Source organism: Helianthus annuus, chromosome 2 (assembly GCF_002127325.2).
Source record: "Helianthus annuus cultivar XRQ/B chromosome 2, HanXRQr2.0-SUNRISE, whole genome shotgun sequence".
Lineage (NCBI taxonomy): Eukaryota > Viridiplantae > Streptophyta > Magnoliopsida > Asterales > Asteraceae > Helianthus > Helianthus annuus.
The window spans coordinates 107,972,043-108,044,131 of NC_035434.2; the positions used below are offsets into that span (position 1 = coordinate 107,972,043).

At 40.8% G+C, this 72,089-nt stretch overlaps 1 protein-coding gene, 1 long non-coding RNA gene and 1 other non-coding gene across 4 annotated transcripts; 2 read left to right on the forward strand and 1 right to left on the reverse strand.

Moving 5' to 3' along the window:
* Nucleotides 1–16,221: 16,221 nt before the first annotated feature.
* LOC118488876 lies at nt 16,222–19,506 on the forward strand. Of its 2 annotated transcripts, none has more exons than XR_004885351.1 (2): nt 16,222–16,304; nt 19,286–19,506. It is a non-coding gene; the product is annotated as an uncharacterized LOC118488876 (long non-coding RNA). The 2 variants fall into 2 exon arrangements; XR_004885350.1 differs by lacking the exon at nt 16,222–16,304 and adding an exon at nt 18,348–18,535.
* Nucleotides 19,507–36,999: 17,493 nt separating this feature from the next.
* LOC110893291 lies at nt 37,000–37,824 on the reverse strand. Its single transcript, XM_022140405.1, has one exon. The coding sequence runs from the start codon at nt 37,822–37,824 to the stop codon at nt 37,000–37,002; it is 825 nt and encodes a 274-aa protein (XP_021996097.1).
* A 633-nt stretch (nt 37,825–38,457) lies between these two features.
* On the forward strand, nt 38,458–38,564 carry LOC118489943. Its single transcript, XR_004887954.1, has one exon. It is a non-coding gene; the product is annotated as a small nucleolar RNA R71 (small nucleolar RNA).
* Nucleotides 38,565–72,089: the final 33,525 nt, after the last annotated feature.

Genomic DNA, 72,089 nt, shown 5'->3' on the forward strand with positions numbered 1-72,089 from the left:
TTTAAATCGTGAGGGGTTGCGTATACGGTCGAGAAATGCGGGCTTTGCGACATTATAAGTCGTGCATTGAAAACTTAGCGCAAGGCGGTTTGCGTCGTAGAAGTACCAGGGTAGAGCGTAGAAGTCGTCCTGATTCCCACTGGTTTTCGGAATAGGTTCGGACGTCATCGAAAGAAACAAGTGTCGAATTTTGACAGGATGGAATAAATTCGAGTGTCGTAACTAGGTATTGATCGTATCGAGTTCGAAGAACAGTGCTTGCAATACCCGTTACCCCCGGGGTATCCTTGTCTCGTTGCTCTAGCACGTAACATTCGTAGGAAGTAATTCGTCCAAACGGAGATTTGTGCAGTGTAGAGTAGCATAAGGATCATGGAATCCGTGAAACATAACACGAGTAGCGAGATAATGCAAGAAGGATAGTCAAAATTGATGCGTTTAACTTGAGACAAAACATAAAGGCTTTGGGATCGGCAATAGGGATTTATCTGATGTCGATGAGGTAGCTGGTCGCACACAAGCTATGGGTGTTTAGAATAAAGAACGTTGCTTGCTGATAAGGGGTGTTACGTCGATGTTGTTTGCGCAAAATGAAGCAGCTAGAGAGGGGTGTTCGTCGTGCGGGTCTGTAGGTTTCAGGGTCTACTGAGACGCCTGGCAGGATGTGATTTCTTGGGTCTGTAGAAAATCAAGTTCAAGTGGGTTGTTCTAAGTCGTGCGAATGAGTTTGAAGTAGCGCTTGCGTCGTCGGGGGGGGGGTTGATGTGAAACTGCAGAAACGGGCTTTCTAAATAGCACGATTGAGGTAAATGTTGCAAATTTTCACGGTTTATCAACTATAGGTCGATCTTGCTGAATTCATTAATCCGGAGAGAATTCTGGTCAAGGTTCTTGTATGAAGAAACGTGGATATCGTGATAAAGAAACGGTAGAAGCAAGGATACCATCTTGAGCAATAAACGTGGATTCGTACGAAAGCTAGTGAAAGGATTCACGGACTCAGACTAGTCGTCGAAGAATAACGGTTCTAGCGAATGAAGGATAAGGTAAGCATCTAGGCCACCGTACTCGTCGGTGGGTTGACTGGCTTGTATCTTCGTCTTGTCACGCCTTCAAATACGTCGGTTTGTAAGAAAGATATCACTTTGCTGGGTTTTGGGGCGTGCTAAGGTATAGGGTTGAACTTGAATAATAAGGATTAACCATGTAAAGAGGAATTAGGGTAAATAACTTCGTGGTCGATGGAAAGGTGATACGATTGCTGGCACTGCAATGAGAAGCATACACCGCGCATGCTTTTCGTGTTCGAGACGTGCAAACAGAAACCCAAAAAGTGTAGACTTACTACTTAAGTCGGGAAAAGAAATACGCAGGTAAAAAGGACGCGAATGGTGTCGTCGCTTCTTCTAATATCCCTTGATATAGGGGTGGCTTCCTTTCGTCGATTCGTTCTCGTAACTTCTCTATGTAGTCCGTAGCAGGCCTTTCCTGAGCAGGTTTATCGAGTAAACGTCCTTCGCATCGATTCGCAGTCTAGGGATAATATCAGGAAATACGTGGATGAGGGCTCGGAATAACTAGCTCCTTGCCCTTAGTGCTTCGTGGTTTCGAATCAAGTTTAGGAGGACTAGCTCCTGCTTAACACGTAACATGCTAGCCTAGCCTTCGTATGATTCACTTTGTTAAATACTAAATATACACATTTATACTAACACATATATGCTAATTATACACATACACACATGCATGTTCACACACATAAGTTATGCACAAGTAAATGCCGTTAGCCTATCAGTACCAGGTGAGCATCTGAGGTTGACGAACCTTGCAATCTGGAGTGTGGTGTCGTTGTGGTTTCCATTAAAGAACGGTTATAGTCAGGTTTTCATATAAAAATATTTTATTTCCCAAACCCAAAATATTTTATATGATACCAATCTGTCACAACCTCAAAAATCCACACGCGGAATATTACCGCGAGGTGTGTGACTGACCAGGATCTTAGCCACTAATTATTTGGAACGGATTAGTTATTGTTATAAACATAAGTATAATTAGTGACCACATTTAAATTTTTCAAAATATAGTTTAAGTTCACAGCGGAAAGGGGAAGAAAACGCATCGAAATGGAAAACGACAAGTTTGCTATCATGATACTTACGAACCACAAACTCCATCCGATTGCAACGTCCGTCCAGAGCTGTATCGAGCAACCTGCAAAGCATGCAGTAGAGTGTCAACATAAGGTTGGCGAGTTCACGTGTTTACAGTGTTCCAGTTTTTATTCCAAAAACTTGTTTGACAGTTAATTTACTCATTTATACATTCCATGGGGAGCTACCCCATAAGTAAGCTACTAAACTGTTTACAATACCGAATACTATGCGACCGTCGTTTCCGTAGAGTGCCCCGTTTGTCAATGTTCTATCATCATTGACGGTTTGCCAGAATCTATTAGTTCACGCCCGATCCCATACGCGGGCACGGTGTAAGGCTGGTGAGACCTAAATAGCGCTATCAACTAATAACCCGTTCGCCTGGCCCCGGCGACTAATCAGTATTAAGTAGTAGGGACTTGAGTGATAGAGTTTCGTTTAGTTTTGCTTGGTGCATCCAGTATAAATAGTAATTAACTAAGGGTCCCGCATAAGGGGAGAAAAGTAGGTTTGTATCCCTCACAGGGGATAGCGTTGTTACCCGTATCCCACACAAGGAGATAGAAATACCGTATCCCGCACAAGGAGATAGTAAGCAATCCCAAACCAGGAAAAGTGTTTTGTTCTGTTTCCCAACCACCGGGAATGCATGCTTTAAGTAAAAAGTAGTGAACTCACCTTTGCTTTGCTCGGTAGACAATTTACTTGGGTTACGTTAGTCAACCTTACCCTATTATGGTTATTAAATATTTATTAGGTTCGTATGCAAGAAATGTCACGTATAATTTACACGTATCTAACACATAGCACGTAAGTCATACTTGTCAATACGGTGTTGGGCCTATCCCAGCATATGAACAGTTAGACAGTAGCAACACATAGTCTAGTTAAGCAGTGGCAAATAACACATAGTCCAAAACAGGTTATCACATAGTGGGCCCAATAACTGAGTCAAGCAGCCCAGTCGAGACTAGGTGGTCTCGACTCGAGGTCATGAGGTCTCGAGTCGCAACCAAAAGGTCTCGGGTTGCAAATGGGAAGTCTCGAGTGATACATGCACGAGTCGAAACCTCGAGTCAGGTCTCGAGTCGAGACCAGGAGATCTCGAGTCGCAACCTTGTTGGTTTCGAGTCCCCTAATGTGCATGCTTGGTCTCGAGTAGTCATTCAATGGTCTCGAGTCGCAACCTCGCGGTCTCGACTCACAACCACTTATGCATGCACAGGTGGAATGCTTCTAGAACATTCTCCAACTTTTGTACTATCCAATCAGATTTCACGAACATGTACTGTCCAATCGAAAAAATTCTCTAACATGTTTTCAATTCCCTATGCTTACCAAATTAGATCAAACATAACTCATTTCAAATATTTCAAGCATCATTCAAAGCATTTCATCAAAATCATATACTCATACATGCTCTTATTCCTATACTCTCATAAAATCCTAAGCCAAACTTTAGTCTCATTCATACCAACTCAGTCAGCAAGTATGCATATTGTCAAGACCCATAAGATTGCAATTAATCATCATATGCTTCATCTACACCATATGAACAGTTTATACAAATGAATCATGTTATCATTATAAATATCATTTAAAAGATCATGCACCCTGTTTGCAAACATTAATTATTATTTCTAACCACAATAACAGTCAACAAGGTTCCTATTAATAGTCAAACCTCTAAACTACTAAAACAAAATACACTTTCATTCTCTATTTTAAAAAACCACGGAGAATTTAGAACCATTAGCAATAATCGGACCACAATTAATTTTATCCACCCCAATCAGTTACCAAACATGTTCATACTTTCATTTCTTTAGATCAAGCATCACCAATACTAAAATAGCAGACTTCTTCAACCAAATTCAACTAAAACCTATCTATCACTCTCAATATAAAGCATGTAAAACATGCACTGCAAACACCAATTCTACACACTAGACAGCCTATACAAAACGGATCAGCAGTTACAAAAGTTAACATCAGTTTATATATTCAGCTTTCATAAATGCCAAACATGTCCTAGCCATTCCAACATAATCGTTGCATACCAAACCGTTAATATATATGAATCGAAACTCACAAAGCTCACAACTAACATTCACTGACCAAGGGTAAACAAACACAGGGGGGGTATAAACTGACCAAAGGTTTCGAGACAAAACGAAATGCCTGCCGCCATGGCCACTGTGCACGAGCCGAAGCTTCGAGGTCCAGACTCGAGCCTGAAGAAAACCTCTTCTGTCGCCGTACTCGGTAGTATTGTCGCCGGAAATCACAATCTCCACCGCAGAGCTACTCGTCAGAGCCGTCGCATTCTGACAGTCGGAGCTCTAGGGTCGCCGGAGTTCTCTATTTCTTTGAGTTTTCTGGTATCGCCACACCACCAAGGAGTGGTGGTCGGCTCCCGCTCCTCAGCAGCTCTAACTATCTCTCTCTCTCTCTCTCTTGCAAAAGTGTGCACAGAAGGATCGGAAAGGGGGAAGGTTGAGTGTTGTCGGCTGCTGTGTATGGGTGGGGTGTTGGCAGAAGGATAAGGGGGGTGTTTCGATGAGGGTGAGTAGCCGGAGAAGACAGCCGGAAAAGCTCCGGTCGCCAGAGTAACAGAGGGGAATGAGGGGTGTGTCTCGAGTGGGTGCGCGGCTGCCTTAGTTTTGTAGGGTTTTGGGTTAAGAGAAAATAAGATAGGAGGGTTTTAAGTGGTTTAAATAGTGTAGATTTAGGTTTAAAGAGTGGGTCTTGGGCCTAGCGCAAGTGCGTGAACCCTTTTAAACGACTACGAGTCTCGCCCAACCAGACTTGTCCGGTTATATTAACTAAATGCGTAATTAATTTAAATCTCTAGTCGCGGACTATTATTATTTCATGAATAATAATAATAATAATAATAGTAAAAATAAATCAATGCACGTATTACTAAAATGCCCTTCTCCCGACAACGAGAGTACGGGTTGTCACAACAACAATGGAGGCAACAATGGGGGTAACAATAATGGCAATGGCGCCCGAGGCCGTGCCTTCGTGATTGGACAGGGTGATGCTAGGAATGATCCCAACGTTGTGATGGGTAAGTTTCTACTGGATGACTTTTATGTTACTGTTTTATTTGATTCGGGTGCCGATACTAGTTACGTGTCCTTAGAAGTTAGTCAAATGCTTAAGCGTACTCCAACACTTTTGACCACCAAACACATGGTAGAGCTAGCAAAAGTTAAAAGTTTAGAGGCCACACACATAATTAAGGGTTGTAATCTTGTTCTTGCTGATCAGACCTTTTCTATCGACCTCATTCCTATCGTTCTGTGTAGTTTCGACGTTGTTATTGGGATGGATTGGTTATCTCATCAGCAAGCGGAAATTCTTTGCAACGAGAAGATTGTCCGCATCCCTCGTTCTGGTGAAGAACCCCTCGTGATTCGTGGCGACAAGAGTGGTGCTGTTGTGGGCATCATCTCTTTCCTTAAGGCCCAGAAGTGTTTGCGAAAGGGCCACACTGCCATTCTAGCTCTCGTTACTGACGCGTCAATGGAAGAGAAGAGAGTGGAAGACATTCCTATTGTACGCGATTTTCCTGAGGTATTCCCCGAGGAATTACCTGGTCTTCCGCCTTATCGTCAAGTCGAGTTTCAAATCGAGCTAACTCCTGGAGCAGCGCCCACAGCTCGCGCACCTTATCGCCTAGCTCCATTAGAACTTGAAGAACTATCCTCGCAACTGCAAGAGCTCTTGGACAAAGGCTTTATTCGTCCTAGCTCTTCGCCCTGAGGAGCTCCAGTCTTGTTTGTGAAGAAGAAAGACGGTACTTTCAGAATGTGTATTGACTATCGTGAACTTAACAAGGTGACCTTGAAGAATCATTATCCTCTCCCACGTATAGACGACTTGTTCGACCAGTTGCAAGGGTCGAGCTATTACTCCAAGATTGATTTGAGATCGGGATACCATCAGTTGAGAGTCCGAGATGAGGACGTCTCTAAAACAGCATTCAGGACTCGTTATGGGCATTACGAGTTTCTAGTTATGCCTTTCGGATTGACGAATGCACCCGCGGTCTTCATGGATCTCATGAACCGAGTGTGCAAGCCCTACCTGGATAAGTTCGTTATCGTTTTCATCGACGACATCCTGATCTATTCGAAGAGTCAGGAAGAGCACGAGCATCATATACGACTTATCTTGGAACTTCTTCGAGCAAAGCAGTTGTATGCCAAATTTTCGAAATGTGACTTCTGGCTTCGCGAAGTCCACTTCCTAGGCCACGTGGTAAACAAGGATGGGATCCATGTTGATCCATCCAAGGTAGACTCGATCAAGAATTGGCCTGCACCCCGTACACCAACAGAAATCCGCCAATTCTTGGGTTTGGCAGGCTACTACAGAAGGTTCATCAAGGATTTCTCAAAGATTGCACAACCTCTCACATCACTGACTCAGAATGGTATCACCTATCGTTGGGGTGATGCACAAGAATCTGCTTTCCAGCACTTAAAAGGTAGACTTTATAGCGCGCCTATCCTCTCATTGCCTAAGGGAACAGATGATTTTGTGGTTTATTGCGACGCTTCCATCCAAGGACTCGGTTGCGTGTTGATGCAACGTGACAAGGTCATTGCCTACGCATCACGCCAACTTAAAGTTCACAAAAGGAACTACACTACGCACGACCTGGAATTGGGAGCAGTTGTTTTCGCACTTAAGATATGGAGACATTACCTGTACGGTACCAAGTGCACCATTTACACCGATTACAGGAGTCTCGAGCATATCTTCAAGCAAAAGGAGTTAAACATGCGGCAACTTCGATGAGTTGAGCTCTTGAATGATTACAAATGTGCGATCAAGTACCATCCGGGCAAAGCCAATGTTGTGGCTGACGCCCTCAGTCGAAAGGATACTACACCTAAACGTGTGCGAGCGTTACAACTTACCATCCAATCTAGTCTTCCTACTCAGATACGAGAGGCTCATATTGAAGCAATGAAAGCAGAGAACATCAGGGCTGAGTCCCTACGAGGATCAAGGAAACGGTTAGAACATAAGGAAGGCGGCGCCTACTATGTAAATGGGCGCATCTGGGTCCCACTTTACGAAAACTTACGCGAGCTTGTGATGGATGAAGCGCACAAGTCTCGTTACTCAGTACATCCTGGTTCGGATAAGATGTACCACGACTTGAAGACTACATACTGGTGGCCTAGCATGAAAGCCAATATAGCAACCTACGTCCGTAAATGTTTGACTTGTGCGAGAGTCAAGACTGAATATCAGAAACCATCAGGCCTACTCCAACAACCAGACATCCCGACATGGAAATGGGAGCAAATCTCCATGGATTTCGTTACTGGCCTGCCTAGATCCCAACGCGGAAATGACACTATTTGGGTGATAGTGGATCGATTGACTAAGTCTGCACACTTCTTGGCTATCAAGGAAACCGACAAGTTTTCTACCTTAGCAGACATCTACCTAAAGGAAGTAGTATCAAGACATAGAGTGCCAACCTTCACCATTTCTGATCGTGACTCACATTTTACATCTAAATTGTGGCAAGCTATGCACAAGTCCTTTGGTTCTCGATTAGACATGAGCACAGCATATCATCCACAGACGGATGGGCAATCTGAACACACCATCCAAACCCTTGAAGACATGCTTAGGGCATGTGCAATCGACTTTGGTAACGGCTGGAAAAAACGCCTCCCTTTAGTGGAGTTTTCATATAACAACAGTTACCACACCAGTATCCTGGCCGCTCCGTTCGAGGCATTGTATGGACGTAAATGCCGATCACCTCTCTGTTGGGCAGAAGTTGGTGACAGTCAAATCACTGGCCCAGAACTTGTAGTAGATACAACCGAGAGGATTGCTCAGATACGACAACGAATGGCGGCAGCTCGTGACCGTCAGAAAAGCTACGCTGATAAGCGCAGGAAATCACTCGAGTTCCAGGTTGGGGATCGAGTGCTACTCAAAGTCTCACCTTGGAAAGGTGTAGTTCGTTTTGGCAAACGAGGCAAACTCAATCCGCGTTATGTCGGACCATTCGAAATTATTGAGAAAATTGGCAAAGTCGCTTACAAGTTGAATCTACCTGAAGAACTCAGCGGTGTTCACAACGTATTCCACGTGTCAAATCTGAAAAAGTGTCTGTCATATGAGACCCTCCTAGTTCCCTTAAAGGAGCTCACAATCGACGACCAGTTGCGATTCGTCGAGGAACCAGTTGAAATCACAGACCGAGACGTTAAGATTCTCAAGCGTACCAGAATACCTCTTGTTCGAGTTCGTTGGAACTCCCGTCATGGCCCAGAGTATACCTGGGAACGAGAAAACCAAATGAAACTCAAGTATCCCCAGTTGTTTAAGAAAAGTGCAACCACTACTGAGGCTGAAGCTACTGCAGAATTTCGAGACGAAATTCCAAACCAACGGGGGGATGATGTGAAACCCCAGGAAAAACCAGGAAACCACGCAACTCAACTAGCTTCCTCAGTAACCACGTTCTAAATTTCGGGACGAAATTTTCTTAACATGGGGAGAATGTGATAACCCTCATAATTACATGTATCCATACGATGAATTAATATTATATTGTGCCTATTGATTGTATAGAAAATTGACTAAATGGTCATGAATATTTTCTTGAGTGTTGGGAATTAAAAGCATTATAAAAAGTTACATAAAAGACATTATACGGAACAACTTAGCACTTTAACGAATGGTACTTAACCGAACAACCGGACATTACCCGGGACACCAAAATTTTGTCAGAAACATTACTTTATTATTTTTAACTAATTATGGTCTCAAAAATCCCAACACACTATAAAAATATGTCATGCACATAATACCTTAGATAATTCACTAAACCTCCTAAGTAATCACCTACTTATAATCAAAACTTACAATTAACCCCCCCCCCTCAATATTTTCGGCTCACATAGGGGACCCACCATAATCATCACCAAATCCCCAATTAAATATTCCCTTTTTATGTGATTGGTCTTGCTCTTGCCAAGAAATCACAATGATGTTAAATAGGTTGGGCTAGAGATCACAACTAATCATTTCATCTTCACTAGAAGTTCACTTCACCATCTTCACTCTCTCCCTCTCCCTCTCGGCTGCACATAACCGCCACCACCACCACCACCACTTCAACATTCATTCATTTGTTCCATTTCCAAGTTCAAACCAAGTGCTAGAAAAAGTCTTGTGAAGCTTGAAGCTTGGAGGTCTTGAAGGAACATCACACCTTGCTTTCTCACGCCATCTTCATCATCATTCTTTGTTCACAAGTTCATCCCTAGCCTTTGTGCTAGTTGTAAGTCTTCGATTTAACTCTTGGTCACTTCTACGTTTATTCGAAAGAATGTAGTTGATGTTTAACACAAGAACACAAAAAGAAAATGAACAAGGAACATGAACATAAACTTACATAAAGATGAAATCTGTTTGGATTAAGTTTGGTTAAAGCATGCATGATGTTTGATCGTTGACTTCTTGATAAACCGTTGTTAGGACATTTGTTGATGCGTTTTGGTAACATTTACACTATAAAAAGAATGTTGATTAGCATTTTAGTAACATTTACACTATAAAAAGCATGCTGATTAGCATTTTCAGCCAACTTCAACTGGCTGTAACTGGATCATTATAAATCGAAAAACTGATTTTATGAAGCCTAATTAATGTATTTTCGAAAAAACGGATCAAATGGCACTAGAATCGTAATTTTTTGAGGTCGTTTACTATTTTTAAAGAACTGTTTTCGGACAGCAGCTCAAGCTGCGTTTTTACTACAGAAAATGTGTGTTGTATTTTTAGTCATAACTTGAAACCTGAGTAGAACTTGCTCATGAAATTTATACTAGAGATGATCACTGATGTCGCAGTCATCTTCCAACTGGAATTTCGTCAATCGGACTTACGATGAATTTTAAATGAATTATTCCGTGGACTGCAGTCAGAAAGTGACGAATCTGATTTGCAGTCTGGTAAATGATTTTTTATAAAATATTGGTAATGAATTGGATCCCGAGATTTTTACACAATAATACTTGGATCGTTTAAGACCTTCTGTAAAAAGTTGGGAATTTCTGGAATAGGTTAACTATTTTATTAAAATGCCCGAAAACAGCCCAGTTTTGGATATTAAAACTGAAATGATATAAGTAGTAACTTGCGTGTCTAAATGTCGAGTAGGTTATCTGAGAACGATCTAACATGTTATTTGACAATGAAAGTGTTATGTGCAATGTCGTATGTTTGCTTATGAATGGGAATAGATGAGAAGTTTATATGGGCATGAACCGTTAAAGTGAGTGCATGTTATTTGGTAGATGCATGTAGGAACTTCGTGCTTATTTGAAGTCACTAACAAACTAAGTGGTAATCATACTAGGACGTGATTGACCGACCTTGACTGTTAGCTATTTTTGAGAGTTAAACCGAGCAACCAAAGGTGAGTTCACACTCTTAAGGCATGGGATTCCAGGTGGGTTGGGAATGGGATTAAATAGCTAAGACGGAACTTGTACTTTCACCACTACTAGACTACTTACCTCTATCCTCGGATTGGGAAGGACGCCAGCGCAAACCTACGTATTCACTACGTACCACTGTCCTCGGATTGGGAAGGGCACCGGCGCTAAACCTACGTATTCTTATACGTACCTCTGTCCTCGGATTGGGAATGGCACCCGCGCTAAACCTACATATTTAACATGTACCTCTGTCCTCGGATTGGGAAGGACACTTATATATACATCTAGTCTAGTGGTTTACAACATGGGGTAGCCCCCACCGTTTATGGTTTGGAAAATAAGGAAAGTTGATTTAACCTGCAGTTGCAAACAGACTCATAGTTCTTGAAAAACTACTTTATAACGAACACCTACTGTGAACTCGCTCAACTTTGTTGTTGACTCGTTGTTACATGCCTTGCAGGTCGTTAGATGCTTATGGAGCTTGCACGAGGAGGAGGTCGTTGTGGGATATGGACTGTTATGTCCCATTCTAAATATTTAAACTTTATAAACTTATTAAACTTATGTTTTGATTCCACGTCTTAAGCTTCCACTGTTTAATTTGAACTTGATTAACTAGTTTTGAAACACCAATTATATTGCGTGGTTGGGTTTTATCTATTTTAAATACATTGTTCAATATGATTGGTGGCTGGGTCCTGGTCATGTCACGCCTCCAAGCGGTGATACTCCGCGTGTGGATTTTGGGGGTGTGACAACAAACGTTGTAACTAACACAGCATAACCTGTCAAGCGCCATCATTCATTCGTGATACCTAATCAAAGTAATTACACATGCACATATTGTAACAAGAGCAAAATTCACAACAAACAAAGAAGCAAAACCAAATATTAACATAAACCACGTCAAAAGCAACAAAAAGTTAACAGACGATAATTATAAGATAAGTTGTTCACGAAAATGTCAGTTGGTTATAAGGCTATTCAAGCCCATACACGGCGCGCAGGCCGGAATTCTTCAGTCTTGATGACTAGGGCCAGCTCCATGGCCTTCATCACCAAGAGCTTTCTTCAGGAATTCAACAGCGTTAGCCTTTCGAGACACCTTTTCAACAGCTTTTACAATGCCAAATTCAACAAACTCGTACTCACGGCGTTTGACGGCATACTTACCGGAACAATCTTCCTTGAATAATTCAAAATGGTAATCTTTTTAATTATTCACAGCAGCAGCTCTGCCCTCGCTGTAACCTTCCTTCCGCCCACTATTATATGCCGCTTGACCCAACTCAAAGATGTAGTTGGCAAGCTCATGAGATTTCACAATACGTTCAGAAATCTACAAGAAGCATACAGAAACATAAGAAAAGTAATAAACACACATAAAAAATGAACATGTACAAAAGAAGGTACCATAGGCACCGCGCGAGAGAGGAGCCATTTGCAATCAGCAGAAACCTCCTTAGCAAGAAGTTCAGAAGCTTTGCACTCTGCAACCACCTCCTCACCAAATTTCTCCAACTTAGCTATGCGCTGGAGATACTCCTCTTCTCTTTTCTGAGACGCAACACGCGCCTGCTCAGCTTACTCACTAATCTTGTGTTTTTCACCAGACATCCGAACAATCGCTTCACGTTGTGCTTGCAACTCCTTATTGGTACGTTCACAGGTAGTCTCCCAGTCCTTCTGCTTCTGGGTGTTGACCTGTTTTTCCTGAGCAAGCTTTTGTTCAGCATCTGAAATCTCCACAACAAACCCTTCTTCTCAGCATTAAATTTCTCCATTTCTTCAGTAAATGCCTTCTTCTCATTTTCAAACTCAAGTGTATCCTCCCCCATCAGTTTCCAATCCCGAACAATCTCTAGAGAGGGGGCAAAAAAGTTAACCCCGGCATGAATATGATCATCTAATAGATCAAACCGGTTGCGCTTTTTCTGAAACAACCTCTCAGCAGGGGGGAAAGACAAAGAGAAGAACTCTCGGAAGTTATCAAGCTCATTCATTCGGGAACCCTGAGTCAAATTCCAACGAGGAGCATGCGGCAAATCAGCACACGCTGGGTTATGAGTATCCCAGGACCCAGCTTGGACATTTTCAAACACATGACCACGGGGTACCCCCGAAGTGGCACCACCACCAGAAGCTGGAGGACGTCGGGTATAGATGGTTTGTCGATGCGTAGCCTCACTAGACTCCGCTTCAGTTTCAGCACCCTTACCCCGACCATCACCACCAACGTCACCCGCACCATCACCACCTGCACCGTCACCATCACCTTCTCCGATTTGTTCTACCCCCACATGAACTTGTTTCTCCTTCTCAGCCGGATCTTCATGGGGGGTGGACAAACCAAAAGTCCTAGAAGGCGGAGAGGTTGGAGGGGTAATCTTCGAAATGTCAATTCTGCGGGAAGTCTTGCCCGGCTTCGCACCTGTTGCAGTATAGATACAATATTTAGAAAAAGGCCAATCTGAACAGACAATTGGGAAAATATCGTACCACGAGAACCAGAAGCCTCGAAAATCTTTTCCAACAGGTTCCCATGTTTGGCAGTAAAAACTTCAAGATCAATCTCAGACTCCGAAGGAGCAGGAGGAGTTTCCTTCTGAAGCCTGGCTCTTTTCGATGCGAGCATAGCGGCAGCCTACTCATCAAGTTTCCGTTTCTTATCTTCTAAAGCTTTCTTCTTCATCATCTCCGCCAAGGTAGCGCTGTCGTCAGGATCAGACCCACCACGCTTCTCTTCTGCCCCTAAACCAGATAGCGTATTAGAAACGACAACATAATCTAGGAAAGGAAAGGTAGAGGGACGCTTACGAAGAGTTTCAGTGGCCTTTCCCTCGGCTCTCTTCTCCTTTCCCTCTGACTTCTCCAACCTTTTCTCATTCACTGGTTCATTAACAGCCCCTTGCGCCGGACCTGCACGCACGGAATGAGGGATTAGGCCTTCAAGAGATCTGTCAGAACCCTCACTCGAAAGGACGATAACTTCCTCTCGAGCGGGGTCAGAAGTACCATCAACATCATCTCCATCATCTTCACCTAAAATAGTATTGCTATAAGCGGCATAACTCTCGCTAGTAGGCTGCAAGAAGCGGTTGCGGATCTGATCCAACCACGTCGGTTTACCCTCTGCTTGAATAGCTTCAACCATGGCACCACCGGCCCTCGGGTCAAGAACGTTCAATAAACTATATCCAACTGTGAAAATTCAAAGACATGAATAAGAACACAACCAAATCAGAGGAAAGCACAAAAAGATCACAAAAAAACAAAACTACATACATTTGCCTTGATAACCATAAACTGGGACACCCAAAGGATGCTTCAGGACCCACAACATACTCATATCAGCACCTACCAACGCCATCTCCTCAAGCTGAGAAATAGAGGTAGCCTTGTGTGTCACCTTCTTATACCACTCTTGTTGAGCAAAACCTACAGTCACGTCCACCTTGGGGATCCTTCACTTTCTGCCCGATAATGCATGTCTACCGGAATAACACCACGACGGATGTAGAAGAACTTCTGTTTCCAATCATGAAGGCTTTTTAAGGGATTGGAACTGCAAGGGATAACACCACCGGTCCGGGCATTAAAAGAGTAACCAGTGTAGGTCACCGAGTAAAATACATTAAACGTCTCAAAGGTCGGTTCAACACGATTGGCCCTGCAGATAAACTCGAAATGGGTAACACGAGGAAGACCCAAAGCGTGGATTTGAGAAATATGAAGGCCGTAATTCGTCAAGACCTCGGAGGTGAACTTCGTCATAGGGAGCCTGAAATTACCCTCCCGGTAGAAAGCCGCATATAACGTAATGTAACCTGGAGGTGCGTCTAAGGCAGTAGAGTTTGGGGTCGGAAACTGGGCACCCCACTCAGGAAGGAAACCCATCTCTCTCACCAAGTTCTGAAACTCCTCCTCTTTCCAACCTATCGCCGCCCGGTCAGGGCCTGGAAGATTCCTACCCTTACTCCTTCTCCTCTTCAACGAAGGATTGGCTCCAGAGGACATGTTGAAAAAAAAAGATGAAACGAAGAAATAAGAATGAACTGGGAAGAGGGAGAGAAGTAGAGAAGAATGAGAGAAAAATGGTGTTCAAATTTTGAAAAGTGAAAAGAAAGAGAGAACCGCCATATATTTATACCCATCGCATTTAATGCGATGGGTAGTGGGCCGTCAGGAATCAGAAACGTCAACCAACAAGAGAAAGACACGTCAGCAGAGAGACAAACCGTCACCTTGTTCTTCGGGAGCGTAGACGACACACGCCTGACACCTAAACAAAAAGTAACTGACAACAATGAAAAGGCGCTTGTTCATCTCCGACAAGACAAGGACACCAGACAGTCACATCAGTTGTCTTCATTCCAAGAAAGGAAACTTTCTTTCAGAAGGAACCAACATGCCATGCACCATGCGTCCAGTTGGCTCAACTTTGCCAAGTCACCAACACGCCATGCGTCTAGTTGGCTCAATTTTGCCAAGTCACCAACGCGCCATGCGTGCAGTTGGCTCAACTTTGCCAAGTCACTAACACGCCATGCGCCCTGCGTCCAGTTGGCTCAACTTTGCCAAGTCACCAACGCGCCATGCGTCCAGTTGGCTCAACTTTGCCAAGTCACCAACACGCCATGCGCCATGCGTCCAGTTGGCTCAACCGCGCAAGAGAAACAACATGCAAAAAAAAAAAAAAAAACCACTGTACTTAAAAGTACAGAATCCCTCCTAGACGATCAACTCAACTAGATAGCACACTGGACTAGGGGGACTTGTAGAGGTATGGTCCCAACTCTTTGCCTACATGGCAAGGACCACACAACTTTTTCATCCAACATGGCGATTACATCAGCAAAGGCATCCAGAAGCTTCTGGAATACGTCAAGGTGGCACCAAAAGATGCTCCTCCCGACAGAAAGGACAACACGTGCCACGAGTCACCAAGCGCCATGTGGACCTGCAGCAAATCTAAGGAGCAGACCGACAACAGCGATACGATGTCTCCAGCACGGGCAAATGTAGGCGCGCCACGTGTACCACTACCCTAACCACAACAGAGGAGACCAAGAGGATATTCCCCTTGGTCGGACAGCTGGCGCCCTATAGCAGCTGGCAAGGTTGCTCCTCCCTCCTTCACCCTCCGGCAATAAATAGGACCCTTCATCATTCAGGTTGATTCTATTCTACCCTCTATATTCTCACACACTCAACAAACACTGTTTTATTCCTCAGAATAGTTCTTATTCTCACGCCGGAGCCTGGTTAAGAGGGAAACCTCCATATTCCCCTCTTAACGAGCTAACGGTGTTGCTGTTTTACAGGACCATAGCCATTCGACGAGCAGAGAAGGAGATTGAACCCACAGAGGAGACAATCCCATTGGTTAACCTTAGTATTAGTCTGTGTTTCATCACTTACCCATCTCTTTTTTTTTTCTTTTTGACTTAATTGATGGTTCTGGGTTTTTTTTTAAATGCAAGATACATGTGTCTTTTTTTTGTGACACCAAGTTTTTGTTTATTTATCTTTTTTTTAATCCTTGTTAAATGTTCTTTTCCTGGGTTGTTATTTCTCGCGCTCTTTTGTCTTCTCCGACTGTTTCTCTGGGACAAAGGCTTTGGCTGCGATGATGTGTTCTATAGTGAAGGTAAGTGGTGTCGTTTGGTGTTTCACCTTATTTTTCCATTCTTCGGGTTTGATTTTTGTTTGTTTTTGGGTTTTGTCACGAAACTATTGAGACCTATGGTCAATTTTATTATTTTATAATTGACTGGTGGTGTCTTCAGGTTTTAGACCATAGGGTATGGGGGTCGTCCCCTCCCCCTCCCAGTCCGTCCCCCACGTCGCACACCGTCCCTCCTCGGGTCGTCGCAGCACCGGCGTCTTCTCCAAGCCGTTGGAGACGAGGCAAACAAGTGCCCCCCCCCTCTGACTTCTCTCTCTCCCCTTTATTATATATTATATTTTATTGATTTTTTATAATAGGTTGGGTCACCCTTAGGTAATTTCCAAGGGGATGGTCCACCACCCTTGGTGAGGTGACGCCTACGTGGCGGGTAGTCTCTTTGGGGACTAACCAAAGTACCAAACCACACCGGGTAGTCGTATAAATATGTGTATGTTATACGTGTTTGTTGATGTATAGATTGCGTGTTCTTGATGTACAAATCTCGTGTTTTCGTTTGATTGCTAATCATACTTACATAAATTGATTTGTATAGCATTTAAATTGATATACACATCAACTTTAATTGTGTATAAACCAATTATTTTGACCATTTTTTCAAGCATAAGAAATCAGATCCTTACAACAGTTTTAGATACAACTAACAATATTGGTGGGCTGAAAAAAAAAAAAAAAGTTCGAGCGGAAACCAAATTAACCAATATAACTGAACCAAAAAAGCTGAACCATGAGAAAACCAATAGCTTGGTTTTGTATTTTATGACAACCAAATTTTATGGTTCGATTTAGGTTTTGTATCTTAAAGAAACGAAAGAAAAAACCAAATCGTACCAAGTAACTAGAAAAGCTAAAACCACGTTACGTTAGTTATTGAATTATGGATCACAATTTTAATTTTTTTATGTTAAGTAACTAGGTTAGAACCCCGTGTATTACACGGGTTGAATAAATGTAATTTTATATATTAAATAATAAAAAGTTATATCTTTATGAAACTCGCATATTGTACTGCTTAAATAAATGTAATTTTATATATCAAATAATAATAAATGTTGAGATTAAATTGCAAAAGATGAAAAGCTTTGGGTTGAAAGTAAAAAATTAAAGGTGTTAAATTGTAAAAGATGAAAACTTTAAAATCAGAGGTGAAAAATCAATTTAATCAAAGGGGTTAAAATACCAAAGATTGAAACTTTAGATTTAAATTGCCAAAGATTGAAACTTTAGAGTTAAAAAAGTAATCAATTTCAAATTATGAAAACAAAAGAGATAAATAGATTAAGTTAAATTGATGTTTAATATTATTATTATTATTTTATAAAAGAGATAAATAAAAATTAAAGGGTGAGAAATTACCAGAGAATGACACGTGTCCAAAAAGGATTTTTGTTTATTAGTATAGAAAGATTTAATAAACATGAACAAATGATCTGCCTTAAAAAATTATACTAACTTTAATTATTAACGAAGAAAAAGATTATATGCTTGAATTCATTATTTGCTGGCAATTCTTTTCTGCCCAAAATTTATAAGAGCAAATGGCAAAATCGAAACTGGAACCGAACCAAACCCATCATAAAAACCTAAAACTATAAAAAAAAGTTAACGGTTTTTCTAAAAATCAATTTGAGTTTTTTAGTTTAGTCTGAGATCAAAATCGAACCAAACCGACTAATGCACACCCGTCGAAATCAGTATTCGATATGGTGTCAGGTTGAATAATAAATCTGGTCACGATATCAAATGTATCAATAATTATAAGACTACCACCCTTAAAATCGTGTAACCTGAACACGGCCCATTTAACTTAATATCACGAGTGCAACACCCCGATATTTAATTAATGTTTGATATCAAATATTTACCTAAATGGTAAATAGTAAAAGCATGTAAGTAGAAAAAAATCTAACATAGTTGGTAAGTATAATTTAAACCTTAATTGAATCTCAAGTGTTAATCCTTTAAAAATAAAACCCCAAAATTGGGGGACCAAAAGGGGAAAAACTGAAACTTGATTAATAGTAATAAAAATAAAACACAACACACATTAGGTATGTGTGTGTAGCGACCTGGAGGAGGAACAAGGGAGTAAACCCTTGTTCAATCTTAATCCATCAAATTGGAGGGCAATTCGAACCTTGAATCCGTGCATCAACGCATATTAACGATCACCTAAACTAGGGGATCACAAGGTATGTCAAAAATCTTAGTTAGGTGATATTATGAATGTAGGTAGATTCCATGGATTTTAATCCATGTATGAATTTGAGAATTGAGATAAGATAAGAGATGTATACTTGATTAGGAACAAACCATAAGTGAAAATTTTGAATATATTGCTATGATTTGGGTGTTTGGATGAATTACCATACATAGATAAATGGGTTTTGGATAAGGAGGTAGAACACATATATTATAGCCTAGTGGTATCTTGGGGGTGGGATAAGGCTTATGACCATTAGGTCATGGGTTCGATTCCCACAAAGTGGGTTTTTCCAGATTTATTGAGTTTTCTCCTGAATTGGCATATAGACATTATTGCCTAGTGGAGATGGATATGACCGGATGGTTCTACTGGTGGCACGATGATACTCCAGTGATCCGTCAGTGATCCAAATTTGCCATTCAAAAAAAAAAAAAAAGAACACATATATTATATGGTGTATTGGATGTTTGACACATTGAGTTTTAGGCGCTAATTAAACATTCCAACCATTTTGATGTTATGAGTTGTATAAACATGATTAATTGTTGGTTACTAAATTTAACAAAGTTAGTATAAAAATCTTGCACATAAGGTGTATGATAAAATGCCCAAACGAACGATTAAATGTTGTTATGCATGAAGAATGTTAATGAGAACATATGATTATGTGATTGGCAAGTTGATTAGTTTAGTTAAAAACCAGATAGTTTTAATGATGTTGAGTTGTACTCTTTAGGAAACTCGCGTGAAGCATTGGGTAACCAAGCCGGGATGAAAGCTCGGTTGAAGGATAAGCTTTAAGGCACACGGCTTTATATTTCGTTGTATTTTGTTAAACTTATATGTTATTGAACGAGGAAGTAATACTCATGAAGTTCGGTTCATTCATAAGTGATGGTTTTCATACGAACAAACCGAATGGATAAATAAAAAGGTGATAAGCCGGTTTGTTCATAAGTGATGGACTTCACGCGAATAAACCAAACCGGTCGAATAAAAGAATAATAATTTTAGTCGATCATAAGTGATGGATTTCACACGAACGAACCAAACGGATTAAATGAGCGTAAACCAAGTAACGGGAACGTGGATTATAATATGGCGAACCCGAGGAATGGTTTGAAATATAGAGGATGTGAATTCCTCGAAGTAAATTAAATTAAAATTTAAGTTTGGCTAAAAGTTAGTCAAATGGGTCAAACAAGTGCGAACGCAAACCGGGTAACGGGAGCGTAGAACACAAGTCTAGTAAGCCTAGACAATGAGTAAAGTCGTAAGGAATAAATCCTTACCAAAAGATGTAGATAATATAGGCTAAATGTTTAAGTAGGTGAAACAGGTCAAATAATTATGCGCATGAACCGGCTAACAGTGGCGTAATTCATAAAAGTTATGAATCCGGGTTAAGGATTTTGGGTTAATTATGTAGGCAAATGTTTTACGGGTTAATTAGAAACAAGTTTGAAGCAAAACGGGTGAGAATTGGAGAAGTTATGAGGTTTTTTTTTTTTTTTTTTTTTTTTTTTTTTTGAAAATGGTAGTGCTAGGAGCTTGCAGCTGCATAACTTTCTAGAAATAAGTGGCTCTCGCCACCCGCAACGGGCAACACCCACAATGTCGCGCCCCGCGAGACACTCTGGCCACCCGTGAGGCTTATGCCTCAACCTGTCGCGGCCCGCAAGAGGCTCCTGAACTGGCAAAATTGTTTATTTTATTTGTTTTGGCATACGGACTTAGTTACATATGTTATAAATTCCATATAACTAACGTTTTTGATGATTTTTGAAATCTAGGTGGTTATTACAAATTTCTGGGTGATGATCAAGCTCAACAAAGAACCGAACACAACCGAAAGAACAAATTTTCCGCGATTATTAAACCTCTTTTGTAAACAATGTTATTATTAAATGGGTAAAAACCTTTGAACATTCGTGAAGTTAAACCGACCCTAAATTATGTATGAACTTGAATTTATATTATAAGTTCATAAATGCAAATAGTTAGTATTAAACTTATGGTTTTTTTTAGTTAGTGTCTTACAAGGAGTTATAATCAAGTTGTGAATATTTCAAACATGTTGAAGGGTTGTAACAAAACAGGTTAAGGGGATAGATGGGTTAACATGTTTAATTAAAATGGTTGGCAAGTTAAATGGATTAAGCGAGTCAACACGAATATGACTAAGCACGTTAAACAAGAGATTCCGAACACAAACCATTTATTAACATATAGACGAGCCAACATGTTTAATTAAAAGGGTTGGCATGTCCACATGTTTAATGAAACGGGTTAACACGACATTCCAAACACGGTCCATTTAATAAAGGCTTTATATGTAACAATTCAAAACTCATATTTTATACTTAGCAAAAAAATTGGCTCCCTAACTTAGTTGTGAAACTTATATTTTACACTTGTCAAAAACTATAGAAAAATACTTAAGAAATATGTGTAAAAGTATTTGTTGAATCCTTTAAAAGGGAAAATATCAAATAGGAAGTCTAGTTTGGGTAGGAAGTGTAAGAAGCAATCATAAGATGACACATGACAAATAACAAAAAACATAAGAAGGGGCATGTTAGTCAATCTCTTTTCATCCAATCTATTTATCTTTTTCTGCATCTCCAAAACTCATCATTTTCAAAACCCTCATCTTCAACCTTTCCTTCAATTTCTCTCTCTAGAATTACTACGTTATAGCACGATTTCTTCATCAATGAATGGTTTAAACACTCAATCAATGTGTTCTTCAGTTTCTTTGAAGAAACCCAGTTTATTTTTATGCAATTTTTCATTTTTTTTTCAATTTAACATAATGCGATGGAACATTAGAAATTGATTGAAGCAGGTACTTCTCTTCTCAAATTTCTCAAATATTTTCTAGGCAAAGTGAAGATATCTATGATTCTAACCTTCTCTTGGTGTATTCTTGCATTTGAGCAACATTATTGGTTCTAATTTTATTAAGAAATCAGTGGTAAAAAGTTGCACACCAGGTGTTTGACAAAATGTCTCAAAGAAAATTACAAAACAGTTTTCAGTTTATACTTTCATTTGGAATTATGTTTTACAAAAGAATAAAAAAACATATTTTTGTGTGTTTTTTTGTCCATTGCGTTTTACAAAAGAATGAAAAAACACCGATTTTTCCATTGAGTTGTACAAAAGAATGAAAAAAACACATTTTGTGTGTGTATTTTTTTTCCATTGCATTTTACAAAATAATGAAAAAACACAGTTTTTTGTCCATTTTGTTTTACAAAAGAATGAAAAAAACATATATTTGTCTGTCTTTTATCCATTGCGTTAAAAAAAACACTTTCTTTTATGTTTTTAGCTAATTGGGTTTTAGAATAAACAGTTTTTTTTTTTTGTATTTTTAGTCAATTTTGTTTTAGAATAAACACTTTCTTTTGTATTTTTTGTCCATTGCGTTTTAGAAAATTCACCTTCTTTTGTGTTTTTGTCTATTTCGTTTTAGGAAAAACACATTTTTATGTGTTTTAGAAAAACACATTTTGAAGTGCTTTTAGTTCATTGCGTTTTAGGTAAAATACATTTTATATGTTTTTAGTCTATTGCGTTTTAGAAAAAAGTACTTTCTTTTGTGTTTTTTGTCTATTACGTTTTAGGAAAAACACATTTTTATGTGTTTTTTTTTTTGTCCAATCCGTTTTAGAAAAACACATTTTGAAGTTTTTTAGTCCATTGCGTTTTAGGTAAAAAACATTTTTATGTGTTTTTAGTCCATTGCATTTTAGAAAAAAAAACATTTTTATGTGTTTTTAGTCCATTGCATTTTAGAAAAAAAAAACATTTTCTTTTGTGTTTTTGGTCAATTGCGTTTTAGAAAAACACACGTTGAAGTGTTTTTAGTCCATTGCGTTTTAGGTAAAACATATTTTTATGTGTTTTTTGTCAATTGCGTTTAAAAAAAAACATTTTTTGTGTTTTTAGTCAATTGCGTTTTAGAAGGAACACTTTCTTTTGTGTTTTTAGTCCATTGGGTTTTAGAAAAATATTATTCTTTTGTATTTTTTGTCCATTGCGTTTTACGCATTTGGGTTATCGAAAACTTTTTTTTTCAAAAGTATAACAATAATGTGCATGTTTTAAAGATAAAAAATGCTCGTTTTTTATGGTGTAATTTTTATAAAAAACATAATGTTGTATGAAAAAGTTATTAACGATTTAAAAAAGGGGGGAATTGGAGGAGAGAGAAACTATTGACTTGGATGGAGTAGAATACCCTTAGAATAACCCACACACCTCCTTTTTTAATAGATGGTCAAGATTACTTGATATCCTTTCTACATAAAACATACTTCCTATTATATCCTAACCCTCCTTTAAAAACATGATATGTCAAAAAACCAAAGAGTTATCCTTCACATAGAAATAAAGATCTAAATCAAAGTGTGTGCATTTATGTGTAAAATATTTATATGTTATTTAAAATACCAAATTAAATTGGCAAATTAGCTTAATTATATACAATCGGTAATGTGTCGAAGTGTGTACGGATTTTTATTATATTATTTTTAGTACCTTTTACTCAAAGCTTTAAATTTATAAAATACGATATAAAACTATCACTCTTACAACACGTTAGGGCAAGTGCACCCATCGTTGGCGTAGTATAGTGATGGTAAGATACCAAGGTCGTACAAGGACACAAGAGCTTTTAATGCCAGAATATTATCGATGTCTAATCTAACCAAATTTTTGAGAAAAGATTTTCAAATAAGTAAAATAAAGAAATAAAATAAATAAATAAAACAGATATCTTTTGACAAGATAGAACCACTTGGATCCAACTCGTCATTTAGGTATCCTTTGATGATTTCTGCGCTTTGGGGTTTTAAGAGATTATTTTAGTTTTAGTGGCATGTCCATCTTTTGGAGGCAACGCTACCCTCAGCCATATTGGTCTGAGTCAGCAGGGATACCGTCCCTCAAGGCTGGATTATTGAAAGATAATAAAGTAAGTTATTAATGCAAAAAGTGGCATGTTCGTCTTTTGGAGGCAACGCTATTCTCGACCATATTGGTCAGAGTCAGTAGGATACAGCCCCGCAAGGCTGGTTTAAAGTTTTAATAGTTGTTTATTTATAAGGGTTACAAGCCGTTCTTACTTCCCCCCGAGTTGATGCTATATGCCTCAAGGGAAGTCCTAATAAGCTTGAATCAAGTTCTTGCAGGATCTATACACTGAACGAGGCAAGAACTTTACCCAACCACCCTTCTAACCCCCTTTTAGGCAGTTAACGTGTTTTATATAGACTGTAAAGACACGATTGAGTGAATCAACAAAAACATGAAGAAATGGTTGAATAAAGTTCACTTTCAATATAAAAAAACTAGTTATTATAGTCACTAATACAAACCCAAATAAAAAGTTACCAAAGCTAGAAAATCAAAAGTAATGCATAAATAACTTGTCTTCAACAAGTGAGCTAAGAGATTAGCCAAGCATGACCTTTGTTTGACAAAAACTCTTACTATCAATTCTGGATCCCGAGACTACTACACGCACTTTAAGGATGGATGATGGATGAAAGTGGTGGATGATGGTGGTAGTGGTGGTAGGTGTGAGAGAAGTGGTTTGCCAAGGGATGAGTTGCAAGTGAGCCAATCACCTCCTTTTATAGTTGAAAACAGTAGCTTCACACGGCCCCATTCCTGGTGGGCACGGCCCCGCGTCCTTCTCCTTCTCTGTCTTTATTTAATGCTTTTGTCAGCCCATCTGCACACACGACCCCGTGTGTCAACGGTACGGCCCCGTGGCCCCTGTACTTGTTGTACGATCCCAGTTTTGCAAATCTGATAGTTGACCACAGCCCGTGGCTAGGAGACACGGCCCTGTGTCCCTTGTCGTTTTCTGTTATCTTTTTCTTCTGTGAATCTTGAGTGGGGCACGACCCCATGCCCGGCTGGCACGGCCCCGTGCTTAGGTTCTAGTTTGTTGTTTTTGTCTTTCGGGTGAAGCTTGGAGGGTCGGTATAGTGTATCAACTTCCTTTCTTCGTATTTATGCTAGTTTTCGTTGTTAATTTGTTCCTTTTATCCGTTTAAGCTCTTTCAATCCTGAAAATCAAAAGTAAACAAAGAAACACACTTTTTCCAACATTAGTACTAAAAAGGGTTGTTTTTATACCTTATTTGATATAATTTATATGTTGCATTATGTGCATATCAAATACCCCCACACTTGAATCTTTGCTTGCCCTCAAGCAATACTCTTTAATATTTGCTTACACTCCTAAATGAAATGGGTAGAAGAGAGGTTTTTGGTCTTGTTTTTAGAATGTCGGGAATCCAAGTTCTTTATTTATTCTTGTGTTTATTTTATTTACAATCCTCTTTGACATGATTTATTTGGAACTTTTTAAGAAAATAAATATTTATAAGCATAACATATATTTTAAAATTTCATTAAGCTATATATACATTCACATACCTCACAAGTGGTCACTCAACACTCGGCCGAAAATGTATAAGTCAAACGCTCGGTCCCGATACGGAACTTACTCCTACCATAAGCTTGACAATCAATCAAACCTCCTACTTTTTAACTTAACCCTTGTAAATATCAAGAGGACTTTGAAAGGGTAGGGTAGTTTTATTTAAAAGTAGCTAAAGGCGTAAAAAGTCGGTTTTCTTTTGAAAATAATTTTATTTGTGACTTTATGAATTGACTAAGTGCTTATAAGCAATAGATTTCCTTATTTATTGCAAACAACTAGGGATATATATATATATATATATATATATATATATATATATATATATATATATATAGGGCAAGGCTCTATAAAAAACTCTATCTATTTTAGAAAACTATGCAAACCTATTTTCATCCATTGATTACCTTTCATCTAACTTGATCAATGGCTCTCATAATTTTGGTAAGAATTATATTTAAAAGAAATCTTATAATACACATTAGTAAAGGAGAAGGGCATTTAAGACATTCAAAAATCTGACTTTTCTCTTACACACATCAACTTTATTTCTCTTACACACATGTTATCTCTCTCTCCTCTCTCCTCTTTTCTCTCTCTTCAATCAAGATCATGATGAACACCAAACACAAGTTTCGATCTTCAAGTCCAGATCTACATCGTGTGAAAGAAAAAATGTTTGAAGATTGTTGTTTTAGAGAGAGAACGACGGCACGATGAAGGTTTTTAGAGAGATGATTTTTTTTAGAGAGAGAAACAACAATCTTCATCATGTTCATCTATAATCTTTATTTTTTAAAGAGAGAGAGATTTGAATGTTCAAGTGTGTGTGAGAGAAGAAGGTTTGAAGACCCTTCTTCGTGTTCATCGGACGGGTATAGATCCGGTAAGTGTTCTTGAAATATCATTTCACACTTGATTTTTTGTTGAAATGGTTGTTAATATGTTTTTATGTGCTGAAAGTGTTTTAGTAATGGTTAATGGGGTATCCATGATTAATGTTCATGTATTTTAAATAAATCAAAAACTTTAGGATGAGATTTTGAACGAGTTTTTTTGTTGGTTTGGTTGCTTGTTAGGAGCTTTTGATCTTAACAGTAGCTGTTCTTTTGTTGGTTTGGGTTGCTTGTTTGGGTTTATGATCTGAACAGTAAGTGTTTTTTTTTTGTTTGGTTGCTTGATTCACAGACTCAGGCCCATAACATGTGTTAAGCCCCCTGTTAGAATCTTATATAACGTGTGTTAATTTACAGAAACAAACCCATAAAGATATTCAATTGACAAGCTTGATGGATGTAGGCGAAGTTAATGCGTGTTCTAGTAATGGTTAATGTTCATGTATTTTAAATAAATCCAAAACTTTAGGATGAGATTTTGAATGGGTTTTTTTGTTGGTTTGGGGCTTTTGATCTTAACAATAATTGTTTTTTTTTGTTGGGTTGCTTGATTTACAGAGACAGACCCATAACATGTGTTAAGCACCTGTTAGAATGATATATAATGTGTGTTGATTTACAGAAACAGATCCATAAAAGATATTGAATTGACAAGCTGGATGGATGTAGGCGACGTTAATGCAGGGACATTGAATAAGTCACATCCTTTGGGAAAGATGTCTTCGTTCATTTATAGCATGTGTTGGTGGTTCATGCTGTAACAGAACACCATGATGTAACGTGTAATATGAAACAAGCCATTTATGGTAACACATGTACTGGTAATTTTGGAATATATAATATTGTATTCATGTATAAGCTAGTGGTTTACAAAACATCATGATGTGTATATACTGATCTAACATGTGTTACAATTTGTCTGTTCGGAACATGTAATTGCTTAACATGTGACAAGGGTGAAAACAGTCGACGGGGGCGATGAGTTTAATGGGGAGCTTAGTTAATATCGTAATCTTGTTGTAACCCCACTTGTATACATATGATAACATGTAAGCATCCATTATAACCCGACTTGTATTCATGTATATGAAAGTGGTTTGCAAAACACCATGATATGCATATACTGATCGTAACACGTGAACAAGTTAACATGGAACATACAAGTTAATATCGTAACACCGTATACCTGAATAAAATGTGTTAAGCCTCTGTTATACCTGAATACATGAGTATAAGCTAGTGGTTTCCAAAACACCATGATGTGTATATACATACTGTAACATGTGTTAAAGTGACTGAAAATGTATAACGTGTGTTAAGCATCTATTATAACGTGTGTTAAGACTTCCATAATGGATGAATAAACTACAATAGTAACTTAACAACAACAGAGTAAACATGATATAACGTGTGTTAAGCCTCTATTATAACATGTGTTAAGACTTGCAGAATGGATGCATAAACTTCAATAGTAACTGTAACAGTAGAGGTACAAATACGGGCGCGTCCACCATTATAATCTTGTTGTAACCCGACTTGTATTCATGTATATGAAAGTGGTTTGCAAAACACTATGATGTGCATATACTGATAGTAAACACGTGTACAAGTTAATATGGAACATACAAGTTAATATCGTAACACCGTATACCTGGGATAATATGTGTTAACCCTCTGTTATAATCTTGGTTTAACCTAACATGGTGTTATGTATAAGCTATTGGTTTCCAAAACACCATGATGTATATATACATACTGTAACATGTGTTAAGCGACTGAAATGTATAACGTGTGTTAAGCATCTATTATAACGTGTGTAAAGACTTCCATAGTGGATGAATAAACTCCAATAGTAACTTAATAACAACAGAGTAAACCTGATATAACGTGTGTTAAGCCTCTATTATAACATGTGTTAAGACTTCTAGAATGGATGCATAAACTTCAATAGTAACTATAACAGTAAAGGTACAAGTACGGGCGCCTCCAACAGAAAATGTGTTAAGTCTAGACCGTTTTAACAACGTGTACTAGAGAAAACAAGAAGAGTCTCACATTACATATTACTAGTAAACAAAAATACATAGCACTAACACGTGTTACGTTGTACATGGGTTTCATGTCACATGTAACACATGCATGTCCTGAAGTTCAAACTATAACACGTGTTAGTTGTGTTGTGCTGTAACATAAACATGGTCATGATCCTTAAGCATCTGATCCACGTTTGACGAAACCAACGGTCCCGAGAATTGGATCTTGTTTCCCTTGTATCCATCACCATCCTAATAACAAAAAGATAAGATAACCGTTAAGTCGTTAACCCCACATAACTATTAACACATTCATAGCCAGAAAATCTTTTTCTCAAACAACATCACAACTTTTTAGCTAAATTGCAATCTTTTTCTCAAATAAAATCACAACACAGCCAAAAATCAGTTCATATGCAAACCAAGCATAACTTTTTAACACAAAAATAAAAACCTGTAAATTACATAAACATTTACCCCTTTTAAGAACCATTTTAACAAAAAAAAAAATCATGTTTCATCTCTAAAACAACCATTACACAAAAACCTATTAACAATCATGTTTCTCTCTCCTCTCTCCTCTTTTTCTTAAACAACATCACAACTTTTTAGCTAAATTGCAATCTTTTTCTCAAATAAAATCACAACACAGCCAAAAATCAGTTCATATGCAAACCAAGCATAACTTTTTAACACAAAAATAAAAACCTGTAAATTACATAAACATTTACCCCTTTTAAGAACCATTTTAACAAAAAAAAAAAATCATGTTTCATCTCTAAAACAACCATACACAAAAACCTATTAACAACCAGGTTTTATGAATAATTTTTGATATTTTTTCGTCTTTTTTTTTTTGAAAATTGTGAAAAGCAAGGAAACAAGATTAAATATTTCAGAGATTTAAACCTGGGTTGCCTAGAACACTTCTTTTTTTTTCTTGATTAGTGGTTGACTTTGACTTGGAGGAGGATGAGCAAAGTAATTTTGATGATTTGGATTATAACTGCTTCCATTTTCTTGACATATATTCTCAGAGCAAGAATTAACAATAGTTGCATGAAGATCAGATGCAGAACTCAAATCATCTTCCAGAATCACATCGAAGGTTGGTGGATTTGTCTCCATGAACATTAATAATGGAGAAAGGATGATATGCAGGAGAATAGGGGTAAATGAAGATATGAGGGAAATTAATGGAGATGAGATCTTGTAATTCTTGCTTTTAAAAATGTAATAATCGAAAAGAAATATGAGTTTGACAATGAGGTGATGGGCATTAATGATAATGTCAAATCAATTGGGGAAGATATCTTGGGGGTTGGGTGGATAGATGTACAATTACAAATATACCCTTAGAGGCAAAAAGTATAATCAGATTACTATGCATACGTGGAAGGATGTAGGCCACATGTTGAGTTTGCAAAGTTTTCTAAAAATTAAGGGTTTCTTATAGAGCATTATCCTATATATATATATATATATATATATATATATATATATATATATATATTGAATCAAGTCACATGCTTTTGCGTTTTTTCAAAAGAACCGATTTTTATTAAAATGAAGGTGTAAAAATAAAAATAAGATTTTGGGGTGATGGTGTGTTGTGGGTTTTGAAATGAAAAGGTTTAGGCTCAAAGGGGTTGACTAGAGGGACTTTTTGTGGGGAAATAAAAATATAAAATAAGGTTGAAATGAAAAAGGGGTTTAAAATCCTAATACCTCAATCATATACTTGGGTTAGTCGGTAAGGACCGGGAATGTATTGTCTTGTCAAGTTCTAGATTCGTAGGAACCGTACGGGCTATTCACACAAGAAATGAAAGATGAGCATTTAGTATAGATATGATAATGGATGCTTGTTAAAGGCTCAAAACTCACAATTTTGTGGGAAAAGGGTAAAAAGTGAAAGTATATATACAATAAAATTTAAAAAATTGTCATGCCTTTTTATGAATTTTTCTTATATGGTCTCTTTTTTATCACAACGCTATCAGCTGTAAATTTGTAAAAACTTGAACTTTTTAGAACTTGTTTTGCTAACTTAAACTATTAACAAGAAAAAAACAAACTAAAAAAAAATTGAAAAAGATTTGGGGTTTTTAGCGGTTCCAAGTAGAGTTTTGTGTAAGGTGCGTTTTTAGGACAAACCATTTTCAAGTTATTCAAGTCCCCCCACCCCCCCCCCCCCCCGCACTTAAATTACACATTATCCTCAATGTGTCCGAAATTGGTTAGATTGATTAAATGTGTAAGATGTGTGTTAAAAACAACAATTTTTTCAGAAAACAAGCACTTGACACGGTCCCGTGTACTGGAGCCACGACCCCGTGTCAAAAGTGCCAGTAACAAATTTTTCCAGAAGATAAACACGGGGGCGTGCCCATGGGACACGGCCCCGTGCCAAGGTTCCATAATACAAAATGTTACAGCAGACTTGGGGCACGAGGGCGTGCTTACCTCACACGGCCCCGTGCTGCACTTACTGATTTGAAGTTTTTTGTTCGGGAGTCGTCTGTTTTCATGCATGGGGTGCTGGTTCAACGTCCTTTGGCATTCTCACCATCCTTCCGAGTGTATTCTGTTCCTACGAAGAGAAAAACTTAAAAATAAAAGCATTAACTAAAAGAAGATATGAAGTGTCCTTGGCTAGACCCAAATTCGGTCAATTGTTACCCGAGCGGGATGACTCGCATCCAAGATGCACCGGCTGAGGGCCTAGTTGAGGCTCGAGTCTATTTCTTTGAGGTATTTGACCGGGTCCTCCTCTGCACGTTTTCCTACTTCAAACTTCATCTCCTTATCATCTACCCTCAATATCAACCTCCTACCACTCATATCCACCATGGCCCGTGTGGTGACAAGTAATGGGCTTCCTAGTATGAGTGGGATTTCAGTGTCTTCCTTTATTTCTAGGATTACAAAGTCGGCCGAGAAAACATATTCCATGACCTTGACCAACAGGTTTTCTACAACACCTTGAGGGTATTTTACCAACCTATCCGCAAGTTGGATGCTCATCTTTGTAGGATGCGGCTTCCCTATCCGAGGCGGTTGAACATAGAGGCGGGCATTAGGTTAATGCTAGCCCCTAGGCCGGCAAGTGTGTTGCTTACCGGTGATCCTCCAATGGAGCAAGGAATAATGAAGCTTCCGAGATCATTCTTCTTTTGTGGGAGTTTGTTGAGGAGTGCCGCCGAGCATCTTCACTCAAGTTGACTTGTTGGATTGATTCAATCTTCCTTTTGTGGGTTAGAAAGTCTCTAATGAACTTGGAATATTTTGGCATTTGTGTGAGGACTTTCACAATAGGGAGATCGATGTGAAGTTGTTTAAGTAGGCTTACAAACTTGGTGAATTGCTCGTCGGTCTTTTGCCATAGTAAACGACCGGGGTAGGGGACCGCTGGTGGTTTGGTCGGTTCGTTGTTTTGGGGTTGAGTATTTTCTTGGTTTTTGGCAATGGGTGTGTTGGTTGTTTGTATAGTGTTTTGAGGTGGTGATGGTTCATCATCGGGTCCTACCTTCCGGTTTCTTAAGTTGATAACATTTACTTGGGCTTTTGGGTTTGGTTCGGTATTACTAGGCAAGGCTCCTTGTGGTCTTTCGGATAAATTTTGGGTGAGTTGGCTTACTTGTTTTTCAATAGTTTGCATGTTAGCCCGTTGGTTCCTAAGTTCGGCCTCGGTCTGTGGGAACCTCTCCGCATACCTTTTTTTAGATTCAGAGAAAAGACGAGTGATTAGATGCTCAAGTCTTTCTTGTAAGTCCCATACTAGTTTATAAACAATTCGTCATATAAAATAAACATTTATACAACAAATATGCCATTTTACAAAAACATACCAAATACGATGTTCACTTTGAGTTTAAAACATTCAAAAATACAAATTTTAAGTGTCTACGTAATTCACATTATCGAAACAAAATAATATCAACGTGGAAGCTTCAATTAACATGTGTTCAGTTCTTGTGTGTCGCTTGATCTTCATCTGAAATATTTTTAACATTCACCTATATTAAAGACCATCATAAACATTAGATATGATAATTTATGACATATTTATGAAGTTCTCTAAGCCAAATAACAAAGAAAAACATCAATTTGAAGGTTTTATACCCGTCGCGTGCCGCGACGGGTTCGATTGTCTTTGTCGCATGCCGCGACGATCATTGCGTGTCGCGATGATGTATCCTTCCTTCCGTCGTGTGACGCGAAGGCTGCATTTCGACAGAATGTTATTTCTTTTGGAGCTGCAGTTGCCAGCTCCACATTTTTCACTTGTTACACTTTGCAATTTGCATAACTTTCAATATACTTATTCGATTCACACGATTCTTGTTTATATACGACCGTAGTACGTTTACCTCTATGTTTATTACCCTGATTCGCAACATATCCTGATTTATAAACTAATGGCTTCCGAATCAAATAGGAATTTATTCGACCCATTATGTTCTAACATGTTTTTCACTTCCTATGACCAAGGTTAAATCCTGATCATTTTACCCAAATCTCCGGGCTTCGTAACATTAGCGTATTCTCTCCCACTACGTGTTTGGCTTATGCATTCACATCTATTTGATAAACTTGATTCAAGCATCAAGTTTTCCATGTTTAACTTAAAGAACCACTAATTCTCTAAGTTTCAATTCCAAACTAAAATTCATCATTCTATGTTTAGCGCATCCGATACTCGGCTTACGCATTCAATTCACCGTTTATTTCATGACCTTCTAATCACTTAAAGCGACATTTAACCATCTACTTTATTTTGACCCGTTTGGTTGTCCAAGTGAAATCCATCACGTCGTTGACATACCAAACGCAACCATTTTCGCTATATCGAAACATTTAAACTGAGATTCCAGGATCCAGCAGGTTTGACGGAGTTTTGGTCTCGAGATAACCGGTTCGGTGGGATATTATTGATAAGAAATGAGTAGAAGAAGAATCGACACCGAACAAGTCAATTTAATATGGTTTCTATTCAATGATTTAAAGTTACATACCCGTGTAACCAGTTGGACAACATCTCCCCTCAGGGAACCAAAGCTTGTCCAAAACAAGACCCTAACACACCTATATATAGACTAAGTGCATTCGTACGAACCTACTCAGTCCATTCGTACGAACCCAGGTGTGTTTCTTGTGCATCCGCACGAATCAACAACTTAGTCCATTCGTACGAATGGAGTCCATTCGTACGAATGGAGTCCATTCGTACAAACCAACTATTACATCACAAAACCATTTGATTCGTAACGGATATCATACTATTCTATACAATATTCAACACACGCTCTATCTAGCCTATTCGCACAGTGGCGGACATACAAAATATGAATCAACATAAACATATCAACGACTAAACTTGTATATAAAAATGTAACGAAACGACAAGTCACATACCTTAAAGCTTATTGACGTGCGAGCGGGTGTCTATATTTTTAGTTATATTTTTAGCTCTTTTTACTTGCCGATTTCAAGATGTAAATTTATAAAACACGATATTCTACTATCACTCTACACACACGCTAGGGCAAGTGCATCCATCGCGGACGTAGTATAGTGATGGCAAGATACCGAGGTCGTCCAAGGACACAAGAGCTTTTAACACCGGCTTATCGTCAACATCTAATCGAACCAAACTTTGAGAAAAGATTTCTAAACTAATAAAAAGAAAAAAGAACAGAAAATAAAATAAAATAAAAATAGATAGACAAGAAAGAATCGTTTGGTTGACTTATATTTCATGTACCCTTTTGATGATTTCCGCATTTTGGGCATTTTAAGAGATTATCTTTGTTATAGTAGTAGGCCCCTCTTTTGAAGTCGACGTTACACTCAACCTAGTGGTTTGAGTCAGCAAGGATACAATCCCACTAGGTTGGAATATTGAAAGATAATTAAGTAAGTTAGTAATGCAAAATGTGGTGAGCCCCCTTCCAGGCAGCGATCACCCTCAACCTGTTGGTCTGAGTCAGCAGGGTTACAATCCTCGTGGGGTTGGTTTAAAGTTTTAATAGTAGTTTGTAAATAAGGGGTTTAAGCGGTTTCTTACTCTCAGTCGGGCCAGTCATTCCCGGCCAATCCATGGAGTAGTACTAAACTTGAACCAGGTTCTCGTAGGATCTACACACTGAACGAGACATAGAATTACCCAACCACCCTTCTAAACCCCTTCCAAGTAGTTAACATGCTTTATGTAGACCATAAAGACATGAATATGTGAATAAACGACATAAAAACTAATTATTAATGTCAATAATATTTAGCCAATTAAAAAGTTGCCAAAGATTGGAAATCATAAAAGAAATACATAAATGATATGTCTTCATCAAGTGTTGTAAGAATTTAGCCAAGCATGGCCTTTGTTTGACAAAGATTCTTACTATCAATCTTGGATCCCGAGACTACACACACACTCTAAAAGATGGAAAATGAATGATGGTCATGGATGATGGTGTTGTAGTGGTGGTGGAGTGATGGCAAGTGAGAGAGAAGTGGTTTACCAAGGGATGGTTTGAAGTGGAACCAAGCACTTCTATTTATAGCTGAAATCAGAAGCATCACCACGGCCCGTGCCTGCCTGGCACGGCTCCGTGGCCATCTCTCTCTCTCTCTCTCTCTCTCTCTCTCCCTCATTAACTGCTTGTTAGATCTTGTACTAACACGACCCCATGTGTCAATGGTACGGCCCGTGGCCAAAGTACTTGTTGTACTATCGCGGATTCTGAAAATATTTAAGTTGACCATGCCCCCTGTTGGCTTAGCACGGCCCCGTGTCAGCTGCCCGTTTTGTCCTTTGCAGTTGTCTTTTTCTCTGCACATCATCCATCTCCGGACACGGCCCGTGTCTAATGGACACAGCCCCGTGTCAAGTCTTCTATTCTTGCTATTTTGTGGTTTGGATGTGAATCGTGGCTTGGCGAGTTGCGGCAATTCCTCCTTCTTTATATTTATTTTGGTTTTTGCTTTCTTTTTGCTTCTTTTGCAAATTTAAGCTCTTTCAACCCTGAAAATAAAAAAGGAACGAAAACACGAGTTTTTCCAACATTAGTACTAATATGGGTTGCTTTTACGCCGTATTTGATATAATTTATATGTTGTATTTTTTCAACACTTGAATCTTTGCTTGTCCTAAAGAAAAACTCTGTTACGTGGCTTACACACCCAAACGAAATAGGTAGAAGAGAAGGTTTTTTGTCTCATCTTTAGAGTGTCGGGAATCAAAGTTCTAATTTTATTTTATTTTTATTATATTTACAATCCTATTCGTCATGAATTACTTAAAACACAATTTGAGAAAAAATATTTACTTTGGGCATAACATGCGTTGTAAAATCCTATTTTGTTATATGCAAATTTGCACTCCTCACAAGTGGTCACTCATCACTCGGTCGATGATGTATTAAGTGAAACGCTCGTGTCCAATTTGGAACTTACTCCTACCATAGGCTTGACAACCGATCAAACCTCCTCCTTTTGATGTTAAATCCTTATAAATATCAAGATGGCTTTGAAGGGTAGATGGTGGTTTGGGTTTGGTATGTTTTATTGGAAAAGGGTGAAAAACGTTAAATATCGGTTTTTCTATTGCTTTGTGGCTTAGCAAAAAGTATTTTGGCATATTTTTCTAATTTTTCTGATTTTTTTGGTGCCAAAGTTGAAACTGAGCCGTAATCGTAATTTCATAACCGATAAGTTTACAAAAATGAAAGACGAAAAATGAAAAGGTTTGTTTTTGTGGGTTTGGAAACGAAAAGGTTTTAAGGTTCAAAGAGTTTAACTAGGAGGTGTTTTTGGATAAAGCAAAGAAAAATAATGGTTTGTTTTTGAAAAATGGGTTGGTCCTAATGCCTCTATCATTTACTTACTTGGATTTTTGTCGGTAAGGACCTTGAATGCATCGCGTTGTCAAGTTCTAGATTCGTGAGAACCAAATTGACTATTCACACAAGAAACGAAAATTGAGCAATTAGTATAGATGTATATTTGTATGCTCGGTAATGGCTCAAAACTCACTTTTGTGGGAAAAGGGTTGTAGTGTAAAAATGTATATATAATCAAATTTTACAAAGATTTATCATGCCCCTTTTCGTAATTTTTCTAAATTGAGTCTTTTTATCACGACGCTATTAGTTGTAAATTTGCAAAAACATAATTTTTAGAACTTTTTTTGCCCAATTAAACCAAGATAAGTAAAAAAATGAAAAGAAAATTTTGAAAAAGTTTGGGGTGATTAGCGGTTCCAAGGCGAGTTTTGTGTAAGGCTTGATTTAGGACAAACGAATTAAGGTTTTTATTATTCTCCCCCACACTTAAATCACACATTGCCCTCAATGTGTCCCCAATAGGATTTATTTTGGAAAATGTGTAAAAGTGTGAAAATAAGAAAAAAATTTGTTACTGGCAATTGTAGCACGGGGCTAATTGTAGCACGGGGCGTGCTATGGGGACACAGCCCCGTGTCCAAAGTGCCAGTAACAAATTGAATTCAGAAGACTTATAGTCGGGTGGCCACGTGGGCGTGTTGGGTGAGCACGGCCCGTGCCACCTTCTGGACAGAAAATATTTGACAATAGTAAGTTTGGCACGGGGGCGTGCTGGGTGAGCACGACCCCATGCTGCAACCACTGTTTTGCAGCTAAATGAGTCGGGAGGCCTCTGATTTATGTGCGTGGGTTCCAGTTTTCATCATCCATCTTCCTCTGTTGAGCGTGTCTTACTCCTACAAAGCTAAATACTCAAAAGAAAACATTAAACTAGATATTAAACTAAGATTTAGCTAATTTTAAACTAAGATTAAACTACTAAACTAATGGATAGTCCATGGAATGCCTCCATGGTGCGCCATGTTTATATGGGTCCTTGGCTAGACCTAAAGCCGGTCAAATGTTACCCGTGCGGGATGACTCACATCCCGAGTTGTATCGTTGCAATGCATCATTTTAGCTTGAGCAATCGCGTTGAGGTATTTGACCGAATCATCCTCCGCTCGTTGCCCAACTTCAAACTTGATCTCTTTTTCACCAACCCTCAATGTTAGTTATCTGTCAATCATGTCCACCATCGCTCGTGCGGTGACAAGGAAGGGTCGTCCTAGTATGAGCGGGATTTCGGTGTCTTCTTCCATGTCTAGGATAACAAAGTCGGCCGGAAAAATAAATTCTCCTACTTGTACCAATAAATTCTCTATGACACCTTGAGGGTATTTTACCGATCTATCCGCAAGTTGTATGCTCATCTTTGTAGGATGGGGCTTACCCAATCCTAGTCGGTTGAACATAGAAGCTGGCATTAAATTAATGCTAGACCCCAAGTCGGCTAGTGCATTGCTTATTGGCGATCCACCAATAGACCAAGGAATGGTGAAACTTCCGGGATCAATCTTCTTTTGGGGGAGCTTGTTGAGGAGTGCCGCCGAGCATTCTTCACTAAGTGTGACTTTTTGGATGGTTTTGATCTTCCTTTTGTGAGTGAGGAAGTCTCTCATGAACTTGGAATACTTTGGCATTTGAGTGAGTACTTCTACAAAAGGAAGATTGATGTAGACTTGTTTAAGCAAGCTCACGAACTTAGTAAATTGTTCGTCGGTCTTTTGCCAAAGTAAACAGTCGGGGTAAGGGATCGGAGGTGGTTTAGTTATGTTGGTGTTTTGGGGTTGAGTATTTTCTTTATTATTATCGGTAGGTGTTTTAGCATGGATTGGATCGGTTTGTTGTGGGGTTGGCTCAATCTCGGGTCCTACCTTTCGGCTTCTTAGATTGATTACATTTACTTGGGCTTTTGGGTTTGTTTCGGTGTTACTCGGTAAGGCTCCTTGTGGTCTTTCGGCGAAATGTTGGGCTAGTTGACTAAATTGTTTTTCCATATTTTGGATACTAGCCCTTTGGTTTCTAATTTCTGCTTCAGTTTGTGAGAACCTTTCTGAGTATCTTTTATTGGATTCGGAGAAGAGGCGAGTGATGATATCTTCAAGCTTTTCTCTTCCTCCTTGTTTTTGTGATTAAAACCTTGTTGCTCATTTCGTGGTTGTTGAAAGTTAGATACTTGATTTTAATTTTGTTGGTTATTACCCCCCGATTCCCTCCAACTAAAGTTGGGATGATTACGTCACTTGTGAGTGAAAGTATTACTTTGAACTCTCGATGGTCGTGGCCGGTTATTTAGGTAATTTACCGCTTCCGTTTGATTTTCTTGATCTTTCATACAACTCTAGTTTTCTTGGGGGACGCCGCATCCTTTACAAGCCATAACCGAAGCCGTTTTGTTCAATTCAAGTTTCTTTTTTTTATTAGTTAAGGTTTCGATTTGGGCTTGCAAAGAAGTGGATTCATCCACTTTGTGTGCCACTGAAAACTGTTTGAGCAAGTTCTTCAATTTGATTATAAATTTCATCAGGTCGCCGATTCCCAAGGAGTCCCCCGGAGCCGGAATCAAGGATTTTCCTTGTGTGTGTGGCAAGAGTCCGTTGTAGAAGGTGGACACTTGTTGCCAATGTTTAAGACCGAGATATGGGCACTTCCTTAATAGCTCCTTGAACCTTTCCCATGTCTCATACAAGGATTCCCCGTCTTCTTGAGAGTAGGTGTTAATCTCGGACATGAGTTTGGCAGTTTTAGCGGGAGGGAAATATTTGTAGAGAAATTTTTGGGCAAGTTCATCCCAAGTATGTACGGACCCACTTGGGAGGGTATTTAACCAAGCTTTCGCTCGTTCTTTGAGGGAAAAAAGGAACATACGGAGCCGAACGACATCGCTAGAGGCTCCGTTGATCCGGAAGGTGTCACATATTTCCAAGAAGTTGGTAATATGTAAATGAGGATCTTCATCGGCTAGGCCATGGAAAGTGGCGGAATTTGGGAGCATTTGGAGAATGTGTGGTCGAAGCTCAAAGTTATTAGCATCTAGATTAGGAGGGTTAATAGCGGTTCCAAAATTACCGACCGTAGGCCATCGGTAATCCATGAGAGTGCGTTGATCCACCATAGGGGGTTTTGGATCGAGGCTTTTTGTTGGTTTTTGCCTTTAAGTCATTTTCTTAAAAAGCGCTCGGGTGCGTCAAGTAGTACTTTTATGTCTTTGTTAGAGGTAGAGGTCATGCACCAAACTGTATTCCTGCGAATTATACAGAATTGTGTGATTTTCTGCAAACAAAAACAAAAAGAAAGCCTACTCAGAAGGGTAGTAGCCCCGTGCTGTGGCTGGCACGACCCGTGCTGTCCAAAATTTTTTTCTATTTTCAGGTTCCCAGATACTGGAAGTTCAACACAGCCCCATGCTCCTATAACACGGCCCCGTGTCAATTTTTCAGTAACAAGAAAACAGATTCTCCCAGATACTGCAGATTTAACACGGCCCCGTGTTGATCCTACACGACCCCGTGCTAAATCTTTAGAAAGCAGAATTTTAAGAGAAAAAGAGAAAAAAATAAAAAGAATGGATAGAAAATGATTAGGCCGTTAATTTTAAGCTTTCTTAAAATTTTTGTGTCCCCGGCAACGGCGACAAAAACCTGACGTGCGTGCGGGTGTCTATATTATTAGTTATATTTTTAGCTCTTTTTACTCGCCGATTTCAACATATAAATTTATAAAACATGATATTCTACTATCACTCTACACACACGCTAGGGCAAGTGCACCCATCGTGGACGTAGTATAGTGATGACAAGATACTGAGGTCGTCCAAGGACACAAGAGCTTTTAATACCGGCTTATCGTCAACGTCTAATTGAACCAAACATTGAGAAAAGATTTTTGAACTAATAAAAAGAAAAAAAACAGAAAATAAAATAAAATAAAAATAGATAGACAAGAAAGAATCACTTGGATCCGACTTATCTTTCATGTACCCTTTTGATGATTTCCGCACTTTGGACATTTTAAGAGATTATTTTAGTTATAGTAGTAGGCCCCTCTCTTGAAGCCGGCGTTACCCTCAAGCTAGTGGTTTGAGTCAGCAAGGATATAATCCCACTAGGTCTGAATATGAAAGATAATTAAGTAAGTTATTAATGCAAAATGTGGTGGGCCCCCTTCCAGGCAGCGATCACGCTCAACCCGTTGGTCTGAGTCAGCAGGGATACAGTCCTCGCGGGGTTGGTTTAAAGTTTTAATAGTAGTTTGTAAATAAGGGATTCAAGCGGTTTCTTACTCTTAGTCGCGCCAGTCATTCCCGGCCAATCCATGGAGTAGTACTAAACTTGAACTAGGTTCTCGCAGGATCTACACATTGAACGAGACATAGAATTACCCAACCACCCTTCTAACTCCCTTCCAAGTAGTTAACATGCTTTATATAGACCGTAAAGACATGAATATGTGAATAAACGACATATGAAGAATGGTTGAATAAATTGCCTTCAATATAAAAAAACTAATTATTAAAGTCATTAATACATACCCAATTAAAAAGTTGTCAAAGATTGGAAATCATAAAAGATATACATAAAAGATATGTCTTCACCAAGTGATGTAAGAATTTAGCCAAGCATGGACTTTGTTTGACAAAGATTCTTCCTCTCAATCTTGGATCCCGAGACTACACACACTCTCTAAAAGATGTAAAATGGATGATGGTGGTGGATGATGGTGGTGGATGATTGTGTTGTAGTGGTGGTGGAGTGGTGGCAAGTGAGAGAGAAGTGGTTTGCCAAGGGATGGTTTGAAGTGGAACCAAGCAATTCTATTTATAGCAGAAATCAAAAGCTTCACCACGGCCCGTGCCAGCCTGGCACGGCCCCGTGGCCATCTCTCTTTCTCTTCCTCATTAACTGCTTGTCAAATATTGTACTAACACGGCCCCGTCTGTCAATGCCACGGCCCGTGGCCAAAGTACTTGTTGTACTATCGCAAATTTGGAAAATCTTTGAGTTGACCACGCCTCGTGTTGGCTTAGCATGGCCCCGTGTCGGCTGCCAGTTTTATCCTTTGCAGTTGTCTTCGTTTCTGCACAGCATCCATCTTCGGACACGGCCCATGTCTGATGGACACGGCCCCGTGTCAAGTCTTCTGTTATTGCTATATTGTGATTTGGATGTGAATCAGGGCTTGGCGAGTTGCGGCAATTCCTCCTTCTTTACATTTATGTTGGTTTTTGCTGTCTTTTTGCTCCTTTTGCAAATTTAAGCTCTTTTAACCCTGAAAATCAATAAGGAACGAAAACACGAGCTTTTTCCAACATTAGTACTAAAAAAGGGTTGCTTTTACACCATATATGATATAATTTATATGTTGTATTTTAATCACATCACTTATCCTTCAAGCGCGCGTCCATTCCAAGTTTACCGCTTGAAGATTCAACCGCTTTGCCAATAGAGTTCGATCAACATCGTGTTTAGAAGTCGTATTATCTCTTATCACACGTAATTCATCAAATTAGCCAGTTATGCGTTTCTTTCAGAATTTCAACATATCAACATTCATTTAGGCGTTTTAACAAGCACCTTGCGGGCAAGATTTTTATACATCTTTTATCTAGTTCATGACTATTTTTAACCAAGTTTTAGTCATCAAAATTAAGCCCTTATGTCTAGTATTCATGAACAATATGAAGAACTTGCATCATAACATCAGTTTTCACAATTTTGATAGTCAAATTCATGTGTTCATCATATTTTTATAAAAACCCACTTAACATATATATGGGTGATCATCAAATCCCTAGTTTTCAACTCTAATTCATGAAGTTTTCAACTAGGGTTTGTTTCTAGACATGGATTCAACACAATATCACTCATACATTCTACATTCATTCCAGAATTGCGATTATGTGTGTTCATCACAAATTCAAGGTATCACCAAAAGATGAAATTTGACATACCTTGTGATCCTCTAACTTGAGTGATCACTAAATTCAGCTTGGTTTTGATTTAGATTCGTTTTTTCTTCTGGAATTTGGTTGAATTTCGTGAATTAGGGTTCTAGGAAGAGAACCCCTTTTGTGCTCTGTGTAATCTTCGACCAGAACACACACATGTATGTGTTTTGGTATCTTTTTAATTTATTTTTAATTAAAACATTCTTTCATAAATTTCCCTTTTAGTCCCTCTAGGTTTCAAGTTTATAAAAGATCAACTACTTCAAGTTTTCCTTATTGATTACTAGATATCATTAACTAGGTTAGTTAATCCTTGTCACATTATTCTTTGGTTATGACCAACATATATAACATATATTATTTGTATAAAATTTCTATTATTTTTGGGGTGTTACATTTCTCTTCTTCCTTGTTGTGATTGGAAGCCTTGTTGCTCATTTCAGGGTTTTTGTTGAAAGTTAGATCGTTGATTTTGATTTTGTTAATTATTACCCCCCAATTCCCTCCAACTAAAGTTGGGGTGATTTCGCCACTCGGGAGTGAAAGAGTTACTTGTAGCTCCCGGTGGCCGTGGGCGGTGATTATGGTAATTTACCACTTCCATTTGATTATCTATATCTTTCATACAACTTCAGTTTTCATGGGGGCCGCCACATCCATAAGCCATAACCGAAGCCATTTTATTTAATTCAAGTTTCTTTGTTTTTAAAGTTATGGCTTCGATTTGGGCTTGCAAAGAAGTGGTTTCATCCACTTTATAGGAGCCTGAGGCTATGGATATTGAACCCCTAGAAGTGTGCCATTGAAAACTGTTTTGAGCAATTTCTTTAATTTGATTATAAATTTCCTCGGGGCGCTGATTCCCAAGGAGTCCCCGGGAGCTGGAATCCTGAACAAGACTTCATATCTTCATGGGATCTTAGAATACACTAACCAATTTCTTCTTTTCTGATGGACAAGCCTGGAAGATTTGTCTATACCTAGTTTATGTGTAATAATATCTTTAGAAATACCTGTCATATATGCATGTGTTAGTGCATATTCCGTGTGTCTGTAACTGTGCGAATAGGCTAGATAGAGCGTGTGTTGAATATTGTATAGATGAGAGTTAGAAAAACGGTATTGTCATGAAAAGTTCCCTTTGTACGAAGGAACCCTTCGCACGAGGGGACACTATGTCACACCCCCAAAATCCACCTGCGGAGTATCCCCGCTTGGAGGCGTGACATGACCAGGATCCTAACCACCAATCATATTGAACATGTAATATAGTTAAGTATAGCGGAAGCATTTTAAGTAACCCAAACAATAGCATGCATGATTTATCATAAGTGTTGAAATATCATTCACGACCCTTTGCCCACAACGACCTGCTCCTCCCTGTGCAAGCTCCATAATGTACCTAAGGTCCTGCAAGGCATGCAGCAAATGATCAACAAACTAGTTGAGCGAGTTCACAGAAAGTAAGTTCAGTAATGGAGTAGTATAGCAAGCATTGCGTTCGTTTATCTAATCATGCATCGTACTAGTTCGTTCATTGTTCATGTATAGTATTGGTTCGTATCGCGGGCCATTTCGGCATGTATGCGAAGATTGGGGAAAGTTCTCAAGTATTCTAGACTATGTATATTTGTATCGCGGCCACCCTGGCATGTGTGCGAAGTTTTAGTATATAGTCGCGGCCTTTCCAAGGCATGTGTGCGAAGATCAGTCATAATATCGCGGCCAACCCCTGGCGTGTATGCGAAGATCAGTTCAATTGGTATACTAGTCTAGCCGTATCTTATCATTCACCACCCTCACCCTGAGGACTCATATCATTATGTTCTGTTAACTAAGTATGTACGTATAGTTTATTCAATCCCATTCCCACCCTGGGAACCCCATGCCTTGGCTGTGTGAACTCACCTTAGGTTTGCTCGGCAGATGCACAAAGAGTACAGGTAGCAAGTAAATGATCAACCACGTCCTAACAGGGTTATCACATAAGTCAGGTTCGTATATAGCACACATACTGTATCACATAGGTTAACACGTTGCAAGCATGCAAGGATCATGGTAAACATGTACACGTATCAGCAATCCGATAACAATCTAAGTATTCGGCCCAAACATAACCCGGCCCAATGACAATAATAGCCCAACCAGATAAGCAGTCCAATAAGCAGCGATGTAAACAAGTCCAATTATCCGGCCCAATTAATTGGGCTCGTGTCAGTGTGCAAGTCCAATCATGTGCACGTGCATGGTCCCGACTCGCAACAGAGATTTCGAGTCGCAACAAGGGAGATCTCGACAGACGCATATCCTTCGAGACTAGGTGGTTTCGAGTCCGGTCTCGAGTCGCAACGGGGTTACGAGTCGTAACTACTGGTCTCGGCTCATCATGGTTTGGTTACGAGTCGCAACCGGGACTCACAACCACGGTTTCGGCTCATGCTGTTGTGTGAGGTTCCGAGTCGCAACAAGACTCGCAATCTCGGTCTCGACTCGCAATCCGTGTGCCTAACAACTTGTAACAGTTTCCATGTTTCATGCAATCAGTTATGCCAATCAATTATCAATTTCCATAATTCAAACCAACTAACAGTTTCTCATGAATCCTACCGAGTTTTATCGATCAAACATGCAATAACAATATACATTCTCATAAACCCTAGTATGAATAACGTGAATAACCAAATCACCCAATTTATGAACAACAACATCAAACATCATATCCGATTTCGTAATCATGTAACCAACTTAACAAGAATATTATCATTAACATTATCAAACATTATCCGATTATATAACCTGTCCGGCTGATCGAACAAAGCCCAAACAAACATGCAATTATCTAATCATATATAGCAAATCAACAATTTATCAGACATCGATTCCTATCCATCAAACATATCCGGTCGATCAGTTCTACATGTCCGACCGATTCAACAACACATTCAGCCAAATAACACACAAATCAAGTAAAGCAATTCAATTAAAACACTAACCGATCGGTCGAGGGTAATCCAAATCGGGATCAATTTCCGGTTGCTTGTGCCGTCCGGTTATGCGTGAGAAAGAGAGAGATGTTTTTGCTAGGGTTTTGTGTGTGTTTTTCTAAATTGTCAAGTTGTAAAACTAGAACCCTAAAGGTGTGCATGTATATATGTATACGTACAAGGGATGTGGGCCGAAATCCCACATGGGTTTTCTCATGGTCTCGAGTCCACTAAATGGACCGAGTGGGTTTTCGTGAAATCAAATACTATTCGGTTTAAGCAACATGTCACACAATCACATAATCACATAACATATCATGTATTCGTTCAATTAACATAGATCACGTGAGCATATAACGTCACACAAGATAAGTCTAAAGTACGGGTTGTCAAATTATCCCCAACTAATTGGAAATTTCGTCCCGAAATTTGGTATGCACTCACTGAGGAAGCTAGGTAAGTTCAATCGTTCACTGGTTTTTCCTGGGGTGTCACATCCTCCCCCCGTTGATCTGGAATTTCGTCCCGAAATTCCGAAGTAGTAGCTTCAACCTCAGTAGTGGTAGCATTGGTTTCGAATAACTGGGGGTACTTTTCTGTCACCCTGTCTTCGCGTTCCCAGGTGTACTCTGGGCCACGTTGGAGTTCCAACGAACTCGGACAAGAGGGATTCTCTTGTGTTTGAGGACCTTCACATCCCGGTCCGTGTTTTCTACTGGTTCCTCGACGAACTGCAACCGCTCGTCGGTAGTTCAATACATGAGAGACATTGTGAACTGCCCCGAGTTCAGCTGGTAGGTTAAATCTATAGGCTATCCGGCCTGTACGTTCTATGATCTCGAATGGTCCCCGACCTGACATTCCAATGGCTTTCTACGCTTGTCCGCGTAGGCTTTCTGACGGTCGCGTGCTGCCGCCATGCGTTGTCGTATCTGTGCAATCTTTTTCCATGGCGTCCATAAAATCTCTGGACCCGTAATCTGACTATCCCCCACCTCTGCCCAACAGAGAGGTGACCGGCATTTACGCCCGTACAATGCCTTGAATGGAGTGGCTTGTATGCTATTGTGCTTATGTTTAATCGTGAGTCGAATGGTTTGTGCATTGCTTGCCAAAGTTCTGACGTGAATCGTGCATCGTGGTCCGAAATGATGGACGTGGGCACCCCGTGCCTCGAACAATCTTCTTTAAGATAGATGTCTGCGAGAGTGGAGAACTTGTCCGTTTCCTTAATCGGTAGGAAGTGTGCAGACTTGGTGAGTCGATCCACGATCACCCATATGGTATCGTTCCCATGCTGGGATCGAGGTAGGCCTGTAACGAAATCCATGGAAATTTCTTCCCATTTCCACTGAGGTATCTTAAGCTGCTGAAGTAGGCCCGTTGGTTTCCGATATTCAACCTTGACTCCCACACAGGTCAAGCATTTTCCAACGTACGTAGCGATGTGGGCCTTCATACTAGGCCACCAATAAGTAGTGCTGATGTCGTAGTACGTTCTATCCGACCCTGGATGTACTGAGTGGTAAGACTTGTGAGCTTCATCCATCACAAGTTCGCATAGACCGTCGTTAAGTGAGACCCAAATATGCCCCGTTACAGAGTAGGCGCCGTCTGCCTTCTGTCCTAATCGTTGTTGTGTGCCGCGTAAGGCTCCAGCCTTGACGTTTTCGGGCTTCTGTGCTTCTATCTGAGCAGTTCGTATCTGTGCTGGAAGGCTAGATTGGATCGTAGCAGTAGCGCTCGCACGCGCTAAGGTAGAGTGTCCTTCCGACTGAGGGCGTCCGCCACAACATTGGCCTTGCCTGGATGGTACTTGATGGCGCATTCGTAGTCGCTATGTAGTTCAACCCATCATCGTTGACGCATGTTCAAATCCTTCTGCCTAAGGATATGCTCGAGACTCCTGTGATCGGTGTAAATCGTGCACCTGGTACCGTACAGGTAGTGTCGCCATATCTTAAGCGCGAAAACGACAGCTCCCAGCTCTAAGTCGTACGTTGTGTAGTTGCGTCTATGAATCTTAAGTTAACGTGAAGCAAAAGCGATAACCTTGTCGCGCTGAAAGCAGTCTCCTGGGGCTCTCCCAGCAATAGGTGACACCCTTCTGTGTCAGTAGCGTAAGTGGCTGAGCAATCTCTGAGAAATCCCTGCATAAGCCGTCTGTAGTATGTGGTGTAGGCCTGATTTCTGGTCGAGTCTACCTTGGATGGATTGACACGGATCCCATCCTTGCTCACTATATGGCCTAAGAAGTGGACTTCACGAATACTATGACGAACTTGTCTAGGTAGGGTTTGCACACCCTGTTCATGAGGTTCTCAAATACAGCAGGTGCGTTCAAATAATATCAAACCATCCATCATATCAAACACAAAGTATAGTAACTAAAATAGTCCATAAAACCCAGTACGAATCAGGTTCAAACCAAACTTTGTTTGAGTAACAGAGACATAATAAAGAAAATCCCAAAACGAGTTATAACTTCAAGCAGCGTCTCCTTGTCCTAGCATGAAAGCTCGACCCCTTGCCTCGTTGCCATTGTTGTTGTTGTTGTTCCCATTGCCCTGGTTATTATTGTTGTTCAGATTCTGGTTCAACTGTGGGCAATCGCGCTTGTAATGACCTTCTGCCCCACACTGGAAACATCCCCGATTTCCACGCTGTGGCTGCTGCTGCTGCTGTGGGTTCTGAGGAACTGGTGGTGGAAGTTGCTGATTCTGGTTTGCAGGTCGTGAGCTCCTGCAATCTTTGGCTTCATGCCCTATCTTGAGACATCTCTGGCAACGTTCCTTGCGACACCTTCCACTGTGGTGCTTGTTACACTTGTTACATAGTGGGTGTACTCCCCTGTATCCACCCTGCTCCTGATTGCCAGATGGTTGCTGACTCGGGTTCTGATAGTCGTTCGTTCTGCGCTGCTGTGCTTGAGACTGATCGGAATCCCCATCCCATTTCCGTTTGTTGTCGCTGGGTGTAGCAGTAGTAGCAGCTGAAGTGACTGTAGCAGTAGCGTTGACACGCTTAGGCAGTTTATTCTGATCCACTGCCTGGTCGGTAATGCGATGAGCGAGGCGTTGGATTTCCTGGATGTTTTCGAGGTTAGCCGACGTCACGTGGCTCTGAATCTCTGGCGCCAAACCCTTGAGATACAACTCAATGCGCTTGTATGGAGGGTCTACCATAGTAGGACACAGAACTGCCAGCTCATTCGACCGTTTCGTATACGCTTCGATCTCAGATCCCACCATCCTTAGGTTATACAACTCGTCTTCCAACTTGTGAATGTCTTCACGCGTGCAATACTCACGCTTGATGAGTTCCTTAAAATCGTTCCATGGGGTGGCGTTAGCAGCTGCCAACCCTAAGATTTGAACTTGGGCGTTCCACCAAGTTAGTGCTATTCCCTCCAAGGTGCCGGTGGCAAACTTGACCTTGCGAGCCTCAGGGCACTCGCACATCTCGAATACTGATTCTAGCTTCTCGAACCAGTGGAGGAGTCCAACCGCTCCTTCTGTGCCGCTGAAAGAGTTTGGACGACAGTCCATGAAGTTCTTAAAGGTGCAAACTTGCTGCGCTGGTTGACCTATTGTGTATGAATAGGGCAAAGTTTAAATACAAGGGCTAGCTTAGGAACGTAGGATCTAAAGATCCTAGTGTAAGTTATGACTACAGGGTATACTACTTGCTTGAGCAGCTGCAAGTGCCGCAGCAACTTGAGCTTGAACGAGAGCCTCTAGCTGGGCTTGAGTCATGTTAATCCTTCCAGACATGATCTTCATAGTAAGAGTAACGTAAATGAGAGTGGGTCGCGAGTAGGGCGATGACAGAAAAGTATGGGCATATAGGTGTTCTCATGTAATCAAAGCATGTGTATCTAAACGTAATGCGAGCAAAGTTCTAAGCAGTTCTAGCAAACAGGCAATAAACATAAACCTTATTACCTAAGATGTCGAGTCTTGCACGTGGAGCGAAGCGTCGTTGTGGATCGTTGAGAGCACTGTTCTGGTTATAGTCTGGTTTTAATAAAAACGTTTTCCCATATTAAAACCTAGTTCTCTATAACCAATGGCTCTGATACCAATCTGTCACACCCCCAAAATCCACCTGCGGAGTATCCCCGCTTGGAGGCGTGACATGACCAGGATCCTAACCACCAATCATATTGAACATGTAATATAGTTAAGTATAGCGGAAGCATTTTAAGTAACCCAAACAATAGCATGCATGATTTATCATAAGTGTTGAAATATCATTCACGACCCTTTGCCCACAACGACCTGCTCCTCCCTGTGCAAGCTCCATAATGTACCTAAGGTCCTGCAAGGCATGCAGCAAATGATCAACAAACTAGTTGAGCGAGTTCACAGAAAGTAAGTTCAGTAATGGAGTAGTATAGCAAGCATTGCGTTCGTTTATCTAATCATGCATCGTACTAGTTCGTTCATTGTTCATGTATAGTATTGGTTCGTATCGCGGGCCATTTCGGCATGTATGCGAAGATTGGGGAAAGTTCTCAAGTATTCTAGACTATGTATATTTGTATCGCGGCCACCCTGGCATGTGTGCGAAGTTTTAGTATATAGTCGCGGCCTTTCCAAGGCATGTGTGCGAAGATCAGTCATAATATCGCGGCCAACCCCTGGCGTGTATGCGAAGATCAGTTCAATTGGTATACTAGTCTAGCCGTATCTTATCATTCACCACCCTCACCCTGAGGACTCATATCATTATGTTCTGTTAACTAAGTATGTACGTATAGTTTATTCAATCCCATTCCCACCCTGGGAACCCCATGCCTTGGCTGTGTGAACTCACCTTAGGTTTGCTCGGCAGATGCACAAAGAGTACAGGTAGCAAGTAAATGATCAACCACGTCCTAACAGGGTTATCACATAAGTCAGGTTCGTATATAGCACACATACTGTATCACATAGGTTAACACGTTGCAAGCATGCAAGGATCATGGTAAACATGTACACGTATCAGCAATCCGATAACAATCTAAGTATTCGGCCCAAACATAACCCGGCCCAATGACAATAATAGCCCAACCAGATAAGCAGTCCAATAAGCAGCGATGTAAACAAGTCCAATTATCCGGCCCAATTAATTGGGCTCGTGTCAGTGTGCAAGTCCAATCATGTGCACGTGCATGGTCCCGACTCGCAACAGAGATTTCGAGTCGCAACAAGGGAGATCTCGACAGACGCATATCCTTCGAGACTAGGTGGTTTCGAGTCCGGTCTCGAGTCGCAACGGGGTTACGAGTCGTAACTACTGGTCTCGGCTCATCATGGTTTGGTTACGAGTCGCAACCGGGACTCACAACCACGGTTTCGGCTCATGCTGTTGTGTGAGGTTCCGAGTCGCAACAAGACTCGCAATCTCGGTCTCGACTCGCAATCCGTGTGCCTAACAACTTGTAACAGTTTCCATGTTTCATGCAATCAGTTATGCCAATCAATTATCAATTTCCATAATTCAAACCAACTAACAGTTTCTCATGAATCCTACCGAGTTTTATCGATCAAACATGCAATAACAATATACATTCTCATAAACCCTAGTATGAATAACGTGAATAACCAAATCACCCAATTTATGAACAACAACATCAAACATCATATCCGATTTCGTAATCATGTAACCAACTTAACAAGAATATTATCATTAACATTATCAAACATTATCCGATTATATAACCTGTCCGGCTGATCGAACAAAGCCCAAACAAACATGCAATTATCTAATCATATATAGCAAATCAACAATTTATCAGACATCGATTCCTATCCATCAAACATATCCGGTCGATCAGTTCTACATGTCCGACCGATTCAACAACACATTCAGCCAAATAACACACAAATCAAGTAAAGCAATTCAATTAAAACACTAACCGATCGGTCGAGGGTAATCCAAATCGGGATCAATTTCCGGTTGCTTGTGCCGTCCGGTTATGCGTGAGAAAGAGAGAGATGTTTTTGCTAGGGTTTTGTGTGTGTTTTTCTAAATTGTCAAGTTGTAAAACTAGAACCCTAAAGGTGTGCATGTATATATGTATACGTACAAGGGATGTGGGCCGAAATCCCACATGGGTTTTCTCATGGTCTCGAGTCCACTAAATGGACCGAGTGGGTTTTCGTGAAATCAAATACTATTCGGTTTAAGCAACATGTCACACAATCACATAATCACATAACATATCATGTATTCGTTCAATTAACATAGATCACGTGAGCATATAACGTCACACAAGATAAGTCTAAAGTACGGGTTGTCACACACTAGTCCACTCGCACGAATGGAAGCTAGTCCATTCGCACTAAGCCTCACTCGCACAGAGATGTTTTCCTATAAATAGGAGTTATGAGTGAGAGCTGAGTTGAAGTTTTGGAGTTCCTAGAGGGGAAATGCTAGAGAATTTTTTCTCCAGCTTGTAAATGATGTAAACTGTTTCGAAATGAATGAAGCTTTCGACTGTTCTGCTTCTACTCCATTCTTAGTAATAATATTCTACCGAATTAGTTCTATCCCGTCCAAACTTCCGTCTAATCCCGCAGGATCCTAGACTCTCAATTGGTATCAGAGCTACGATACCGATTTAATCGATCTAACAGTTGATTGAATCACCTACGCGCATGTATTATGGGGTTTTAGGGGGTTTTAGACGTAAAACATCAAATTAATGGTCAATTCACAGATGGAATTTGAAATTGAAGACTGTGACACCCCAGGAAAACCAGGAAAACCATGCAACTTAACTAGCTTCCTCAGTGGGTACGTACCAAATTTCGGGACGAAATTTCTTTCAACTTAGGGATAATGTGACAACTCGTATTTCAGAACATGTCTTTGTGTTTAATGTAACGTGTATGAACTCTATGTGACTAATCGATGTGTTGGTTTTATGAATAAATGTTTCATGCTATGTTATTATGTTATGTGAATTTATGTAATTCGAACCGCACAACACCCGTCCAATCGCACAAGTCAGTTGGGCCGCACAACTCACTCTTTGTCATACACATCCCTCGGCCCAATCTTGCATCCTTGTACTCGAACCGTAAGGGCAGCCCATGTATGGGTTCGGCCCATTACCTTGTATCGCATAAACCATGAGGAGAGTGTATACTCCTCATTTGTTACAAATCTCATAACACACACCAAACCCTAACTCTCTCCTCCCTCTCAAACCCGACGGCAACATCTTCCCTCTATCGAAGATCTTCTTGTTCGAGTCGACCCTTGTTCTACTTTTAACCGGTTAGTATCTTACTATTGATTTCATGTTAGATGATGTTGTGATCTATATGTTTCTACATAATGATTTAGAGACGTTTTGTGGTTGAGTGATTGTAATGTCAATTGATGAGGTTTGGTGTTCTTGTATATCAGCTCACATGTGTAGGGAGATTAGATCAATATAGGGTTTGATGATCTTATGATGTCGATGATGAGCTAGAACCGATTGTATGTTAATCGGCCGTTATGCGAGTATAATTGGATGATTGGCTGTGCTGTCATGTTAGGGTGCACGTTAGTAACCAAGATCATGAGCCTGTTAATGTGAATAATGTTATGGATGTTGTTCTTGCCATGATTATGATTAGAGTTCATAGAGATTTGATGTTAAAGCCCCTGTTTGATCGATGATTGCATGATTTGAAGTTGTTAATGCTGAATTAATTGAAAGGATGAGAAATAGGAAACTGATAGAATGATTGTAACCGATTACCATGATTTACGGCAATCACATAACCAATCGCATAAGGTCAGATCCTATAGAATCTGACCTGATCGCACAAGACTGAACGCACAAGTACAGTCGCACAAGTTAAGTACAAGCACATAAAGCACAGTGTACAATCAGTTATTGCATGATCGCACAAGACCTTGTGGATCGCACAAGACAGCGCCGATCGCACAAGGCTTGGGCCACACACAACTACTTAAAACTGTTATGATGTTGGGCCTCCAAGCCCAATCCCAATCGCACAAGGATTGGTCAGTTGCACAAGACCATCCGGATCGCACAAGTTACCCGAATCGCACAAGATCCCTACTTGTTGTTATTTGGGCCGAGTATGTTGTTGGACTGTTTATATTGTTGGGTCGGGTTTATGATGGATCGCACAACATGTTGTGGATCGCACAACATGTTGGGCCGGGTACTATTGGGCTTATATTTGAATCGCACAAGTATGAATGTGTTATGCTCGTGACTGTTAACTGGTTACCATGATCAACACGTGTTGAAAATCTGTTAGGCTATGTGTAAACATACGTGCACTACTTGAAATCAAAACCTGACTTGTAATGTAACCATGTTAGGACGTGGTTGACCCCTTAGCTCAAGTAACCTTTCTGTGTATCTGCCGAGCAAACCAAGGTGAGTTCACACTCTTACCAAGGCATGGGATTCCCGGGGTTGGGAATGGGTTTGAATAATGGGATTGAACAATTACTTGTACTTACACGGCTACTAGACTATCTACCATCGTCCTCGGGTTAAGCAGGGAACTTACGTAAAACCTACGTAAACATGTACTTACCACTGTCCTCAAGTTACGAAGGGCACTTACGTAAAACCTACGTAAACTCACACATACTACTGTCTTCGGGTTAAGAAGGACACTTACGTAAAACCTACGTAAACCCCACGCGTACCACTGCCCTCGGGTAAAGAAGGGCACTTACGTAAAGCCTACGTAAACTTCGTACGTACTCCTGTTCTCGGGTTAAGAAGAACACTTATGGTTACAAATAGTCTAGTAAATATAATCATGGGAAGCCCCCACTAACCGATCATACTAGTGGCCTAGTAGATCCCGCATGTTTATGAAACGAACTTACGATACTTGAACGAATACATTATCTGAACAGTCAACTGTGAACTCGCTCAACTTTGTTGTTGACTCTCTGTTACATGCCTTGCAGGACCTTAGGTACACATGGAGCTTGCACGGGAGGCGCAGTCGTTGTGGGACATGGATCGTGGATGCCATGTTAAACTTTATAACACTTGAACTTGTTACTTACATTGGGTTTTCATATTATGCTTCCGCTACTTAAACTATGTTTGGTTTGGACATCAATTGTATTGTGTGGGATTTTATAAACTATTTTAATTTTATGTTATGTTCAATATGATTGGTGGCTTGATCCTGGTCATGTCACGCCTCCAAGTGGTGGTAACTCCGCATGTGGATTTTGGGGGTGTGACATATTGGTATCAGAGCCATTGGTTATAGAGAACTCGGTTTTAATAAAGGGAAAACGTTTTTATTAAAACCGGACTATAACCAAAACAGTGCTCAACGATCCACAACGACGCTTCGCTCCACGTGCAAGACTCAACATCCTAGGTAATATGGTTTACGATTTATTGCCTACTTGCTAGATTACATAGAACTTTGCTCATGGTATGCTTAGATACACATAAACACTATTGCTTGAGAACACTTGTGTGCTTACTCTCCTCTGTCATCGCATTTTTCGCGAACCTCTCTCACCTATGTTGCCTTTGATATCAAGATCTTGGCTGGATGCATAAACATGACACAAGCCCAGTTGACGGCTCTCATTAACGAACAAGTAGCTGCGGCACTTGCAGCCGCACAAGCAGGAGGTCAACACGCTCAGCAACCTGTTTGCACTTTCAAGAACTTCATGGACTGTCGTCCAAGCACATTCAGTAGCACTGAAGGAGCGGTTGGACTCCTCCGTTGGTTTGAAAAGCTCGAGTCCGTGTTTGAGATGTGTGAATGCCCTGAGGCTCGCAGGGTGAAATACGCCACTGGTACTTTAGAGGGTATTGCGCTGACTTGGTGGAATGCGCAAGTTCAGATGTTAGGGTTGGCAGTTGCTAACGCCACCCCTTGGAACGATTTCAAGGAGCTAATCAAGCGGGAATACTGTACATGAGATGACATCCACAAGTTAGAAGTGGAGTTCTTCAATCTGAAAATGACGGGGTCAGAGATAGAAGTGTATTCGAAAAGGTCAAACGAGCTGGCCATCTTGTGTCCAACTATGGTGGACCCTCCTATCAAGCGTATTGAGTTGTATCTCAAAGGGCTAGCTCCAGAAATCCAGAGTCATGTGACATCGGCCAACCTTGATAATATCCAGGATATTACTCGGCTCGCTCATCGCCTCACAGACCAGGCAGTGGAACAGAACAGGCTGCCTAAACGTATCAGTGCTGCTACCGCTACTACTACTCCTGCTACTCCCAGTGACAACAAGAGAAAATGGGATGGGGATTCCAGCAAGGGTTCAGCTACCGCTCAGTCTCAGGTCCAGCAGCGAAAGACTGACAACTACCAGAGCCCTAGTTAGCAGTCTTCTGGTAGTCACGGGCAGAAAAGATATCAAGGAAATCACCCAAGGTGCAACAATTGTAACAGACACCACAGCGGCCAGTGCAACAAGGGTCGTTGTCAGCGGTGCCTCAAGATGGGCCATGAGGCCAAGGATTGCAGGAGCCCACGACCTGCGAATCAGAACCAGCAACAACAACCACCAGCTCCACAAAACTAGCAACAGCAGCATCAGCGAGGCAACCGGGGATGCTTTCAGTGTGGTGCTGAAGGCCATTTCAAGCGAGATTGCTCCCAGTTAAACCAAAACCAGAATCGCAACAAAAACAATAATAATCAGGGCAATGGGAACAACAACGGGGGAAACAACGATAACAACGGCGCTAGGGGTCGAGCGTTCGTGCTAGGTCAGGGAGATGCAAGGAATGATCCTAACGTAGTGATGGGTAAGTTCCTTCTCGACGACTTTTATGTTATTGTGTTATTTGATTCGGGTGCGGATGTGACAACTTGAATTTCCAAGATTCTATTTCGCATTTATTGCACGTTCATGTATTGACTAGTCGTTTATTTGCACAATTGATTACCATGGAATTATATATGTTTTGATTGTTTGATTGTGCATGGTTGTTTGTTAATTGTGAAATTGATAAATATATGAACTTGGTGGTGAAATTATGAAATTGTTATGAGATGGTGTACTATTGTAAAATATAATACTTGAGGATGTAGAGGACAATTAGTGAAATTCTAGTCATACTTAACCCTAATCCCATTTCACTAATCACTTTCACAAAAACCAAAGCACGTACATTCACTTTCTCTAGCAATCATCATCACCATCATCATTGGCACAAGATAATCATCACTCTTGATTACTCTTTCTCTAGGATCATCACAAGGTAATTGTTTAATCATTGTTGTGATTAATTGTTGATTGTTTGCTTGTTTTCAACTCTTGATTCTTGTGAATTCTTGTAAACCCTAGTCTCTATATTATGCTCCTGTGTTTTTGATTGAGGTTGATTATTGTGATGTGAAGATGATTAATCATATAATCAGTTGCCTGATGATTTTTGATGCGTAATATGTAGACATAACGATTGTTGTTTTGATCAGCGTAATGCAAACGTATGAACCTAGGGTTTTTGATCGTATGAATGAAAGCTGTAACTGACGCTTGATTCTGTGCAAAAATTAGAGTTTAGGCATTATTGTTAGTCAGAGTTTTGGAATGTTATGCATGTCTGAGTTTTGTTATGAATGATTGTTAACTCTCCGAGTTTCTTAACTCCAAGTGTTGTCCGAGGTTTAAACCCTCTTGTATGATGAGGTCCGAGTTTAAATTAAGCAAATATGGACCGAGTTTAATTGACTAGCTTATGTTTGGTCCGACTTTTGTTGAATGTTAAGAGGCCCGAGTTTTACAAGATCATAAGGGTCCGAGTATGTCAATTATAAAAGGTCCGAGTTTTAGCTAATGGATTGAAGTCCGACTTTTATAAAGTTAAAGGGGTCCGACTTTTAAACCTTAACCTGTCCGAGTTTTAACTCCTTTACATGCTGTCCGAGTTTAACCCCCCCCTTATGATGTCCGAACTTTAATCCCCCAAGCCCTATCCGAGTTTGTTGATGAAACATCATGTGGTCCGAGTTTCCTAGCTCCCACACTTGGTCCGAGTTTCATCACTATGTGTAATGTCCGAGTTTAAAGGCCAAAGGGTGGTCCGACCTTGTGACCCCCTTGCCCACTTGGTCCGAGTTTCATCCATGAAACTTTTGTCCGAGGTTATAACACATCATGTGCTATCCGAGTTATGAACAGGGGAAACCCCCCCCCCCACACTTGTCTGAGTTTTTAAGAGGGGCATGACCTGGTGAATGTTCATATGAAGCTTTAATATGTATGATAAATGTTGTGGAATGATGTATAGGTGCTCAAATTTCATACGCATGATGTGTTGTTCGAACTTTAAATATATGCTCTCATAATTCGTTGTTGTTAATGGTTGAAAAGACTGAGTTATGTTGATACCAAGTTCAGAACTTCGTGTGAAGAACAACCTGCTATTGCATGCTACTGTTTACTACTGTCTACGACTATGTGATACTGTCTGATTATGATGATACGTGTTACTAAATGATACCGCATGTTACTGTGAGATACGTTACAGTATGCTACTGTTTGATCACCAAAGAGTTGTAAACGTAATTGAACGTATAATACTTACATCAAATCATGTGCAATACTTCCTAGGTCGTGTGTAACGGACTTAGACGATTAGCAAACCCTAGAAGCAATAACATACCGAGCAAACCAAGGTGAGTTCACACAGCCAAGGCATGGGGTTCCCAGGGTGGGAATGGGATTTGGATTACTTTATTGTACATAATCAGTTGACAGAGCCTAACGATAAGAATACGACTAGGCTAGTAACACTTATTGAACTGATCTTCGCACACCTGCCAAGGATTGGCCGCGATATTATGACTGACTTCGCACACCTGCCTTTGGAAGGCCGCGAACTGAATTTACTAATCTTCGCACACCTGCCTGGTAGGCCGCGATACAGATAAACCTAGTCTAGGATACCTGGGATGAACATCCCCTAATATCTTCGCATACCTGCCTGGGAGGCCGCGATGGAAACTGATACGATACATGACATAACGAACGAACATACTATTACTCATACTACACTATTACTGAACTGTTAACTGTAAACTCGCTCAACTAGTTGTTGATCCTCTGTTACATGCCTTGCAGGTCGTTAGATACTTATGGAGCTTGCACAGGGAGGAGCAGGTCGTTGTGGAGCATGGATTATGTTTTGAAACTTATTGAACTTATGTTACACTTTTGGGTTTTCGTACTTATGCTTCCGCTATACTTATAAACTATGATTATGTTTTGAACACCTATCGTATTGAATGATTGGTATACATTTATTATATTTGATATTAATTACACGTTCGATATGATTGGTGGCTTGATCCTGGTCATGTCACGCTCCCAAGCGGTGATACTCCGCGTGTGGATTTTGGGGGTGTGACAGATTGGTATCAGAGCCATTGGTTATAGAGAACTTGGTTTTAATATGGGAAAACGTTTTTATTAAAACCAGACTATAACCAGAACAGTGCTCTCAACGATCCACAACGACGCTTCGCTCCACGTGCAAGACTCGACATCCTAGGTAATAAGGTTTATGTTTATTACCTGCTTGCTAGAACTGCATAGAACTTTGCTCGTAGTATGCTTACATTACTTTGCTCACTACTTGTTATTGCTTGAGAACACTTACGTGCTTACACTCTTCTGTCATCGCACTATTCGCGAACCTTTCTCACTTATGTTGCCTTTGATGTGAAGATCAATGGCCGGACGAATTAACATGACTCAAGCCCAGCTAGAGGCTCTCGTTCAAGCTCAAGTTGCTGCGGCACTTGCAGCTGCTCAAGCAGGTAGTATACCCTGCAGTATAGACACACACTAGGATCTTTAGATCCTACATTAACTCTCGTATTTAACTTTGTCCTATTCGTACACAATAGGTCAACACGCGCAGCAGCCTGTCTGCACTTTCAAGAACTTCATGGACTGTCGTCCAAGCTCATTCAGTGGCACCGAGGGGGCAGTGGGACTCCTCCATTGGTTTGAGAAGCTAGAATCCGTGTTCGAAATGTGTGAATGCCCTGAGGCTCGCAGGGTTAAGTACGCCACTGGCACTTTGGAAGGAATCACGTTGACTTGGTGGAACGCGCAAGTACAGATCCTAGGGTTGGCAGCTGCTAACGCCACCCCTTGGAATGATTTCAAGGAATTGATCAAAAGGGAATACTGCACTCGTGAAGACATTCACAAGCTGGAAGATGAACTGTATCACTTGAAAATGGTTGGGTCAGAGATCGAAGCCTATACCAAACGGTCAAATGAACTGGCCGTGCTATGCCCAACTATGGTGGACCCTCCAGTGAAACGTATTGAGTTGTATCTCAAGGGTTTAGCGCCAGAGATCCAGAGCCATGTGACATCGGCTAATCTTGATAATATCCAGGCTATTCAGCGCCTTGCTCACCGTATTACAGATCAGGCAGTGGATCAGAACAGACTGCCAAAACGTGTCAAGGCTACTGCTACTGCTGTCACTACTGCTACTACTCCCAGTGACAACAAGAGGAAATGGGAGGGGGATTCCAGCAAGGGATCAGTTTCCGTTCAGTCTCAGCAGTGCAAGACAAATGACTACCAGAATTCGAGCCAGCAATCATCTGGCAGTCAGGGGCAGGGTGGATATCGGGGAATTCACCCACTGTGTAATAAGTGCAACAGACACCACAGCGGAAGATGTCGCAGGGAACGTTGTCAAAGATGCCTCAAGATGGGTCATGAGGCAAAGGATTGTAGAAGCTCTCGGCCAACAAATCAGAACCAGCAACTCCCACCGCCAGCCCCACAGGACCAGCACCAGCAGCCACAACGAGGAAACCGGGGATGTTTCCAGTGTGGGGCTGAAGGCCACTACAAACGCGATTGTCCTCAGCTGAACCAGAATCAGAACCACGACAATAACCAGGGCAACGGGAACAACAACAACAATGGGGGAAACAACAACAACAATGGCAACGAGGCAAGAGGTCGAGTTTTCGTGTTAGGACGAGGAGACGCAATGAACGATATTTGAACTTATAACTTATTTTGGGTTTTCATTATTATGTTTCCGCTACTCAAACAAAGTTTGGTTTGAACATCAATTGTATTGGGTTTTATGAATTATTTTACCTACTATACTTTATGTTTGATATGATGGATGGTTTGATATTATTGAGCGCACCTGCCGTATTTATGGACCTTATGAACAGGGTGTGCAAACCCTATCTTGACAAGTTCGTCATTGTCTTCATCGATGACATTCTGATCTACTCCAAGAGTCAGGAGGAGCACGAGCAGCACCTACGCCTTATCTTGGAACTTCTTCGAAAGGAACAACTGTACGCAAAGTTTTCAAAATGCGACTTCTGGCTTCGTGAAGTCCACTTCTTAGGCCATGTGGTGAACAGGGATGGGATTCATGACGATCCATCCAAGGTAGATTCGATCAGGAACTGGCCTGCACCGCGTACACCGACGGAAATACGCCAATTCTTGGGTTTGGCGGGTTACTACAGACGGTTTATTAAAGACTTTTCAAAGATTGCTCAGCCGCTCACGCTACTGACACAGAAGGGTGTTACCTACCGTTGGGGCAACACGCAGGGAACTGTTTTTCAGCACTTAAAGGATAGGCTTTGCAGTGAACTTATTCTCTCATTGCCGGAGGGCACCGATGACTTCGTGGTTTATTGTGACGCATCGATACAGGGTCTTGGTTGCGTATTGATGCAACGGGATAAGGTTATTGCTTACGCTTCGCGGCAACTCAAGATTCATGAACGGAACTACACGACGCACGATTTAGAGCTGGGAGCTGTTGTTTTCGCGCTTAAGATATGGCGACACTACCTGTACGGTACCAGGTGCACGATTTACACCGATCACAGGAGTCTCGAGCATACTCTTAAGCAAAAGGATTTGAACATGCGTCAACGGAGATGGGTTGAACTTCTGAACGACTACGAATGCGCCATCAAGTATCAACCAGGCAAGGCCAATGTTGTGGCTGACGCCCTTAGTCGAAAGGACACCCTACCTAAGCGCGTGCGAGCGCTACAACTTACTATTCAGTCCAGTCTTCCTGCACAGATACGAGCTGCTCAGATAGAAGCATTGAAACCCGAAAACGTAATGGCTGAAGCCTTACGCGGTTCAAGGCAACGAATGGAACAAAAGAAAGACAGCGCCTATTATGTAACGGGGCGTATTTGGGTCCCACTTTATGGCGGTCTACGAGAGCTTGTGATGGACGAAGCGCACAAGTCTCGCTACTCGGTACACCCAGGGTCGGATAAAATGTACCACGATATTAAAACAGCTTATTGGTGGCCTAGCATGAAGGCCCACATCGCCACCTATGTTGGCAAGTGCTTGACCTGTGCCAGAGTCAAGGTTGAATATCAGAAACCCGCAGGTCTACTCCAACAACCCAGGATACCTCAGTGGAAATGGGAAGAAATTTCCATGGATTTCGTTACAGGCCTACCTAGATCCCAGCGTGGGAATGACACGATATGGGTGATCGTGGATCGACTCACCAAGTCTGCACACTTCCTGGCTATAAAGGAAACAGATAAGTTCTCCACTCTCGCAGACATCTATCTTAAAGAAGTTGTTTCGAGGCACGGGGTGCCCACCTCCATCATTTCGGATCGGGATGCACGATTCACGTCAGAGCTATGGCAAGCGATGCACAAATCCTTTGTCTCACGATTAGACATGAGCACAGCATATCATCCTCAGACGGATGGGCAGTCTGAGCGAACAATCCAAACTCTTGAAGACATGTTTCGAGCATGTGTTATCGATTTCGGCAATGGCTGGGAAAAGCACCTCCCTTTGGTGGAGTTTTCTTACAATAATAGTTATCACACCAACATACAAGCCGCTCCATTCGAGGCATTGTACGGACGTAAATGCCGGTCACCTCTCTGTTGGGCAGAGGTGGGGGATAGTAAGATTACGGGTCCAGAGATTGTAGTGGACGCCACAGAAAAGATTGCACAGATACGACAACGCATGGCGGCAGCACGCGACCGTCAGAAAGCCTACGCGGATAAGCATAAGAAGCCGTTGGAATTTCAGGTCGGGGACCGGGTTTTACTTAAAGTCTCACCCTGGAAGGGTGTGGTTCGATTTGGTAAACGAGGCAAACTCAATCCACGGTATGTTGGACCGTTCGAAATCACTGAAAGAATAGGCCCAGTAGCCTACAGACTGAACCTACCAGCTGAACTCGATGCAGTTCACAATGTATTTCACGTGTCGAATCTGAAGAAATGCCTATCAGATGAGACCCTCATAATTCCTTTTAAGGAACTCACTATCGACGAGCGGTTGCAGTTCGTCGAGGAACCAGTTGAAATCACGGACCGGGATGTTAAGGTCCTCAAAAACAAGAGAATCCCTCTTGTTCGAGTTCGTTGGAACTCCAAACGTGGCCCAGGGTACACCTGGGAACGCGAAGACCAAATGAAAGAAAAGTACCCCAGTTATTCAGAACCAATGCATCCACTACTGAGACTGAAGCTACTACTACTGAATTTCCTGACGAAATTCCAAATCAACGAGGGGATGATGTGACACCCCAGGAAAACCAGTGAACGATAAAACTTACCTAGCTTCCTCAGTGAGTGCGTACCAAATTTCGGGACGAAATTTCTTTTAAGTTGGGGATAATGTGACAACTTGAATTTCCAAGATTCTATTTCGCATTTATTGCACGTTCATGTATTGACTAGTCGTTTATTTGCACAATTGATTACCATGGAACTATATATGTTTTGATTGTTTGATTGTGCATGGTTGTTTGTTAATTGTGAAATTGATAAATATATGAACTTGGTGGTGAAATTATGAAATTGTTATGAGATGGTGTACTATTGTAAAATATAATACTTGAGGATGTAGAGGACAATTAGTGAAATTCTAGTCATACTTAACCCTAATCCCATTTCACTAATCACTTTCACAAAAACCAAAGCACGTACATTCACTTTCTCTAGCAATCATCATCACCATCATCATTGGCACAAGATAATCATCACTCTTGATTACTCTTTCTCTAGGATCATCACAAGGTAATTGTTTAATCATTGTTGTGATTAATTGTTGATTGTTTGATTGTTTTCAATTCTTGATTCTTGTGAATTCTTGTACCCTAGTCTCTATATTATGCTCCTGTGTTTTTGATTGAGGTTGATTATTGTGATGTGAAGATGATTAATCATATAATCAGTTGCCTGATGATTTTTGATGCGTAATATGTAGACATAACGATTGTTGTTTTGATCAGCGTAATGCAAACGTATGAACCTAGGGTTTTTGATCGTATGAATGAAAGCTGTAACTGACGCTTGATTCTGTGCAAAAATTAGAGTTTAGGCATTATTGTTAGTCAGAGTTTTGGAATGTTATGCATGACTGAGTTTTGTTATGAATGATTGTTAACTCTCCGAGTTTCTAAACTCCAAGTGTTGTCCGAGGTTTAAACCCTCTTGTATGATGAGGTCCGAGTTTAAATTAAGCAAATATGGACCGAGTTTAATTGACTAGCTTATGTTTGGTCCAACTTTTGTTGAATGTTAAGAGGCCCGAGTTTTACAAGATCATAAGGGTCCGAGTATGTCAATTATAAAAGGTCCGAGTTTTAACTAATGGATTGAAGTCCGACTTTTATAAAGTTAAAGGGGTCCGACTTTTAAACCTTAACCTGTCCGAGTTTTAACTCCTTTACATGCTGTCCGAGTTTAACCCCCCCCCCCTTATGATGTCCGAACTTTAATCCCCCAAGCCCTATCCGAGTTTGTTGATGAAACATCATGTGGTCCGAGTTTCCTAGCTCCCACACTTGGTCCGAGTTTCATCACTATGTGTAATGTCCGAGTTTAAAGGCCAAAGGGTGGTCCGACCTTGTGACCCCCTTGCCCACTTGGTCCGAGTTTCATCCATGAAACTTTTGTCCGAGGTTATAACACATCATGTGCTATCCGAGTTATGAACAGGGGAAACCCCCCCCCCCCCACACTTGTCTGAGTTTTTAAGAGGGGCATGACCTGGTGAATGTTCATATGAAGCTTTAATCTGTATGATAAATGTTGTGGAATTTGTTAAGTCTTGAATGATGTATAGGTGCTCAAATTTCATACGCATGATGTGTTGTTCGAACTTTAAATATATGCTCTCATAATTCGTTGTTGTTAATGGTTGAAAAGACTGAGTTATGTTGATACCAAGTTCAGAACTTCGTGTGAAGAACAACCTGCTATTGCATGCTACTGTTTACTACTGTCTACGACTATGTGATACTGTCTGATTATGATGATACGTGTTACTAAATGATACCGCATGTTACTGTGAGATACGTTACAGTATGCTACTGTTTGATCACCAAAGAGTTGTAAACGTAATTGAACGTATAATACTTACATCAAATCATGTGCAATACTTCCTAGGTCGTGTGTAACGGACTTAGACGATTAGCAAACCCTAGAAGCAATAACATACCGAGCAAACCAAGGTGAGTTCACACAGCCAAGGCATGGGGTTCCCAGGGTGGGAATGGGATTTGGATTACTTTATTGTACATAATCAGTTGACAGAACCTAACGATAAGAATACGACTAGACTAGTAACACTTATTGAACTGATCTTCGCACACCTGCCAAGGATTGGCCGCGATATTATGACTGACTTCGCACACCTGCCTTTGGAAGGCCGCGAACTGAATTTACTAATCTTCGCACACCTGCCTGGTAGGCCGCGATACAGATAAACCTAGTCTAGGATACCTGGGATGAACATCCCCTAATATCTTCGCATACCTGCCTGGGAGGCCGCGATGGAAACTGATACGATACATGACATAACGAACGAACATACTATTACTCACACTACACTATTACTGAACTGTTAACTGTGAACTCGCTCAACTAGTTGTTGATCCTCTGTTACATGCCTTGCAGGTCGTTAGATACTTATGAAGCTTGCACAGGGAGGAGCAGGTCGTTGTGGAGCATGGATTATGTTTTGAAACTTATTGAACTTATGTTACACATTTGGGTTTTCGTACTTATGCTTCCGCTATACTTATAAACTATGATTATGTTTTGAACACCTATCGTATTGAATGATTGGTATACATTTATTATATTTGATATTAATTACACGTTCGATATGATTGGTGGCTTGATCCTGGTCATGTCACGCTCCCAAGCGGTGATACTCCGCGTGTGGATTTTGGGGGTGTGACAGCGGATACCAGTTATGTGTCTTTAAAAGTTAGTCAAATGTTAAAACGTGCACCAACACCTTTAAACACCAAGCATGTTGTATTGTTAGCTAATGGTAAGAGTTTAGAAGCCACGCACATAGTCAAGGGTTGTAACATTGTTTTAGCTGGTCAGACCTTCACTATCGGTCTTATCCCTATAGTTCTGGGTAGTTTCGACATCGTCATTGGGATGGATTGGTTATCCCAACAGCAAGCAAAGATCCTATGCAAAGGGAAGATTATTCGTATCCCTCGTTCCGGTCAGGAACCTCTCGTGATTCAAGGCGACAAATGTGGTGCTGTGGTCGGCATCATCTCCTTTCTTAAGGCCCAGAAGTGTTTGCGCAAGGGCCACACCGCTATTTTAGCACTTGTTACTGACGCGTCAACCAAAGAGAATAGATCGGAGGACATCTCAGTAGTACGCGACTATCCTCAGGTGTTTCCTGAAGATTTACCTGGGCTACCGCCTCATCGCCAGGTCGAATTCCAGATCGAGCTAGCTCCTGGAGCAGCACCAATAGCTCGTGCACCGTATCGATTAGCCCCATCAGAACTGGAAGAACTATCCAAACAATTGCAAGAACTCTTGGATAAGGGTTTCATTCCCCCTAGCTCTTCGCCCTGGGGAGCTCTAGTGCTATTTGTGAAGAAGAAAGACGGTACTTTCAGAATGTGCATCGACTACCGTGAACTCAACAAGGTGACCGTGAAGAATCGCTATCCTCTTCCATGCATCGACGACCTGTTCGACCAATTGCAAGGGTCGAGCTATTATTCGAAGATAGATCTGAGGTCAGGCTACCATCAGCTAAGAGTCCGGGATGAGGACGTCTCCAAAACAGCATTCAGAACTCGCTATGGCCACTACGAGTTTCTAGTTATGCCATTCGGGTTAACAAACGTGCCTGCAGTCTTCATGGATCTTATGAACAGAGTGTGCAAGCCTTATCTAGACAAATTTGCTATTGTCTTCATCGACGACATCCTGATCTATTCCAAGAGTCAGGAGGAACACGAGCAGCATTTACGACTTATTTTGGAACTCCTTCGATCAGAACAGTTGTACGCCAAATTTTCAAAATGCGACTTCTGGCTTCGTGAAGTCCACTTTCTAGGCCATGTGGTAAACAAGGATGGGATTCATGTTGATCCATCCAAGGTAGACTCGATCAGGAACTGGCCTGCGCCTCGCTCACCAACAGAAATTCGCCAATTCTTGAGTTTGGCGGGTTATTACAGACGGTTCATCAAAGATTTCTCAAAGGTTGCACAACCGCTTACACTACTGACGCAGAAGGGTGTCACTTACCGCTGGGGTAATACACAGGAAACAGCTTTTCAGCACTTGAAGGATAGGCTCTGTAGCGCCCCTATTCTCTCATTGCCAGAGGGCACGAACGATTTTGTGGTTTATTGCGACGCATCCATTCAGGGTCTTGGATGTGTGTTAATGCAACGTGACAAGGTCATTGCTTATGCGTCACGTCAACTTAAGGTTCACGAATGAAACTATACTACGCACGATTTAGAGCTGGGAGCTGTTGTTTTCGCGCTTAAGATATGGCGACATTACCTGTACGGTACCAAGTGCACCATCTACACCGATCACAGGAGTCTCGAGCATATCTTCAAGCAAAAGGAATTGAACATGCGTCAATGACGATGGGTCGAACTTCTGAACGATTACGAATGTGCTATCAAGTACCATCCGGGCAAAGCCAATGTTGTGGCCGACGCCCTCAGTCGAAAGGATACTACACCTAGACGCATACGAGCATTACAACTTATTATCCAGTCTAGCCTTCCTTCCCAGATACGAGATGCTCAGGTAGAAGCATTGAAACCAGAAAACGTCAGGGCTGAAGCCCTACGCGGCTCAAGGCAACGGTTGGAACAAAGGGAAGACGACGCCTACTATGTAACGGGACGTATTTGGGTCCCACATTATGGAAAATTACGTGAGCTTGTAATGGATGAAGCTCATAAGTCTCAATACTCAGTACATCCAGGTTCAGATAAGATGTACCACGATCTCAGAGCTACGTATTGGTGGCCTAGCATGAAGGCCCACATAGCAACTTACGTCGGCAAGTGTTTGACTTGTGCGAGGGTCAAGTCAGAATATCAGAAACCATCAGGCCTACTTCAGCAACCCAAAATACCACAATGGAATGGGAGGAAATTTCCATGGATTTTGTTACTGGCCTGCCTAGATCTCAACGTGGGAATGATACTATTTGGGTGATCGTGGATCGACTCACTAAGTCTGCACACTTCTTGGCTATTAAGGAAACGGATAAGTTCTCCACTCTAGCAGACGTATATCTCAAGGAAGTTTTCTCGAGGCACGGGGTGCCAACCTCTATTATTTCCGATCGTGATGCATGATTCACTTCAGAACTGTGGCGAGCAATGCACAAATATTTTGGCTCATGATTAGACATGAGCACTGCATATCATCCTCAGACGGATGGGCAGTCTGAGCTCACAATTCAAACCCTAGAAGACATGCTTCGGGCATGTGTCATCGATTTCGGCAACAGCTGGGAAAAACATCTCCCTTTGGTGGAGTTTTCATATAGCAACAGTTACCACACCAGCATTCAAGCCGCTCCATTCGAGGCATTATACGGGCGTAAATGCCGATTACCTCTTTGTTGGGCAGAGGTGGGTGATAGTCAGATCACGGGTCCAGAAATGGTAGTAGACGCAATGGAAAGAATTGCTCAGATACGGCAACGCATGGCGGCAGCTTGTGACCGTCAGAAAAGCTACGCTGATAAGCGCAGGAAACCACTCGAGTTCCAGGTTGGGGATCGAGTGCTACTCAAAGTCTCACCTTGGAAAGGTGTAGTTCGTTTTGGCAAACGAGGCAAGCTCAATCCGCGGTATGTCGGACCGTTCGAAATCATAGAAAGAATAGGCAAAGTGGCCTACAAACTGAACCTACCAGCAGAACTCGGCGGGGTTCACAACGTCTTTCACGTGTCGAATCTGAAGAAGTGTCTGTCAGATGAGACCCTCATAGTTCCTTTGAAGGAGCTCACCATCGACGAACAGTTGTGATTCGTCGAGGAACCTGTTGAAATCACGGACTGGGATGTTAAGGTCCTCAAGCACACCAGAATACCTCTTGTTCGAGTTCGTTGGAACTCTCGTCATGGCCCAGAGTTCACCTGGGAACGCGAAGTTTAAATGAAGCAAAAGTATCCCCAATTGTTCGCAAGCAGTACAACCACTATTGAGGCTGAAGCTACCACGGAATTTCGGGACGAAATTCCAGATCAACGGGGGGAGGATTGTTGGATCTGAGTTTGATTCTGATTGTATTTTGTGTTTGTAATTAAAATGAAAATGGATGAGTGTGCAGCGGAATTATGATGAAAACAAACTTTGCATACAATCAAACGAGAGTAATACTTTGATCAAACATCTTTACACAATGAATCGGAAGATTGAATTTATTTCAATAACGATTACAATGATTGATGAATGAATGCAAACTCCCCCTCAGCCAGAGCTCATTTGTTTGTTCGTGCAAAGAAGACGATTGTGCAAAAGAGCTAATAGAAAAGTACAAAGTACTGATCTATTTATAGGCACTTGCAAACTACTGAGCATCTTAGCTGACGTCACCATGAAAGTGACATCTAACCTCCTAACAAACTCTAACCTCTGATCTATACAAACACTGATGTGTTAACTACTGCTATTACATTATATTACAAAACAAACTATTGATCAGCTGCTGCAACCTTCCACTGCTGTGAACCCAGCAGCACTTGTCCGGATCAGCAGAGCTTGACTCAAAGCAGTAGATTGAATCAGCAGGGCTTTAGTCTTTCATCAGGTCTTTTCTTGAGCAGCAGTTGTAGGTCAGCATTTTGCAAGATCAGTAGATAGGAGGTCAGCAGATGTTGAAATCACTTTCAAGGGGAGAGGTTTGTATGTAATCATCTGCTTATTCTGGATCCACTGCTCTGATCCAGTTTTGGCTTTAATTATCTGTTCCTCTGATAGGGTACAATCCCAACAATCTCCCCCTGGAACAGATAATGCCAAAACTCTTCATTATTGTGGACATTTATTGCCTCATCAACAGTTCCCTTATCTGTCCTTTAAATTGTAGTTCAAAGTTAAGGGCATCTGTGTCTTCATCATCCCTGCTAAGTGGAAGATCAAGGAGATCCTGCAAATCTTCAAGACTCAGGCCAAGAGCTTGTTCCCTTGATATTTTCTCCACTTCTCCACCAGACCTGAGCAAAGTCAATACGCAGGTCTGTTTGTCAGTTTCCCACTTTTGTATTTTTGAGCCTGGTGGGTTTCTTGGGAGATGTTTATTTGCAGAGGTATTTGGTGAGGCTGGCCTATTCATAACTGGCTGACCAGTATTTGCAGTTTGACCCAAACCAAGAGTTTCTATGATCATTTTCTTTATGCCTTCTTTTACAAGGTCATCTCCTTTTATCATCTCTTGGATGGTTTCAGCTCCCAACTGTTTGTGTGTCCTTCTTTTGTAGATGGCAGCACCAGTTGGAGCAATGGTTCTCCTGATTTGCAGCTTTGATGGTCTTTTTGAAACCTCAGCTTCAGGATAGTCAGGATTTTGAGGAACTTTTGGATCTTTCTTTCTTAATTCCTCCAACCTTTTGTAGGTGATCCTGACCACATCTTCTTTCCATCTAGCAATTTGTCTTTTGTTTCCATATTCAGCAGCAACCAGTTCTTCTCTCATTCTTTTCAGTTCTACCTGTTTGTCAGGTACATTCTTTCTAAAATTTGCCCAGTCAGGAGGAGTGTGAGTGACTTTCCTTTTTATCATGTCTTGAATTCTTGCTGCTTCATTTTCAAGCTCAGGAACAGTCCACTCTTTGTACATGTATCTCTCTCCTTTGTACTTTTTGTGAGCCATGATGCTTTCAATGTAGTCTTTCTTCAAAGTTTCAGCTGCTCTTTCTGAAATTTGTTGACTGACATTTTTGGCAAATCATTCTAGGGAACTGACTTGTGTGAGCAGATATTGATAGGTTCTAGAAATTTCTTTGTCAGATTTCCCTTGTGTGTTTCTTTTTGAGATATCCTCTGCTTGCTTGGCTTTGATCTTCAAATATTCATCAATATTTTTAGGCCAGGGATATCCTCTTATTGATGGCAAACTCCTTTTGGCAGGGTCATCCTCATAGTAAAATGATTTTATTTCTTCTCTAACAGCTGCTAGTTCAAGAGGAAACTGAACACCTGCAGGAGGTAAGGGCTTGTGCATTTGAACTGAAGAGAGAGCAACTGGTTTTGGTATAGTGAAAAGAGCTAAAGATTTTGAAGATGTTTGGGATGGTGAAGTGACATCATCTTTGAGAATTAGCCTTCTCCTCTTTGTTTGAGGAGGGGCTGATGATGTTTTGGATGGAACAGTGGTGGTGGATGTAGTGGCAGTGATTTGTGATTGAATAGTCATTGAAACAACTGGTGTTCCAAGCACTGTTGTCTTTACAGCAGATGTTGTAACAACTGCTGTCTTCTGCCTTTTGGCAGGAGGTGATTTTGTTTTTGGTTGTGATGGTGGTAAGGAAGTGGATGTAGTGTGTGTTGAAGTGGTGTGTGTTGAAGTGGGAGCAGATGTTGAAACCACTGAAGTACCAACAGTAGTGGGTACAGCAAGAGTTACAACAGCTATTTTAGGTGGTGGTTTTGGAACAGACTTTGAACGTCTGGTTGGAATGGATTTGGGTAGCCTTACTCTTCTTGTAGGCTTCTTCTTTTCATCAACAAGATTTTCATCATCTTTTGACCCTGAAGTACCCTGATCCGGATAATTCACCCTGGCTTTCCTTTTGGCCTCTCTATCCCCTTTTACACTTGCAACTGCTTCTGCCAGTGCATTTGTGGTCACATCAATTTTCTTGCTTCCATCTGGCAAAGGGATCTGTTTGGTCATGTTTGCATTTTCTGGTTCAAGGTAGAGACCATCCTCTATTCCCTTCTTTTTCCACTCCTTAATTTTCTCCCCCTTTTTGGCATTATCTGGGGGAAGTTGATCAATGAAGAGAACTGATGGAGGAGCAGTGCCAGTGGTGTGCAGGATCTGAGATTTGTGAGCCTTTAGATCAGCCTGAGTATTCTTGAACCTAGACTCCAATGCATTTCTCAGCTGTTGAACATGTTTTTCATGTTGCTGATCTGCGATTTGTGCTTAATGATGGAGAAAAGGTTGAAATAGATTCCAGAGCTCATTTGTAGCAGGTGCCTGTTGTTGAGCAGGTGCTTGAGGTGGAATAACAGTGGATTGCATCTTTTGAGTTTCCAACACCTGTTGTAGCATGTTTTTAAGATCTGCAACAGATGTATCCAACTTTTCAATTCGATCCGTCAAATCCTGATATTTTAAATCATCACCCAATTTAATGGGATCATCTGATTTCCCACTAATAGTGGTTTTATCAGTGGTAGAGGTAGGGAGTATACTCCAAACATTAACCACTAATGCCCCTTTTTCTTGGTACTGGGGTCTTCTCCCTTCAACACTTGACAACCTTTTGATGTTGCCAGTAGGAATAAATCCACTGGTGGTTGGCAGAGGTGCTATAAAAGGAATTGCCTCCAAGGAAGTCTTATTGATGTAACCACTGTCCAACTGTAAACCAGTGGGTTCAACAGTTGTAGTGGCTGCTTCACTTGGATAACCACCAAGAGTTACTTGTAACTCAAGGGGTGTAACCTCCTCAGGTTGTGTTGGTGGGTTAGCAAGGAATGATACATCAGGCTCAGTCAGTTGTTGAGGTATATTCTCATTAACAGGTGATTGAGAAGGACTGAGTAATGCCTGGTTCAAATCTATTGCATCCAACAAAAGTTGTGTTTTTGGTGGAATTGTGGATGTGAGGTGGGGTGTAGAAAGAGAAGTTGCCCCGGGCATTGGGTTGTGGATGATGGAAATGAGTGTTTCCAGAGCATCATAATGTGGTGGCCCTATGTGTACAACCTGTTCTTTTTGTGAAGAAGCAGGAGGAGTTTTGGTTATGGGTTGAGATATTTGTACCAACTGCTGTGAGGAAGTTGCAGCAGTGGTTTCTTGTG

Coding starts and splice junctions, on each gene's coding strand:
- LOC110893291 (XM_022140405.1), bottom strand. CDS start 37,824: ATGGAAAAACAATTTAGTCAACTAGCCCAACATTTCGCCGAAAGACCA.